General features: G+C 50.3%; 2 protein-coding genes across 16 annotated transcripts; one reads left to right on the top strand and one right to left on the bottom strand.

Moving 5' to 3' along the window:
• Positions 1–14417: 14417 nt before the first annotated feature.
• DIPK1C (divergent protein kinase domain 1C) lies at positions 14418–32565 on the bottom strand (the record flags this gene model as incomplete). Its single annotated transcript, XM_081078220.1, has 4 exons — positions 14418–19292; positions 22301–22465; positions 26402–27067; positions 32323–32565. 4 exons carry the CDS (start codon positions 32563–32565, stop codon positions 19074–19076), a joined length of 1293 nt encoding a protein of 430 aa, XP_080934346.1. The 3' UTR covers positions 14418–19073.
• Positions 32566–50105: 17540 nt separating this feature from the next.
• Positions 50106–68961, top strand: CNDP2 (carnosine dipeptidase 2). Of its 15 annotated transcripts, none has more exons than XM_081078606.1 (13): positions 50236–50277; positions 51207–51647; positions 52708–52797; positions 53863–54006; positions 57093–57255; positions 59702–59790; positions 61287–61487; positions 62670–62754; positions 63593–63753; positions 65508–65672; positions 66929–67070; positions 67315–67462; positions 68311–68961. In XM_081078606.1, the coding sequence occupies exons 3-13, from the start codon at positions 52738–52740 to the stop codon at positions 68378–68380; spliced, it is 1428 nt and encodes a 475-aa protein (XP_080934732.1). In that variant the 5' UTR covers positions 50236–50277; positions 51207–51647; positions 52708–52737; the 3' UTR covers positions 68381–68961. The 15 variants fall into 15 exon arrangements, with proteins under 15 accessions (XP_080934721.1, XP_080934725.1, XP_080934732.1 ...); XM_081078604.1 differs by having other exon boundaries at positions 51207–52031; XM_081078596.1 differs by having other exon boundaries at positions 50243–50277; positions 51469–51647.
• The last annotated feature ends 1547 nt before the right edge of the window (positions 68962–70508 follow it).

Raw genomic sequence — 70508 nt, 5'->3', positions numbered from 1 at the left:
AGTGGTCCTTCTCTTCCCCTTTCTCTGGTAACTTCTGGGAACTTTCTCATGCAATTCCAAAACGTGACAGTGAGGTGGCAGCTGAAATAGAGAAGTCAAGGTAAAAACCAAAGAAAGTGGATGTGGACTCTCTGAAGACAGTGCAGCCATCTTTCTGTGGGGGAAATCAGTAGTTAAGAGAAGCTTTTTATCAGATTTAGTCAGGTAACATTTGACCAGCCATCCAGCCTTTCATTGCCCATGGAGCGGGGCAGAAACTAGAGGGTGGACACAGGCCTTATCCTCAGGGTCTCACAGGGCACAGGGAGGGGTGCGCAACAGAACAGTGGCCCCACAAAGGTGCCACAGTCCTAATTCTCAGAAACTATGACTGTGTTACCTTATGTGGCATAAGGAAATTTGCAGCTGTGATTAACTTAAGGATCTCGAGATGGGGGTCATAACCTTGGAATATTTGGGTGGGTCCAGTGCAACCACAGGGTCCTTCTAAGGGAAGGAGAGGCAGGAAAGCCGGAGAAAGAGATCTGAGGACAGAGCAGAGGTGAGAGAGATTTCAGATTGCATGCTTCTGGCTTTGAAGATGGAGGAAAGAACCGCGCTACCAGTAAAGTGGGTGCCCCTAGGTGCTGGAAAAAGCAAGGGACCAGATCCTGCCCCAGAGGAACACCACCCTCCCAACACTTTGATTTTAGCCCAGAGGACCCATTTCAGACTTTTCCAGAACTGTAAGATAATTAATCTGTGTTATTTCAAGCCATTCAATTTGCAGTAATTTGCCACGGCAGCAATAGGAAAGTAATACACAGGGAGAGGGAATTAAAGAGAAAACATGGAACTCCTGAGTCCCCTACACCCTGAGCTGGGCCCGGGCACAATAATCTGCCCCCACCCGCAGCAGGGGGCACTGGCCTGGGTGTCCGTCTGCAGCGTGAGCAGCCCAGCCCAAGGGTTTTCTTCAAAAGATACAGCTGGCCCCTTCACCTCCAGTTTGGACCACGAATCTTTTAGGACTCAAAAGGCCTGATGCTAATCTGGGTAGGTCAAATACCATGGAAATTCTAGTACGTGTTTTTCAGGCCTTCCCCCACTGTGGAAATGGGATCTGAGAAAGCTCGTGCTGAACCACTTGGACTTCTCCGAGGGGCTGACCACAGGCTGTGTGCAGGGAACTGGATTAGGGACAGAGAGGCTTGTTAACGAGACACGCTTTCCGACACTACTGTGAATAATACATGCACACAAGCCCTCTATTAAGCATTCAGAACAGAAGAAATTGATCTACAGCCATTCACTGGATGAGCCAAAAATCATGGCCCCAGAGGCTTGGGAAAAAGCCAAAGAAAGCACAGCTAGAGCGAAGCCCGCAAAAGTACATCCAGCCTCAATGTACATTTGCTGCGAGATCCGTAGCTGACAGACCAATGGAAGTTGGTCCTGTCCGTCCTGTACCCTATTTAGAGGGCAGCCAAAAAGGAGGTGATATACAGCAGCCCACCCCCAAGTGCAGGTCAGGAGGGGTGAGGAACTCCCAGCGGGTCAGACCCTGACCTTGGTGCTGCCGGATCCTTTCTGTGGCGGAGATACCACATGTCATTCACTCTGGAGGCTGCAGGGGGAAGTGGGCAACAGAAAGAAAGACCAGGTTGTTATGGAACTGAACTGTACCCACCGTTCATTCTCCACGTGGCGTGACGCCATGCTGGGCAGTGGGGCTGCACGGGGCAATTCTGTGTACTCCAGGGCGCCTCCATGTGAGGTGGGTAGGAAGGAGGCACAGCGGCTGGGAAGGTGCAAATCGTTTGTTCTAAACGGAGACTTGAGGCCCCAGGGGACATACGTGGTGAGCAACTGGTGCTCTTGACTTGCTCAGCGGACGGCTGGGCTACAGTGTACAGGATGACAAAACTCCAGGGGTGAGTACAGGGTGGTTGGTTAAGTTTAAGAGGAGATTTAGAAAAGGAGCTGGAAGAGAAAGATTAGCAATGAAACAGCTGCTTTCAGGAAGAGAATCTTGGAGAAACAACAGAAATGTTTTAAAGGGATTTTAGGAATTCATGGGATTTGTGATACAATGTCCTTCTCCAGCAGTCAGGAAAATCAGCATTGCTCACCCATGCTTCTGGAGTCTGTGCAGGAATTTTGGGACACAAGGATATGCAAATATATCAGTTAACATTCAACTTGGGTTGCATAAAACAGAAAAATCCAAACTCATAATGGCTCAAAGGATGTTTATGTATACAGTTGACCCTCAAATGACAGGGATTTGAACTCAGGTCTGCATGTGCTCCAGCCAGTTCTGTCGAGCCTTCCCCTCAGAGAGAGAGCAGTCGGGGTACCTGTAAAGCTGTAATTATCTCACACGGTGTTCATCACTCTCATTCTGGAAGTGCCAGCGTCATTTTCTCTCCAGCTGCTTCATGCTGTGCATGTATTTTCTGGGAGATAAATACCCCACTTTGGCTGAAATATTAATTGAGCCAATCAAGAAGATTCATACGCTACCCAGGTTTACAATGCACAGACATCTATTCATGCTGGCGGGGAGAGAGAAACGAAAACCAACAGTGCAGCCACCATAGGCGCGTACCTGAGCACCAGTGTACCAACCTGTCACCCTGTGTACATGGGAATGCATGCAGAGGACACTCTCTTTTGCCGCCTGGGACTGCTTTGTTTTTCCTCTGAACGCTATAGATGCAGTATCAGTAACAAGAAAGTTCCAGCGCCATGATGACCAAGACCTTTCTAACGTGGGATCAGATCTCATCTGCACACTCCGAGCGAGTCAGAACCCAGCGTTCCCGCACAGATGAGACCACACTCAGACCAAAGGCTGGACCCGTAGTGAAGGTGCCATTTGGAGGGGGGCCTTCCTGTGTCAGAGGAGGGCTGTCCCACTTGGGCTTCCCAAACGCTAGCCCACAGGATCCATGAGCAGGAAAAATTCTTGGTTTCATGCCACAAGGTGCAAGGTGGTTTTTTTGTACAGCAGTAGCGACTGTGAGGGGAAACTGACATATTTCTGTCTTCAGATGCATGAACTTTGTAGGTCTTTGCACTCACTTAAGTGTCCTTTATGTCCATCCTTAAAATTATGTAATTCTCTTCATAAAGGGTTAAGATTTATTTCTAAGTACTTTCATTTGCTGCTGTTGCTATTATAAATAGCATCTCTATTGGTAACATTTTTTAACCATTTGTTGCTCGTAGCAAAATGGGTAAATTTGAGTTTTCTAAGTAAGAATTTCCAGTTTTCTACATGTGCAATTATATGATCTGAAAAATAATGAGTTTTATTTCTTTCTTCCAACTTTTATAATGTTTATTTCTTTTTCTTATGTTATTGCATTGACTCAGACCTCCATCCAGTGCACTGTGGGGTTTTTTCTTCCATGTCACTTTTTCTCCCTAATTTGCCTTACTTTGTATTCACTTTCTTTCTTCATTTCTGTTTTCTACTGGATCTATCAAATTTCCTTTAGTTCCCCTCTTTTTCCTCTCCTGGTTGGGAAGTTACAGTTTCTATTCCAATTCTGTTTGAGTTTGCATTCTTAAAAAGCAGATTATTTTAAAAGCTCTAAATGTTAACTCCTGATTTATATGCCCCTCTGGGCAGGGTCAACACTCTGGAATATTCTTCCCAGATCTCTCCGAATCATTTTATTGTGAATGAGCAGGTATCAGGAATAATTTCAGCCTTTTGCAATGATGGGGATTCTGCTTTCTGAGGGGTTTCCAAGTGGTAATGCTACAGAAGACAATGGGCAGATTTTGTATGTAATTTATCTAATGCGGATTCCACTGAAAATCATTGATCAGCATTGATAAGTATCTCTTAGCTGCCTCTCCCTTTCTTACTTAATGGTCACAATATCCCCTAAAAGTGGTTAGCAGGGATTGGTCTCTGATTGGTTGCCACTGAACTCCCATTTTCAAATTGGCCGAAGCAAAAAGTCCATATGCCTCCCCCAATTTTCCACTAAACCATTGGGGAGTGTGCACATGAATGTTGCCATTCTCCTTAGCTAAACTAAACAAAACAACTCACCTTTCCTTAAGGTTGCATTCAGGTGGATTTTATACATTTGCACATGTATTTCTGCAACAGAAGACTAGAATTATGATTTTAATAACGGTGACAGCTTGGCTTTTCTCCCCACAATGTCTGGTTGAGTTGAATTTCCTAAGTTAACACCTTTAAATTTTAGTAGCTAAGCTAAATGCCTTTCTCTCCCTTTGCACAGTAGGTTTCTCCATCAAATCTTCCTGTGAGTCATTCTTCCCACTCAAAATTAAATTTAGTTAAACTTTTTATTATTTTCTGGAGTAAAATAACTCAGGTTTTCATTCCCAGTTCCCTCCCATTTTTCACATTTTTTTCTATTATTTTAGTTCCACCTTGACTTTGTTTCCCCAAACTCATCATTTTGAATGAATTGGGTCTTACATCACCCACTGTCCTTCAGAAGTTCCATTTTCTGCTCATTGGATATACCCTTTAGTAATTCTTTCAGAGAGGGCATGGCCTGGAAAATGTCTTTGACTGAAAATGTTATTTTACCCTCATTCTTGAATGATAAGGTAGCTGAGTGTCGAATTATAGGCTGACAATTATTTTCTCTCAAGATTACTTATCAGTATTTATTATTGCTGATGAGAAATATGTTTTTCATCTAATTGTCATTCCTTTGTAAGGGATATATTATTTTTCTCTGACGTTTGTTTTGCTTTATCTGTGGTATTTCATAGTTTTGTTTTCATATGATGAGTGTAAATGTGTAATTGTTTTTATTTTTCCTATTCTGGACATTGTGTGCTTCTTCAACTTGAAGATTGTCTTTCTAAAATTCTAAAATTTCTCAACCTTTATTTCTTCAGATAGTTCACCTTCCCCATTCTCTGCTTTCCCTCTTTCTAAAGGAAACTTTGTGGGTTCTATCACTTCTGAGCCAGTTATCATATCCTGTATGCATGTGTTCAAAGGTTTCATTCTGTCTTCCATATTGTTTAGGACCTTTTGTATTTTCCTTCTCTTTAGCTCCCTGTGATTTCTTCAGATCTATCTTCCAATTCATTAGCAATCTCTTCAGTGGCCTCTGGCTTATTGTGTTGCCAATCTACTGAGTTTTCATTATAATAACTATATTTCCTAATCCTAGAATTTATACTCATTTCTTTCTAAATTTCCCTGCATTTGTTTCATTGCCTCCTGCTCTTTTGAGATTTTAAGCATATTTATGTTGACATTCCTTCCAGATTGCTCTGTCGTTGGTGTTTTCTGGGAGGTCCTTTTATCCCAGTTGCTACATCTGATCACTCTCACATGGTAATTTGTTTCTTCATGTGATGTATACAGTTAGGCTATGACATCAACTTCAGTATCACTTGTCCTGGCCCTGCCCTGGGATGTGGAGACATCTCTCAGGGCTCCCTGGGTTGTACCATTTCTGGAACAGGCTCACATGTTAATTTTTCAGCTCAGGGTTTCTGCACTTTATAGGTGATATGATTCAGAAACCACATCTGCAATTGACCCAGAACTCTGCTGACTCTTTTCCCACCCATGACCCAGAGTGACGGGCATGCTTCTGACCCATGTCTCCAGTCAGATGGGCAGAATTTTCTTACCCTGCTCACAGATGAGGCAGCCCTCCCTGGCTCCCCTAAAAATGTCAGACCCCAGCTCTGTGCTGAGTATGGGGATGGGACAGGGAGAGAAGTCACCTGTGGACTCGACTCCTTTCTTCTTGCAGGTGGAGGTGGAGTTCTGAGAGCTCTCAGGCCACTAAGTGCCCATCCTGGTTCTCAGCTACGGCTTTGAGTTCCTTTCATTCTGGCTCTGGGGAATTTTCGGTCTGGATCTGAATTTCCAAATGCGTTGTTATTTTATTGAGCCTTTTTATGTGTCTGGAGCGGGCCCCACTGTGTGAGGATGTCTCCCGTGTCAGCTGCATCCACCCGTCACGTTAACGAGAAGTCTGAGATCACAGGGCAGAATCGGAATGTTCAAACAAAACAACCAAGTCCAGCTTAGTACAAAACCCCCCGGTGCTCTCCTAGTGTCCCCTGGCGTGTGCGGAAGGGCCGTCTCGGCATCCCCTTTGAGTTTCGGTGCCCAGAATCATACCAGGCCCACCTAAGTGCTCCAACAGAAAGCTCCTCTCTGCTTATGCTCCACACACAGCTCCTCTCATTTTCACAACTTCTTGAATGAACTAGATATGCTTTTAACCTCCACCTAAAAATACAGTGAGATGAAGTCACTTGTCTAAGGTCACTCAGCTAGAAAACGGCAAAGCTGGGAATCCTACCTGAGGGCTGTCTGAGTCCGGTGTCTGTGTTTTTGACCACAACTGCACTCTGGAGCTGTCCCAATGTTGCTGAACATATGAGTGTAGAAGAAGGAAAGAGTCCTAGTCTGCTTGGCCTCAGTGGTAAAATAGGCTTAGTGGGTAGAAGCTAAATGGACACTGACTTTGACTCAGAGGAGGACTTTTTATACCAATTGAAACACCCAGGGGGGCCTCGGTGGACAGTGAGTTCCTGAGCATTAGAAGGGTGAGACATTGACTAGATAACCTGGCAGGGGCGTTGCCAGCGGGAAGGAATCCCAGCAATCAGCTTAGCTGACTGACAGACTAGATGGCTTAGGTCCTTTCCAAACCCTGGATTCTGGGACTCCAGCAGAAGCTGTTTCACATCTATTCAGAGCCTGCCAGTCACTGGACTATAATGCCTCTTTTGATCTAATTGATGACCCAAATAGCTTTCAGTCACTCTCAGCGGGTGGCCCATCCTTTGTGCAGGGAACCCGGATCCTGGAGCTGCAGACACTGGTGTGTTTTCTCTCCACAGCTGGCACTGCATGGCGGCCCCCAAGCCAGGACAAAGGAGATCTTTGGCTGGTAGGGCCCCAGCTTGTCCCCACGTGACAGTCTCAGGACCTGCCAGGGAGCAGAGGGGCGTAGAGCTGAGGAGAGGAAGAAAGAGGAGAAAGGAGAGAGGGGGGAGAGGTAGGGCTGGGGGCAGGCAGCAGAGAGCCTCTGAACGCTTTCCGGGCCATTGATCTTGGTCACCTCCACCACTGCAGAAGGTAGTTTATTATGCATGTGCTGACTCAGGCCTCTGCCTACAGTCTCCACGCCCCAGGAGGCTGATTAGCTCCCAGCTCAGGGGTCCACAGGGCAGGCAGGCAGTGCCAGTCACCCAGGTGTAGGGGGAGGCCCACCAGGCTCGTTAATGAGCAGGCTGCCAGGTCCAGCTCCTGCAGTTCCTCTTAGCCACACACAGAGCTCAGTACCCTGAACCCGAGCCCCCCATGACAAGGCCTTAGTGGGAGCAGCTGACTGGTCTTCCACACCTTCCCGTCCTGGCTCAGCCTCATCTCGGATTTCCACATGCTGCCTTCACCCCGCAGCCCTGCCTTTTCCCGGGGCCCTGATCTCCATCCCTTCCCTTACTCCTGGTGCACCTCGCTGCTGGGAAAGCTCTCCTCCTGCCTCCCAGGAACCCCATCTTGGTGCCCCCACAATATGGACGCCCCAACCCCCAAGAGGGCAGTGGGTGAAGAAAAAACAAAAACACCAACAGGCAAACACCAACACTAAGAGGCAACAGCACCATAAGGCCCCTTTTGCTGATTGTCTATAAAGGACTTTGAAGAGAAAAGAACTAGAATTACTAACAAATGCCTGTTGCTTTTGTAGTTGCCCCCATAATTCCCCAACGAACAGTTGGAAAGTACCTGCTTTTCCCCTAGAACCTTTCAAGGAGGCCTGCATGTGGGAAGCCCCTGCAGACCCCAGGACCGGCCTGGCTCCACACCCATCCTCTCAGCACATGAAACCACTTGCTGCTCCTGGAAGGAAGGCTCTCCTTTCTGAATCAGCGGCAAGATGGCAGCCCCAAGGATTAACATTTTAAAGAGGAAACAAGTTAGACCGGCCATTCCTGAATAGGAAAATCAAGTCCTGGGGATGTTCAGAGTAGTTATGGGACTATCGCCACCATCTCGCTGCCCTCAGCGGTCTGGGTGGGGGGAAATGCGGTCACGCAGTCACGCGGCTAACACGCATCTGAGGGCCACCTCCGGGCCGGGTCTGTAATGCTGGGGCGCAGACCGCAGCGAGTGTTCGGTGCCCTGGCTTTGTGACAAGCTCTGTGCCAAGTGCCTCTCAGGTGACAGCATCTGATCCCAGACAGGGAAACTGAGGCACCCATGCATGAGTGGTGACGTGATTTGAATCCACCTGCGCACTTCATGTGAATGTTTATTGCCCTCAGCCCCTGTGAGCTTTGGGGCCTCTATAAAACAAAACAGACCAACAGGAGAAACGGAGCTCAGAGAGCCTGTGTTTTCTTCAAAGCCAACCGCGCAGCCAGCAGCCTGGTGTCAGTCTGCTGGCACACAGCACTGTGGCCCAGACCCCTGGCTGGCATGGTCCTTAAGTTCCTCTTGTCACCTCGACGGCAGGAACCAGGGTGGTGCTGGTGAGGGCAGCAGGCTGCCTTCCAGGGGCCGAGATAAGCATGTCATCGTTCCAGCTTTTTCCTTTCCAACACAAACACAAGAGGGTTTCTTGAGACTCTGCAGACTCTCCAGGGATCTCGATGGCAATAATCTCCCTGGGGTTGTCCTCTTGGGTTTTGGCTGGTCCCACAGCCCAATTCCCCTTTGGAAAGCTCCCAAGAGAAAGAACACATTCCCACACACTCCTTAGGTGCTCGTTCTTAAATCAGTTCCAACCTTTAGTAGCTCAAAGGAGTTTTTCATCTTAAATGACTTTATTTGGTGTCAAAGACAAAAAAGCATTATTATTCACTTATTGCTTTAAGGAAAAGACTGTCTCTTACAAAAATACAGCTATTTAAGCCTGGTGACCTTCTGTCCATCATCTTGAGTTTTAAAAATATTCACTCCCTTTCAACCTCACCAAAAAGGCTTTGTCGAAAGGCTTCTGATGATTTGTAATCTGCTAGTTTCCGTCTTAACATCTGCAGCTGTAACACTTAGAAACGCTCTCGGGTCATTCACGCTGGTGAACTCTTGCTTCACAGAAGAATAGTTTCTCAAGACAGTGTGGCTTTAGGTTAAAAGGACAAAATAAACAAAGTGAAACTCAAGTATTTCCTTTTGGGAACTTGGTAGTTCATCTCAGAAGCGACTTTCGACTTTCACGTGCAGGTTGAAGCAATGATGACAATAACTGACATGTGGCCAATGTCTTGTTCCCAAAACGTTCACAGCCATCCTCTCCCGGGAGCCTCAGAATCACGAGCAGAGGTCAGCAGAGTAGACCACCCTTGCCTTCCCCTCAGCCCCATCCGGCAGGAGCAGTGACATTGGCCCTGGCCCCTCCTACCCCGCTACCACCCTGGGCTTTGCTTTCTCAGACCCTGAACTCTGGCCAATCCAGTAGCCTCAGCGTCTGCTTGCAAAGCCTGGTCCTCTCCCCAGCTCTGTGATTCTTCTCATCAAACAAATGCTCATTGCTCCGTATGGCTGATGGCAATTAAATCTAGGAGGTCAGTGAGCTTGTTGAATGCCTGTGTTTGGTCATTCAGACTGGCATTGTGGGAGGCCGACCGGTGAACCCCCACTCCAGATGTCCACGTCTTAATCCCTGGAACCTGTGAATGCTTCCTTACAACAAAAGGGACTTTGCAGACATGATCAAATGAAGGACCTCGAGATGGAGACATTATCCTGGATTATCTGGGGGCCCTCCATGGAATCAGAAGTGTCCTTATGAGAGAGCCTGATGGACATCAGAGTACGGGGCTCAGGGGGGCAATGTGAGCTGCAGACAGAGATGTGAGAAGGAGCTTGGCAGCCACAGGCCCTGGAGGAGGTGAGAAGAGGGAAGGACCAGAGCTGCCCGCCCCTGCGCTGCCGCCCAGGGAACCTGGGCTTGGACCTCTGGCCTCCAGAACTGTGCGGGAACAAACCTGTGCTGTTTTCAACCACAAAGTGTGTGATCATTCGTTACAGCAGCCCTAGGAAACTAACGCAGGTGTATGATATGCCAGTTTCGCCTCCTGAAACACAGCATCTGTACAGGGGAGTCCTGGCAGCCTGTGGGGTACTTTGCAGAGTGAAGGGCAGATTTGTAAGGAGGCAGCTCTTGCCCACCCAGCAGACCCTGCCTCAGTTTACCAGTATGCAGTTGTCCCTGAGCCCCGGGCTCCACAGAGAACTACACCAAAGTCACTTTAAACACAGAAGACTTATCCAGTTTTTAAAGATGTCCTACTTGATTATTTTTCTGTACCAACATTTGGCACCGGCCTAGCTGAGGTTCAGAATCACAAGAGTTAAAAAAAAAAAGAAAGAAAAATAAAAACATGGATTCCAGAGTCGCCCCCAGAGAGTCTGGTTTAGAACGTTTGGGACGGAGCCTAGTTGGAAAGTCTCATGCTTGGCCTGGGGAGTCTATGCCATACGTGCCTCGGTGTTTCTTCACGTTAGAGCAGTGCTTCCCTCTGTTCTCATGGCTACGTAACTGTCCACGTGCTGCCCTCTTCCATCGAACAATGCTCTTTTCTGAACACCCCCACCTCCAGCACTCAGGAAATGTGTGTTGACTTGGGCCCTCCCGGCTGCCTCCCAAGGTGGGATTTCATGATCAGACCCAGAGGCTGATGACACTCAGGCAGGGGGCTCCTTCATCACGCTCAGCGTAGACTCCTTACTCTTCAGGCTGAGTCTGGCGCATTCTCCCAACATGTGTGTGCCAGCCACTGGGAATTTAAAAGTGAACTAAGCAGATAAAAATCTCTGCCCTTCTAATCTAGATGTAAACATCCCACCTGTCACCCGCCAGTGTTGACCTAACGGTGGTGACCACAGTGTATCAGGCTTCTCAGCTCGAGGATGAGGAGATGAATCCACCCTCTTCTTGTCTGGCATCTTCCCGGCCCTGCCCGGCCCCGGCAGCCTTCTGTGCATGCCTTCCAAGTTCCCCTCTTCCTCCACAAGTAGGATGTTTAGGGCAGTGAAACTACTCTGTATGATACTGTCACGGTGGGTACACACCTGTCATCATACGTTCATCCACATGCAGAGTGACCCCGAATGTAAACTCTGGACTTGGATGAGATGATGTGTCAAAGTTGGTTCATCATTTATAACAAATGCACCACTGTGCTGGGGGTGTTGATGGGGCATTGCGGGGGGCACCAGAGGGTGCCCCAACGGGAACTCTGTACTTTCTGCTCTATTTTGCCATGAATCTAACACCGCTCTAAAAAAATTAAGTTTATACTTTTTCACAAAATGACTTGGTACAGAGATAGGATGGATCAATTCAACACAGATGAGATCTCAGAGCTCCCACTAGCCTGTGACAGACACTCTAGCCAGCGTTTGGATTTTAAACGCTGTGGGGATTAAAGGCAGTGAGGATTTTAAAGCCAAAACACAGTGAGCTCATTAGTGGGTTTTAGAAAGATGGTTGAATGGGGATAAGTTGAGCTAGCATGGAGCCACGGACCCGTCAGGACTGTGTGGAGACAGCCCCCACTTCACTATCCCCAAGTCACCTACCTTAGCAACATGGGGACGGCGGAATCCCTTCGTGGACCCAAGGAAAGCCACAGTCCACCTTCCCTGAGCACTAGATTTTGCCACAACAGGTGCCAGCCCTCCTCCTTTGGAGAGTGGAGGAAGCAGCCAACCAGAGCTGGGTTATTCACTGAGATGACATCCACCCATGAGTGAGGGACACTCCATGAAGACGTCTTCAGGTCAGAGCTGGCGTGCCTGACAACAGCACCCAGTATGACGTTGGGTACTTTGCCATCCCCTTCGAATGAGCGATAAACTCCGGTCGTGTTACATGAGGCACCCCAAAAGGGTCCCATCCATTGTTAGTCTTGCCTGCTCAAGTGTCTGTCTCCACCATTTGTTACTTACTTCTTTCGTTTTTCTTTCCCAACCAATTTCTTTGTTTAGGCCCCTGTGGGTCTTCTTGTATCGATTCCCATTTATTTCTTCCAAACAATCAGAAGGCTTAATGTCAATTTCCATTCCCAAAGCTGGGAGCATTTGAGAAAAGTGCCTTCTTCAGATCAATGCTCCCTCCTGACTTGACATTGAGCTATTAGTAACTACATGGTGTATGATTTCACTGGGAAAAATAGGGGTCAATAGAACTACAATTCCTGGATATAAAGCTAGCTGGTTTTGTCTACGACAGGTTTTATAAAGGCCACAAACGCTTGCAAGAAGCAGAAAGATAATCTAGTTCACTGCACCTCCCCCCATTATCTGCTAAGCTTATTATCACATCTCCAAGAAGTAGGCCCATTGGCAAGAATCCCTTCAGTGACTTGTTCTGCCAACTACATATGAACACTTGGTTTTCCTCTGTGATTCCAAATGGATGATGGTGCTGCCAATTCAGGAATTACTCAGCATTATAAGTTATTTACAGTCCATAAAAAGGTTTTCAGGCGATGCTACTCGAAATGTGCAATTCAGTTACTACTCCAGTGACTGCCCCCCCATCCCTCTGCAGTGGCTCCTCTGTTGGCACCCCTCCCCGCTCAGGTTTTCTTCCCAGAACTCCAGTCCCAGCCTTGGGGACGCAACATACTCCTTTCCCAGGTTCAGCAGAGGATGACCCTGGCCTACTCCTCCCCCTTTCCACCTCAGCCCTCCATTCTCCACGTCACCGCCACATGACGCTAAAGAAGGTTCTCCCGAAGGGTTTGAACAACAACTAAGAGGAAGCAGAGGAAGATTTTTCAACAGTACAAGACAGCACCGCCTCCACTGGTCCATGGGGACAGGGGCCAAAATGTCGCCCCTCTTCTCTCACCCGCAAAGCTGCCGGGCAGCAGAATCCGGCTCTCACGCAGTGGTCCCTGTCCCCTGCTGGGCTTTGACTTCAGAATATGCCCTGAGGGTGTGAGAAGAACAGTCGAGGAAAGTGGGGCTCCTTCAGCGGCCCCCTCAAGGTCTCCTCATCTTTTTCTTCCAAACATAGAGCCGGTACCAACCGGCGCAAACACGTGTACACACACACACTCCCAACTCAACCTCAGTGAGGAGCAAGGGCATCAGAACCAAATGGAGGAATGCAGACGTTTTCCTAAGAACACCACAGCCCCTAAGGTCATGGTGCCTGGGAAGCAGTGAGTGCGTCGCCGGATCTTGGGCTCAGAGCATGTGCTCGCCCCCCACCACCCCAAACCTTTTCAGATTATGCGTCCGTGGGCCCCTTTCTCAGACACCTCCCTCTAAGGACTGCCGCCTTCACCTGACGTCATTCTAATTGCTAAAGATCATAATACTCCCCCCTAGCTATATGTGGGGGTTCCCCAAATATTGCCCCCAGCCCTGACCAATTGACCACCAAATCCTGTCCACTTTCTGCTTCAGTATGGCCCAAGTACGGGCCCCTTTCTCCACCTGCAAGGCCACCACCAGGTCCAGACTCTCAGAGATGTCCTGGTCCCCTCTGCCCCTACTCACGTGGGTCAGAGTATCCTCATCCCTGAGGCCCCCAGGCCCATGGTCGGCTCCTTCTCCAGTCCCTGCCTTTCCTCACCACCCGTCAGCCTTGCTGGACTCACCCAAAATGTCATGGAGGAAGACGAAGCATCGAGTGTCTGTATAAAGTGGGAATTACGCAAATACTTAAGATGAGCTTGGCCCTACGTCCCCTCATTTTACCTCAGGGCTGAGGAAAGTGGGGAAAACCAGGACACATTATTGGACTTGGGTTCTAGAGGGGGCCCTGGGGGAACACTGTCTGGAGATTTATGGTGAATCCACCCTTGTAAGAAGGCTTTGACCGGACGCCAACCTGGAAGTGTTACCAGGTTAGTTGACCAGGGAGGTTCAGGAACCTGCCCACTCACGTGCCAGGGGCCTGCGGTGGAATTGGATTCCAACAGGGGTCTTTGATGCCAGGCCCAGGGAGGGGAGCAACACCCAGATTTGAAACCCGAAATCCATAGGGTAGTGGTGTAACCACACAATGGAGAACTATTCTGCCATAAAAAGGAAGGAAATTCAGGCACATGCTACAATATGGGTAAGCCTGAAGGACATTATGCGGAGTGAAAGAAGCCAGACACACAAGGACATATACGGTAGGATTGCACTTCTATGAGTCATCAAATTCTCAGAGGCAAGAAGTAGAAGGTGGGGGCCAGACGCTGGGGGAGGGGGCATGGCGCGTTGTCATCTAATGTGGCCAGAGATTCAGTTGGGGATGATGAAAAAGATCTGGAGATGGGTAGTGGTGACGCTGAAACAACAGTGAGAATGTGCATAATACCACCAAATTACTCACTTAGAAATGGAAACTTTTAGCTTATTATATTTTACCACAAGGGGAAAAACATGGAGTGCACTGACTTTACTCTTCAAGAACAAGCCACGTTTCTTTCATTCTTTGCCCTTCTTTTTTTCCTCAAACGTTGCTGTAGATATTGGCCTCTTTGCAGAGAACCATGTGGGTGTGAGGCCTGATCCCAGGTGCACAGAGTTTTGCAAAACAACCAATAAACACAATAAATCAGAATTATTTTTAAAAGCTTTAGAGTCTGCTTTTCTCGACCCAAAACCTACAACGTTAACACACTTGTTCCAAGAGATGGGAGAAACTCTGGAAACCCGTCAAACCCTCAGCTGTTGCAGGCGGTGGTGATTTTGTGAGAAACACTCTGTGCCTGGGGTCCCTCTCCACTGAGGATGCACTTGGCCACCATGCCGCCCATGGAGAGAAACTGCACCTGTGGGGGCCTCTGCAGGAGCCCCTCCCTGGTCTCTGGCAGCCAGTTGTGTCAGAAGGTTTGGAGAAGGTTCACCCTGCAACGGTTTCAGCCAAGGACTTTCAGAGAAAATAGCAAAATTAGAAATGTGGCAGCAGAAGAAGTTAAGCAAGAATGTTTGCAGTGAGTAGAGGCATTGACTGAAAGAACTATATTTGAAAATTTTCGTAGCTTCCTCAGAACTACATGACCTATTAGACTGCCCTCTCCAGTTTCACCTCCCTGCCTTCAAAGGCACATTGAGGCTGGAGAGGATAAAGGGAAAGTGATTAAAGAGAAGGAAAATTGTAGCAAAGGACGAAGGTTTGAAATGCTGAGGGAGCCTGAGACAGGAGGGCTTGGGATTAACATGCCGCCACCGGTGGGTGACGCAATGTTATGGGTGGAGTAGGTGTGCTCTTTCCCGCTCCCTGAAAACTGAGTGTGATGCCTTGAAGACCATGTTTGAAGGAAGGTAAGGGCATGGCAGGCCGGCCATGTACCTAAACATTTCTTGAGCACCCAGGTGTGCCCTGCTCGGAAGCGGAAACAGACAAGAGGGCATGAGTGGCTCCAAGTTTTTTGTCATCACCATTAGAAAACCAGTTTAAAATACCACAATCAACAGAAATGAAGGATGAGAAGTGGTCATGGTAATGAAAAGAGGGGAAAACCCCTGGATACCTGTTAAAAAACCATGCAGTTGTTGAGATGGGTCTGTAAATGTGACAGCTGGTGGACGTCCTGGAATCCTGTTGGCCCTACCTCAGGTTTCTTTCAGAGCACGCAATCTTTGGCGATGCAGGTGGACAGAGTAAGCGAGTTAGGATGACTTTAATGGAGTTGCCTGCTGACCTTTCCCAATTAAAAATCACACACTTGATGGCTGAATACATGTTTTCTGTCCTTGCCATGAGCTAAGGGTGTTCTCTTCAGACTGACAGAGAGGGAGCAGGGAGCTTTCGGAGGGGGCATTTCCCAACTAAATGGGGACAAAATGGCACTTTCTCTGTTAAGACAGACAGCAGAAGGCTCAGGGCAGAGCAACGCCAGGCAGTTCCCACACCCCTGGCCCAACGAGGGAGAAGCAGAGCAACTGGTTCTTACCCCTGGGAACTGGTAAACCGGGCCAGTGAGAGTTGACATTAAGTAGTAGAAGGAATAGTAGCTGTAAGAACAGAATTCACACCTCCAGGTCTATTATGCAAAAGTGATTGGTCAGCAAGCCATTCCTGCATTTAAAGATGATCTTTTACAGAAAAACTGACTAAATGCCCTGTAACTCAGGGGAGCGTGCCTGAGGAAAGACTAGCTATAGATGTCACACCCCAGTCCAAGGCCTGCCCAGGCCACCCGGTGAGGGCCTCCATGATTAGAATGAAGAAGGACTCAGTAGGGAGCAAGATTCTTAAACTTTGGGGTGCATCCAAACTCCTTGGGGTGGTTGGCAACCTCAGCCCCAAAGACCTTGATTCTAGACTCAGAATCTGCATTTCAAAGAAGCCTCCAGGTGATTCCAAAGCAGGGGACTGGGACCACTTGTGGAGAAACACTGCTCCCACTTTCTGTATCAGATGGAGCTGCTTGCTACTCACTTCCTGTGAGGAGACGACAACTGAGAGCAGAGTTTAGCAACCTTTGTAGCCAGCTGACATTGCTGGCACAGCCAGCCCTCGTCCATCACTTCAGCCACCACGTGGTCCGAGCCTCCTACAATTTCTGTGCACTTAGTATTTGTCAGCTATAACCCATTGGGGCATATAATCCGGAATTGTTTCACCCAAAGATAATTTTAACTATAATTTATCAAGATAAATTCTGAAAATTGACTCCTGCTGAGGTTTTAGAGATGAATAAAGCACCACTTGCTTTAACTGGGATGAAACTTTAAAAGAAAGAGCCTGTGCTTGCTGAACTCACTGTATCATCTGCTTGATGTCCACAAACAAACCTCTGAGGGTGTCTTGTATACTACGCGTGTGTTATTAAAACAAAACAGAGAAACTGTTTAGGTAGACATTTTCTCCTACAGGTAGGGTGGTTGGCCAATCAGATAAGCAAGAAACAGTGTCACTTGTCACATTAAAAATATTAAATACTGATACAACAGTCTTTGTTTCTTGTATTGTTTCCGAAGGGTTGGAGAATTAAAAAAACAAACTGAACTTCTGCACAAATGTTTAAGAGACACTGCTGTTAATAGAATTCTCCTGGCGAGGAGTCAAACCCCAGGGGAAAGTGATAAAACTGTTCCTTTTCAGCAATAAAAACACTGTTGTGTTGGGTAATTACATATTGCATCGTTTCCATGATAAACAAAAACATTTGTTTCCATTTGGGTGGAAATAAAAACAAACCTTTTCCCTTTCCGAAGGCAGCTTTGCTGCTTGGCTGGTTAGCTCTGAGCCAGCGCTAAGAAGAGCTGTAATTCCAGGGTCAACCTGTGTCAGGCCCATTTGCCCTCACAGTGCTAAAGCTAACTGTTAAGGGCACAGACCACAGAGCCCCCTGCCTCCCACCTCCCTCGCCCTCTGTTTCACACCAGTCTTCATGGAAACCTTCAGTTCATAAAGGGAACCTGGCCGGAGGGCTCCCGGGGTTCCCTGAGCCACTCAGCATTGCAGAATACACTGCACATGGCACAGCTCTGGTGAAGGGGAGCCTTCGCCCAGTGCCAAAGCTGATTATTTTCTTTAGAATCGACTAGCCTGAGGCCTGTGCTTCACGCTTTAGTTTTAATTTACTTCTGTCACCAAAGTGACTGACATGGGTTTTTTTTCTTCCTGCCAGAAAGTACAAATGTAGAGGGACTTGTTCATACGTAAGATGGCAAGGGACCCATTAGGGAATTCAGTCATTTGTAAAAATAGTGGTGGTGGAAGGGGATTGGCCTAGCAGGTAACAATGGGACTTCAAACAGTGTAGGGTGTGGGGAGTCAAGCAGTTCAGAGTCCCCTGAACTTCAGTGTCCCCTGCTTCATAGGTCATTCCACAGAACAAGCCCAGGGGCGGACCTGCTGTGTGGCTGGAGGAAATGTGGGCAGATGGACATAAGTAGGCACTTCCCTTTGTCTGGATCAGGAAGGGTTAGGGAAGGAAGAGAGAAATCACTTGGGATTTGTCAATGTGTGAGTTTTTCAAAACTTCGAATTAATCTGTCTTCTCCGATTTGTAAACCATTAAGAGAATCACCTCATCCTCTCTCAGTGTCTCTCTCGATTTAGCTTTGGGGTGACCAGCTGATTATGTGATGCGTCTCACTGTCCCGGGTGTGGGGTAGACATGCATGCCCCTGAGTGGACGCCTGGCGGGCTCCCCATGGGTTCATCTGCCAGGAGGGCGACCAGAATGCGGTTTCCTTCATGCTTGCAGCTTCATCGGGACTGCACGGAAAAGCACGTCTACCAAAGTGTGACGTGGTGACCTGGTGCCTGACTGGGTCTTCAGTCAGCTGACAGGAAGGGCTGGCCTCGTCCTGCCTGTGGCCAGTGCCAGCTGGGTACTCACTGCACTTCCAATTCTTGAGATGACACAGCGTTAAGCAAACCTGCAGTTCCTGCCAAACCCTGCTCCCTGGCGAGGAGCCGCGCTAAGTGGTACAGTGCTCCATGAAAACAATCCAGAGGACGGATGGGTCCCCAAACTGAAAACTACCATGAGCTGGCCTCGCACCTACTCTCCAATACAAATGACACTTCCTACAGATGCAGCTTTTGTTCTTTACTGTGTTTCATTCCCAAAGAAAAGTACCTCTTCCTGGCTGCTGAGCCTGCTGTCCCGGGGGCACACTGCAGAAACCACCGTCTCCCACCACAAAGCACACACGCCTCACACACTGCTCACACTCAGTGCTCATTGAGGCATCCGTGCTTAAACGCGTGTACATGCACACATACTTGTACAACCCTCACACACATGCACACCCTCACATGTGCACACACACTCATGCACACACACCTAGCCACTCACGTGCACTTTTTTTAACCTGGAGACCATTTTCAGGGAGAACACTTGGAGCTGTTTCTGACTGAGGACCCCCCCAAAAGTGAATTGTGCTCTGCCCCCCTCATATCACTTTCAAAGGGGTGACCGGTGAGAGGCCAGGATGGTCTCTTCAAACAAGAGCACAGAAAGCCAGGACAGGAGAGAAGGAGGCACACATCTCGACAGCTGACGTGGAATCGAAATAGCCGTGAGCCACATTCTGACGACCACAGTGACACCTGAGGGGTCATTCACCTGCAAAGTGAAAATAATGTCTTCTCCTTAAAACAACTCAGAGTGAATGTTTTAAAGGCCAGCAGTGGCTAGTTATCCACCTCCTGCAGTTCTCTCAGTGTGGCTTGCAGGAGACGCTGAAGCTTCCCGAACACATTAGGGGGTGCTCTCTGGGGGTGCCCGGCAGGGTGGCCCGGGTCTGCACATTCCTGCACCGTCTCCTGTAACTGCAGCTGAAGCTCCAAGGAAATGGCAGAGCTCCCGAGAGTCGAGGAAAACCAGTGGCGGAATATCTTGTCACAGATGACCTGAGAGAAAGGCGAGGGAGCAGTTAGTTCAGGGCAGCAAATCCCCCTTGAAAGGGCCCCCGGAGCCTGCCACTGGGTCTCACAGGCCTTAGCTCTTCACCCACATCCCCCAGCATCCGTCAGTGGCGGGGAGGCCTGCAGACTTTGTGGGACTCTGATACGAGTCTTCCCTTCTGGAACTGAAACTCCTCAGCCCCATGAATAAACTTTGCCTCAGAGAGAAGGGCAACCCCATGTGAGGTAGAACATTTCTATTTCCAGCCTCCAGCAGTCAGAGCGGCCCCTCGGCAGGCCTGCAGGCACCCCACTCCGAGGATGGGCTTTCTTGGCCATAAAAATGGTCCCAGTAACAGTGATGACCCCCGGACAGGGCTGTCCTCAGCCTCAGATGACCTGCTGGTGAGAAGTGTGCAAATGTGATAGCACTGAGAGGCTCGCAGAAGGAAAAGGCATATTGGAAAGGACACGCGGAGACTCTTAAGGAGCGCTTGAAATGTATTTTAGGAGCAGAAGTAAAAAGTAAGCCATTCTCCCACAGCCTTTAAGTCTAATAGACAAAGAAATTCACTGATGCTGAAGAGCTCTTTAAATTCTCAGTTTAAACCTGCTGTTTGTTTTACAGCTTTCTGTTTCCTCCCTGTTGGGAGAACTGGACGGGGAGCAGCATAATTAATAGTGCTTTAGTTTTCTGTATCACGCTTTATATTAGCCTCATCTAACAAATGCCTCAATTTTGTGGAGCTGCTGTTTCATAACTGTAACTTTTGTTTCCCAATGCCCACAAGGGCCAGGATTTTTTTTAAAAAACAAGTTATTTTATTTCTTTTTTGAAATGATCGTACATTTTCATGTGCAAACATTTCAAATGTTTGTGCTGTAGTACAAAAGAGAGACTGTAATCTTGGTCTCCTGATAGGCAGACACTCAGCTCTGGCTGAGAGGCAACCACTCCCTTCAGTTTCCTTCTAGAAGATTCTGGGTAGACACAGCCTGTGCATGCGCTCCCCTTTCCTTTTACTTTACACAAATGGTCGTATATACACGCGTTGCTCTATCGCTTCCACCCCCATTTAACCAAATAGCAGAGCGAGTCTTCCAAGTCAGTTCTTATAAGGAGAAACCACATGTTGTAATGGCTGCACCTCCAATGTGTGGGTGCAAATTGCTTAACTAGTCCCCTATTGATGGAAATTTAGGTACTTACTAACTTTTGCTATTATGAACAATGCTGCAATAAATATCTTGCATATATGTCATTTTTCTTTTATGCATCTGACTAAATTTCTAGAAATGGAATTTCTAGCCCACAGGCATGTACATTTCTTGTTTTGATAGATAATGCCAGACTGGCCCCATAAAGGTTGTTCTGAGCTATGCTCACAGCAATGTCCTACGAGAATGCTGATGGGTGGGTGAAAATAGTTGAATTTGCATTGTTCCTCTTATCAGTCAGGTTGAGAGCCCTTTGTACTTCCTTCCCTATAAATGGCCCCGTTGATATCCTGTGCCCACGTTTCCATCGGACGTTGGTCTTTTTGTTTTAACTTAAGCTCCTTGCTTACATTGGTTTCCTGGGGAGCAGACTCTAAGATGAGGTTTGCATGCAGGGATTTATTGAGGGTGTTCTTGGGGACCACGCCTCCATGGAACTGAGAGAGAAGGTGAACTTCTGGTGCTAGGATGGCCCCACACCGCAGAGTTGTTCCCCTCTGAGGCCAGGGAGCGGGGCATAAGCAAAGCCACTGACCACTCACCAGCTGCTGCCCCTGGGATCTGGGAAAGAAGCAAGAAGCTCTGGTGGGTGAAGGACAATCCTGGGGACACATTCGGAGCCGCAGAGGCTGGGGGTGAGGGCCTCTGCAAGGACATCTGCAGGGATCTGTAAGAGCCCTTCATATCTTAAGGATAGGAAGCCCAGTCTCATGATGTGGCAAAGGGCAGGTGTTCGTGTTTCCACTTTGTGGGATGAGGTCACAGGTGGCCAATGCTCTAGTGAAAAAGAAAAGCCTCTTGTTCCCACAGCTGAAGAAGATTTTGCTGCAGACATGCCGAGGGCGTGAGTCCATAGGAAGTTAGAGACTGGGATGGAGAAGCCTCCAAAGGCCGCGTCACTGCTTCCGGCTCAAGCTTTCGTCGGGCTGTTGCAGGACCCCGGATTAACCACCGTTGTCCAGGTCCCCAGGTGAGTACTCCCTGTGGCATGACACGGCACCAAGCTGAGGCCTGCTCCCACCTAGATCCATGTCACCAGGCCTGCATGGGGTCACCCTGGTTCTCGGGTTGGAGGACCGTAGGAACAGACTGCAGTGCAGGTGGTACTGGGGCAAGAGTTGGACAGGAGAGCAACAAAGCAGGAAAGTGGGGGGCAAGAGCGTAGCTGTGATCGCAGGCACAGGCGGTGGGGGCAAGTAAGCCCAGCTTCTGTGCCGTGACCTCCACCTGGTTGTCATCAACACCCAGGGGCCAGGCTCATCCACGCCCACCTGGGAGCCTGAGGGCTGAGAGCAGACAACTTCCAATGGAAGAGGCTGATGCGGTATTGTGCCCCGCAGTGGGGACCTCTCTGGCTCTAGACCCAATCTGAAAGCCGGGACCCAGTATCGAGTCCCCCTTATCTCTGACTCCGGGACTCAAGACACGTGTCCTCTCGCTGTTAACCACCTGCTGGCCCTAACCGGTCATCTGCCTGGACTGGTGTCCATCCAACCTCCCTACTTGGCTGTGTCTCTGGACTGCTTCGTACTCTTTTCATCCTTCGTGCTCGCGTGTGTGTAGATGCAGAAAGTAGACCCAGAGAGAACAGCTATCAAAGGCTTTGCTGGGAGCAACACCATTAGACCAACAGCCCCCTGGGGCAGATAGCAAAGAACAAGTGACCACCCAGCCTCCCACCAGCCTGCCCTCAGGAGGCACAGAAATGGAGGCCTTCTGGGTTAACGGGGTGCTCCAGCCCAGCGGAGGCCGAGGCCGGCGGAGGGCGGGGGGCAGAGGGCGTGGCCCCTGCTCACCTGCAGGTTGCTGTTCACACGCTCTGCTCCACACTTGTTCACTCGCAGATCACACTTTGAAAAACAGTCAAAGAAATTGCAGTCTTCGTCTCCCGTGCAGTTCTGCTCAAGAATTTCCCTCATTTTAGGTTCAAAAAAGGCCATGTCCACGTCAATAGCCACCACCTGTAACCAAAAGGGCACAGGGTGATCGAAGGGCCACAGGAGCTCAGTAAGCGGGAGCCCATGCAGCGCCCTCTCCAGGTTTGCAGGAACAGGTGTCCCAGAGCAGGGTGGGGGGGCACAGAGCGGGGGCCACAGAGCAGCCAGCCAGCAGGGTGGCCCGCCACAGGTTGATTTCCAGCAGCCAAGGGCATGGCGCAGATTACACTGCAAGGCTTTAGCTGCTACCACTGGTAGAAGCTTAGTGTTTGGAACCGTAACCAGAAGGACCACTTTTCATTTCAAGTGTCCCATAGATTTAAAAGTAGAAATCTCGGAAATATCTTAGAAATGAATTAGCTCCCCCTTCGTGGCTTTATCACGTTGGTCTCTGACCTTCCAGGGTCAGGATTACAAACGCAGTCAATGACAGAGTCATCTGTCCCCGTGAATATAGGCAGCAAAAGGACACTACATTCAGGAGACAGGTCTTGGATGTGTTGGTGAAAATGGAGTGGACGAGACCCAAGTCGTCTATCGATGGCGTCCCTGTGACCTGAGTCAACTGGTTTGTAACTGACTGTTCAGGTAGACACAGGACTGGGGTGGGGGGAGGGTTAGAATAACAGCCTCAAGTTCTTGAACTAGGGTTGATATTTGTGGTCTCTGGTCCAACTGCATCAAATCAGCATGAGAATGTGATGACCCCCTGGGATTTCAGACTTATCTTCTTGGCTTCAAACCCAATAGCCTTCAAAATCAGTAAAAGAATCACATCTAAATTATGCGTATTTCCCTCAACCACTTGAAGTTCTTAAAAATAAAATAAAATGAGCTCAAATCTGAGAAAACCTGGACTCTGCCCAAATCAGGCAGGTATTGAGGAGCTATGGGAAGACTTGGTGAATTTGACGGAGTCTGTGGTATTTCACAAGCCTTCACAGGTCAACATCAAAAGGTCAGCCTTTCCTTCTCCCTTTGGTAGCATCTCAAAAGAGTGTTCATTTGCTTTAGTTTCTTGTTCAGGACTGATGCCAGGAGGCAATCTTCAGTATTATTCCATAAAACAGAGAAGGGAAAATAATTTACTGGAGAATAATTAAAGAACAGGAAACTTTTCCCTATTTAAGAGCTTTGCCTAATTACTAATTCAGGCACAACAAACAGAAATTATCATTTTAATCAGTTTTTCATGTCTCATTATTTAGCCAAAAGAAATAGGTCATTTCATTATTTACACTGCTTAATAGACTAAAAACGTATTACCTATGCTAATGAATCTATTGTCTTTATAGTTTATTACTGGGGTTTCAAGATACTTTTCTTCCATAGTTTCTGGCAATCCCCCCACTTCTCCTGGGCCCCTAGATGGAATTTCACATCCTCACAACTTCTCTCTCTACTATTTCTGAGTGTTCCCTTTCCATCTCCCAGGAGAGCCAGATTCCATTTTAAAGTTTTAGTCGGTGGTGCAGAACACATTACAGCTATTGTGAGCATAACTCTATGTACCTAAAATAGGAACAGTGACAAAAGAAACTGGGGAAACTGTGGGAGGTTTCTTAAATTGCATCAGGAGAGTCATAAAATTCTTCGTGCATGGAATTACCTAACTCGCACCATCTTCTTCAGACCATCCTGCCAACAGGCTAGAAAGGACCGATGAGAATTATTTCACTCTCTACTGAAAAGCATGGCTCTAGAGTAGGAAGCATCACCTGTTGGAAAGAAACTCTTGCTGGCAGTAGTTTGGGAGCAGGAAGTAAAGATGTTTCCTACTTGTTCATTTCCAACCACCAGCTACACTCTTAAGACCTACCCATGGGGGCCTGAAGAAAGGGAACGACTGTGAGTCGTCAGTCCTCCTTCCATGTGGGCAGCAGAGCAGCTTCCACCAAAGGGAGGACCCACCTGCGGGACGGTCCCTGAGCTCGCTCATTCTCAAGCTGCAGAGCATCAGGACCACCAGAGGCTTGTTTGTAAAGCACAGATTGCCACGTCCACCCCCAGAGTTTCAGACTCAGTAGGTCTGGGGTGAGGTTGGAGAATTTGCATTTCCATCAAGTTCTCTGATGCTGCTGATTCTACTGCTGGTTTTCACTTAAAAGTTGTAACATTACAGGGAAAATGAACTTCTTGAACCTCAGCATCATAAGGAAAGTCAATAATACCAGGGTCCTTTCCTCCCCGTTGCCTCCCACGTGAGCGCTCAGGCACAGGCGGGGGCCCCGTGTGCTCCAGAACCAGTCCACGCGGCAAGTCTGGGGCAGGTCGAGAGTGCAGCCATTACCTCACTGAACAAATATTCTGCACCTAGTATTATGTGCAACATGCGGAAAGGCACAACTGAAGTGGGCGCTCAAGCCAGTACCGTCCTGTGGTGCCCACGCTCCAGGGAAGACCCCTCGGCCCCACCTCCTTCCCGAGCCTCTCCTGGGAACGTGGCCACACCGCCTCTCAAGTCTGTCAACTTCCATCACACCCGTTGAATTCCACACATTGACACTCCTTCCTACTTTCTGGATGAAAAACAAGCGATCTAATGATAATAACTGGCCCCATAACTGCCCAATGCCAGTGGTTGTGTGTGGACACTCCACCCCCTCTCCAAGGCGTCAGGGGGGCTGTGCCCCCAGGACTGCTCTGAGGAGAACAATGGCCCTTCGAGTCCATTCCATAACCTCCCTGCTCAGGAAGAAGGAAAGCCTCCCTCAGGCTCGCAGCTCTGAGAAATAAGCTGATGAGTCTGCGGCATCCCTCCCATTCACTACTGGTCTGGAGGGGTCTCCTGGAGCCCAGGGTATTGCAGATAGGCCTGAGGTCCTTCTGGCATCTTCTGGAACCTCCCAGAACCTCTCAGCTCTTTTCCTTCCACACATGGAGCCGCCCCCGCTTATCAGACCCTCTGGGGCAGCCAGGGAAGAACATCAGGACAGTGATTTGGGCCAGATGCTACTCCACCTCCAGACGAGGCTTGGAGACAAGGATTTGGATTGATTGCAGGCTGTCTTCAGGAGGCAGTCCTGTGCCACCTGCCCTGGAGGCCATGGCTGGCAGTAATAGTACCTTCTTCCTGTCAAAAATAGCACCGTTCCACCATGAGCTAGCCCCCACAATGACCGGCCCGCTGAGGTGGCCGGAGTTCAGCCTGCCTGGCCCTTCACCTGCCAGCACCTGCAGTGTACGAGCTAACCCCTGCGGCACGGGGAGGGACCCCGTCAATGCCAGATCACCATGGCATTAATCTGACGCCCGGGTTAGCCTAGCTGGGGCAGTGGGAGGCTGTTATCTCATAAGGAGACACTGACATCTCTTCCTGCTTTCGCTTCTCCACCTCGTTAATTCCTCGGCCACCGGAGTGGAAGCTACAATGCACGTGCTGTGGACAGAGCAGTTCAGAGGCAGACGTTTCCACTGGGCAGATTTCTCCCTTGTGGAAGGCACTGAAACTCCACTCATCCCTCCAGAGGTCTGACCCAGAGAGGAAGTGCCTAGAACCCTCCAGGGAGAATGTGCTAGAAGAAGTTGCACATCATCGTGGAGTGTGGGCCGTTTGAAAACCACACCTGCCAACTGGGCTGTTGTGCAGAGGCCCCCACAGGCCATCCTCTGCCACCCCATCATCGCCTAAAGATTGTGTTCTGCACGCAGCGAGAGCCACCTTTCAAGAACGTGCTGCGCTGCTGTGGAGAAACCAGAGTGGCCCTTGGGGAACGAGGACGCACGGCCTTACAGCCCTCAGCTCCCGCAGTCCTTTCATTACAGTCCCCACTGCGGGGGCAGAGCGTGAGGAGCTGGTGTACTTTGAATTCTCACCCAGGGAGCGTGGGCTGCTAGGGCAGGGTGGTCCAGGCCAGAAGACTGCATCATGTCACGGTGTTTCCCAGGACTTCCGGAATCCCCTCATTTACAACCATCCGGACCCCCACATGGGAAAGGCACCCTCCCAGGGCCACTCACCGTGAAGTCCCTTCTGATAGCAAAGTTCTCGGGCTTGACATCGCAGAGGTGGAGGCGGTGGGAGAAGTCGTTGTCGAAATGGCTCACCAGGTCCAGGAAGCTGAGCGCCATGTCGCTGACTGCCCGCGCCAGGCCCCCGGAGGCCCCTCCCAGGGGGAAGAGGGCAGTGTGGTGGGGGCTGCCGGCTGCCAGGTACTCCACGGCGTAGAAGTGGCCGCAGGAGCCCAGCACGGGCGGCGCGTGCCGGCTCAGGTCCTGCAGCAGGCTGAGCAGCACGAACTCCTCCTGCTGCAGGAGGGACCACAGGCTGGCCAGCTGGCCCCGCCAGCGGGGACCCCGGAGCCTCGGCCACAGCGGCCCCAGACCGCCGTGGGACAGCTCCAGGCCCAGCGCGTTCTTGACCTCGCCGGCCACCAGCAGGAGGAGTTCTGCCTCGGGGAAGTCCTGGCCGCCCTTCCAGGCCTGGTCCTCCAGCAGCCCGGGCCGCCGGAAGCTGGAGAAGGCCTCCTCCTTGGACTTGAGGACAACCGGCCGGCCGCGCCAGTCGGCCTGCAGCACCTTCTTGCCCCTCTCGTAGTACAGGCAGCGCCGGTACAGCAGCCGCCCAGCCACGCACAGGTCCTGGCAGAGGTCGCCCACCAGCACGCCGCCCCGGTAGTCCCGGCACTGCAAGGAAGGGGCAGTTGGTCACCACAGGGCAGGCAGGAAAGGACCAGGCTGGTTCCCGCACTCAGGGCGCTTCTGATCAGCTGTTGAGAGAACCTCATGAATAGGAGCCACACGGCTATTCAGGTCAGTGAGTAATTAAGGCAGACACTTCAGAGTGTCTCAGTCAGGCCCCTGACTGGGTCCTCAGAACCAGGACACCCAGCTGTGTGACACCAGGAAAAGTCGTTTTGCCATCTGGGTGTCAGCTCCATCACCTGTCAGTGAGAGGACTGGGCTGGGCGTTAGGGTCACCAGAGAGCTTTTAACCCCCATCCAAGGACAACTAAGTCAGATCTCAGGGGGGAGCGGTGGCCCCGAGATCACGGTCATGGCCTTCCTACAGGAAGGTCCCCTGAGCCCGTTGTTTCCTACAGGAAGGTCCCCTGAGCCCGTTGTTGGTCTGTAATGCCAGCAGGCTCAGGAGGATTACAGGGGTTCAGGGGACTCACTGCAGGAAACAGGAGTTCAAACAGGCCCGTTGGCTGGTGGTGTCGGCAGGATAGTCTGGGAAGGCGCCCAGGGTGCCCTTCAGAAGAGAGGAACTGCGGGGGGGACATTCTGGACGTGGAGGGTGTGTTTACTACCTGGCGGTGGTTTGGAAGGTGTCCAGAGCCCTCCGATGACTAAACTTTAGGGGCTCCTTTGATGAGTGCCACATGAGGGGACCTGGTGAGCCCCCCTCAACTCCACAGTACAATCATCCCTAAGAAGGCAGCCCACCAGGCCCTGCCCTATGGACATGCTAGAGGAATGGCCACAGGCCAGGCTACCTACCTCAGCCACACCTGGCCACCTTCAAACTAACAGAGCCACTTTCCGAACTTAGCCCAGTCAAACGCGAGCTGCGCCACGATCCAACTTAAGAGTACCAGGCTTATGAGTTCACAGAACAGAGGTGCTTCCTTCGGATCTCCTAAATGACCATGGAATGTGACATGGGCAACATAGGAACACGACCAGGCGTGGCTTTGGGGGAGACTGGGTTTGCCTCTGGGCTCTGCCCCTCACTAGGTGTGTGACTTGTTCTCAAGTCCATAACATGGGAAGATGATACTGTGTTACAGGAAACCTATGAAGAAGGTCAACCAAGGTCAAGGGTGCAGAGGACCTGCTCATCTCAGGAAATGCTAGTTCTCTCCCACCCTATCCAGCCCTGGTCATTACAAGTCTGGGGCCAGGGAGGCTTCTTCCTGGAGAAATGCATCTGAGCTCAATTTTGAAAGACAAATTGCAAATCCACCTAACAGACAAGGAAGGCGAGGGCAGGTCCATCGCAGCAAATAGCCTGTGCAAAGACCCGGAGCTGCAAAGCAGTGCGGTGTGTTCAGAGAAGCAGATGTGTTCAGGGGAGTCGAGAGAAAAGCCACACGCCTGTGTGATGGACGATGTATCCTATCAAAAGCGCCAGACCTAGGCCTCCACCTGACAAAAATTCTTCCTATGCTACACAGATGGAATCAGCCCCACCTGCCAGTGGGCATGCTTGTCTCCCTCCTCTGCCCCTGCTCTCACTAAACGATCCCAGTGGGTCCCCGTGACATCCCCCTCACCTGCTGGCTTCCTGCGAAACTGTACTGCATCCATGAAATCCATGAAATTCAAATTGAATTGAAATCTATACAACACTTGTCCCTGCAAAACCGGAAGGCAATTCCAAACAGGAGTGGCAAGATATTTTCAATGATGGTAGAAACATTGACTTGGCATATGGCCTATTAATTTTGGAGGGGAACGTTAATTTCGGCTGTTTTCCGATCAGCACATGGAGAGGTAAGGGACGCAGCACTAGGCATTGGACGGGGCAGGAAGTGGAGCGAGGTACCCAGAACCTCGGCCGCTCCCACAGCTGAGGTCCTAGGTCTGTGACCCAACGTTTGGAGCCCTGAGGCCTCGTGTGTCCTAGGAGACCGTTTACATCAGAGGAAAGTATATGCGAGTGCAGTAATTACAGAACTGTTCCTCCGGGCATCCTTTATGATGGAATACGTTTGCCATTTCAGCCCCACTCTTCTTAGGTAGAATGTAACTTTCATCCACCTTGGTTACCACTGCTACCAGGGTTAGAGTGGTTCTGCTAGGTCTTCTTGTGGGTCTGTGCCTACTAAACACAGAGAAAGACTTAATCTAGTATTTAAAAAGCTTCGAACTTAAAGTACAAGTTATAAGTTTACAAACTAATTAATAATTGGCATCATGTTAGAGACAATTGTGAAAGTCTTTTATTAGCAGCATGTCCTATAGAAGTGGCTATTTTTTAACTTAATAAAAGTGGCTTATTTACTTCAACTCCATTTTTAAAATCAGTTTTCTCCAAATATGAGGAGGTCCTAACTGCCAGCTTACAGACATTTCTGTACTCAAAGGTATGTACATACAAAACCCACAGGTATCGGTTTTTAAAATAAACTGAAAAACAAACCCAAATTAATAAAGGCTCATTGTAGTTAACCGCCATTTTTTAATTCATTAAACTCACAGTGGGTTTGTGTTTCTTACGGGTGGCGTGTGTACATACAGACACACATTTTCAGCACTCCCAGCTCTTGTAGGAAGCGTTCGTAGGGCCTTTTGCTTAGAATGTCTCCAGCATGGTTCTCAGGCAAAAACAAAGCCTATCCTGCTCCGGTTTGGGAAACGGTTGAGAAGGTCTCAGAGATGATGCCCAATGGCTGTGTTTTCTTTTGTGTGTTTGGTTTTATTTTTAAGGAGCACAAGTTCTTGTGTGGTTACCGCATTCATGTGACAGGACAGGAGTTCCTTCCCGAGCAGTCACTGTGTGCACTGCAGAATCTCAGATAACTGGCCAGTCCACAGGACTGGAGCCCAGGCTGCTTAGAAGATGTACATTGTGAACACAGCCAAAGCACTCAGGGAAATAGGGTCATTCTCTGCTCCAAAGTCTTCCTGGATATGTGTCCTGGATACTGTGGTTCCACTGGGGCCCTGGGTTTCTATCACAGCACAGAAAGGCAAGCCTGCCCCCCTTAAAAAGGAACCCTGTATGGAGGGAACTAAATTAAATCACACTTAGTTAAATCACATAAAACTAAATTAAATCACACAGCCTAACAAGCCAAAAGGGCATTAAGCCTCTGAATAACAAAGTCTGTAGGAATGTTTTTGAGATGCTTTGAGAGGGATATGCCCGGGAAGGGTTAAGTCTACCCGGTTGTAACTGAGGGTTTTCATACTGGAGAAGCCACTTACTGTCATGGGGTCTCTACTCTCAGACTGCACAGGGTCACATTGCATGAGTCAGGTCAACTTACTCTGCCTTTCTGGGGCTCGATTTTGCCATCTGTGAAGTGGGGATTGTAATAACATGTGCCTCCCAGAGGTGGTTGAGAGGATCAAATACCTGAGCTACTACTGAGCTTGGAGCGTGCCCAGAGTAAGCACGCGGGCGCCTGTAGTGCACCCCTCCATGCCTGCACAGCAGAAGCAGGCTCATAAATTATCAGGCACGGTGTTTAAGGCTCGTCAGCCTGGCCTAGCCTTCTGCATGGTTTGTGGAAATAGTCGGGCTCTAGAAACTTCACAGAGAAGTCAAAGAGGATGTACAGTGTCTTGATTATTAGATGTGCTGAAAAGCTGCAGCAAAGAGCAACACTGCAGTCTGACTAGAAAAATCCGAAGCTCTAAGACCCAACGCCTTACTCAAGAACAATTTCAGTTGGCTCTTCCAGCTCTCCCCTCTTGCAGGGCTGTGGAGTGTGGTGGGCTCCCTCAGGAGCCTCAGGGGGGCTTGGGGGAACCAGAGGACCTGACTCCCAGCTCCTAACGAGCTCCGTGGCTTTATCTACAGACGCCCCACAGGCCAGCGGTGCCCCCGCCACACTGGCGGGTCTGGGAACACAGCAGGAGTTGCCCCCAAGTTCACTGCCTCTGCCAGAGACAGAGAGGGCTCCCTTTGGCTCAGCTCAGTTACTCCTTCTGTGCTCTGGTATTCAGAGGGAAAGCTAATGAGAGTCTGGAGGCCAGTCAGAAAAATAACAGCCAGTTGTATCATTAAGGATAAAAGCCAGGCAGAATGAATTGGAAGGACTTGGGGAGCCCAGAGACAGAAGCTCGATTCAGCTGGCGTCCTAGGAGGCCACAATGCCAGCCTCTGCACGGCGGCCAGGGCCCAGCAATCTGGGTTGGGGACACTGGGGTGGTATTCAAACCTCGTTCCAGACTAGTGTGTCCTGACTAAAGGGGAGCCAGGGTGGGGCTGGGGCGGCAGGAAGAAAGGGAAAGTATTGAGAGAGAGAGGGAGTAATCATTTACTTGGAAACCTTTATGCTACTACATGTTGTAAACCTGCAAGCTTAAAAGGCCCACCGATATGTAAGTGCGCGATGGGACCGAAAACTCTCCGTGCATTTCTTGAAGATTTCTTTAAAAATAGATCACTTTTCACACCAAATGCTTAGACGGTCCCTGTTTGGGGAGGTGAGTAATCACCTCAGAAACCAGTGTCCCAGCAGTGGCCGCTAGGGCACATCTCTTGGCTTTCCTTTTGGGGAATTCCCAACTTTGTTCGGGTCTCTCAATGCGCATCATCTTCCGAACCAGAGACTAAGTACCAGCCAAGGTTTGGACGGACCTGACCGGCGTCCGGGCCCAGTGCGCGCAGCAGCCTGCGACCCAGGCGTTCCTTCCTCCCCACGCGCGGCGCAGCCACGGAGCCCTCAGCCCCCCGCCCCCTCCCGGTGGGAAAGAGAAGGGTCAGGACCCCAGGACAGGAACCTGCGGGCTTTGAGCCGCCTGCGCCGCGCTCCCCTCCCCCGAGCGCCCCCCGCCCAGGGTCCCACGGGCCACGCCGGGGCGAACGCGGGTTTGGGGCGCAGCGGGCAGGGCCCTGGGCGTCGTGTGCCGCGGGCGCGGCGCGGGGCAGCCCGAGTTGGGGCCACGGAGCGGCAGCCGAGCCAGAGGCGCGGGACCCGGGAGGCAGAGGCGTGGTCCCTGCCGGCCGCGTCCCGACCCGCGCGGGGGTCCCCGCGGGGCCGCCCCACACAGGACGCGGGCTCGGGGGCTGTGGGGAAGCGGTCGGCCAGGAAGACTCGGGACAAAGGACCAATTGGGGCAGGACGGGGAGAGACACCCCCGGCGCCCACAGAGGACTTCTGGGCGCACTCTGCGCTCCGGACACGCGGACGTGCGCCTCGGCATTCCACGCCAGGGCCCCCCGCCCCCCGGCCCCCCACGGGCGGCGCTGCCGCGGGACCTACCAGCGCGGCCAGGATGCGCCGGCTCTTCTCGTCGGTGCAGCGCTCGGACAGGACGGCCGGGTGCGCGCGGAGCAGCAGCGCGGCCGCCAACACGCAGCCCGCGGTCCAGGCGGCGCAGGCGAGGAGAGCGCCCCGGCCGCCCCGCCCGCGACGCCCGCACCCGCCCCGCCCGCACCGCCCCCGCCCGCCCCGGCCGCCCCGCCCGCACCCGCACCGCCCGCGCCCGCACGCCCCCCGCGCCATGGCCCGCGCTGCCGCCTGCGCTCGGTCGGGCTCCGGGCTCCGCGGGAGGGGGCGCAGGGGAGAGGCCGCGCGGGGAGACGAGGCGCGTCCCGGGTGGGTGGGGGCGCCTGGAGGCCCGCACGCTGCACGCCCGCGCCCCGGCCTCACCCCAACACCCGGTCCCCTTTGGGGCACCGTTTTGCCCCCAGATCACCAGGATTCTTTTCAACAGAATCTGCGCAGATTCAAACTCCCCCGAGTCTCCACTCTGGCTCCTCTGCCAATTCATCTTCAATTCCGACCAGACCTACCCCTTCTTCTCTGGGCGGCTGCTAAGTGCCCCAAAGCTTGTCTGTGTGCGGACACCCCCGCGCCCCTGGTCCCTCTCTGCCCCCCCCCATTTGCGTCTCTACTAGATTCCTCCCTCCTCTGCGTCTACCCCGACCTGGGAGGCCCTCCCCGCGGAGACCCCAGGTGTGCGCCAAGTCCGGGGTCCAGGACAGTCTGGGGCGACCCCCCCCCTTTCCCAGGCAGCCCCCTGCATCCAGCCCACTGCCCAGGCTGCCAAAAGCCCAGGGCGTCCTTTCCCCGGGCAAAAAGCACCACGCCGCTTGAGCGTCTCCGCTTCCCCCTGGCGAAGGGAAAGCGCTGGCTACTTGTGTCTAAACCTGCCTGCGTGTCTACTTGTAACATCCTCTGCGGGGGCGCGCTTCACGGTTGGCCCAGCCGCCACAATAGGCGGACACCGGCACGCGGGGCAATCCCTGGTTCCTGGCAGCACGGCCTCCCCACCCCCCCGAGCTGTCCCTCTTCAACCTGAAAGCCCTTCTCCCCTAGCTGCAGAGTCCCTGGTGGGCGGCGGGCCGATGGGCGCTGTCACAGGGAGGCCTCGCCCGTGGCTCCTGCATTCACTCCGCAGAAGCTTACTCCACGCCGGTACCTGCCAGCCCATCGTGGTTGCCCTCCCGCCTGCACTGCGCCTGAATTTCAAAACACCCATTCCTGAGTGTGGGCACAGCAAGAATTATTCTGGCCCCATGAGGCGTTCTGTAATTCTCCTTCGGAACAGGCTTTCTAACCTTGTCTATTCTGCAACTCACCAATTTAACTTCAACTTTCATGGCTCGGGGATAGAAGTGCCCAGGAAGTATGAAACATCAAATTAGCAAAGGCTCAGCTCTCAGGAGCAAGTTTGGGTGTGTCGCAGATATTCCCTAGTGACACTTGGGGTTTGGGGACAGCTCAGAACAGCAGTAATGCCTGTGCCTTCGCTGTGACCAGCTCTCCCACTTCAGGGCACACCCTGCCCCAGCCGGAAGCACCATGTGGGAACGTTTTCGCAGGCTGGCTGTATCAACACTTGGATGGCTCATTTCAAAATAGAAGAGTGCAGAAGGCATCCCAGGACACTACTGAAAATCCTGACTTGGCGGTGAACAGTAGTTCCCATTTCCCAAACATTTTATTGGGAAAAGGGCAGGAATAGGAAAGAGGAGAGATACAGAAGTGTGAACATTTATCCTTTAAAACCTAGGAATAAAAATCACAAGGGAAAAGCAGAGCCTGAAATAAAAGTTAACGACATTGGGATTTGCCACGTAAGCTGTCCTTTTGTCAGGGTTTAGAGTCTGTTAATAACCACACTCCTTTTGGCATTTTATAAAGAAAAGTATACAGAAGAAAAGAAGATTATAATTCACAAAAAGAGATCCTCTGAACATTCAGATAGCTTTAGTGCAGCACATGCTTTAGTATTGCTTTAGATCTTCTTTCAGCTCCAGAGAGCACCATGACTTGCTCTCTGGAGCTGAAAGAAGATCCTCAGAAGGCAGGACCCAGGAGGGCTGCCATCCTGCTGTGCAGGTTGCACACTGCACAGAGCCATGGAAAGGTGGATGGGGCTGAAGTCTGCCACAACGCAGCTCACCAAGCCCTCTTACTACGGGGTCCCATAGCGGGTGTGGGGAGTCTTTTTAAATCACTCTCCAAAGGGCCTGTTTTGGGTATTCCCAGAAAGATGGCTTACAGACCAGCTGTACCCTTGGTACTAAAGATATTTCCCTAGAGCAGAAACACACGCACACACACACACAAATAAATCATTACATTAACAAGAAAATGTGACGGTTTGGCTTAAGGAGCAAGGAAACACAAGATCTCGTTTCCCAGGAGCCCCGCTTGCTGCAGGTTGGTGCCACCATCAGGATTCCGCTGTGTAATTCCTAGTGACTGGCAGCCTTTCCTGGGGCCTGGCAGGGCGCCTGCAGGTCAGCTTTGAGAGTATAGGCAGAGCTGGAGCAGTGGCCTGGCGCAGTGCTGGTTTTGCATCAAGTTCATTTGAATAGGGCTTGACTCCTTAAAAATACTGCATGAAATCCAGGAGCTGCATTCTCCTCCCCTTTACCCAAACTGTGAAAACCGAAGTCGTAATGTTGGAAATGGCTGAGTGCAACGATCCTTTCAATCACACTTTATTCACCCAAGAACTCATAAGGTCTGGAAGGAGAGGGAAAGTTAGCTCTGTAGGACCACACGGGTCAAACGTCCTGTGAGGGGATCACAGGCACCCTGTGTTCCTGAGCCAGACCTCTGCCCCATGCCCAGGCCTCAGACACCCATCGCAACAGAGCAGAGCGAACAGAATGTGTCTTCAGGTTTCGTCAGTTTTAACCAAGCATGCAGACTAGACTGTTTATTCATCTATCTCTTCCATTAGATTAGAGGTAATCCCAGCACCCAATCTGGGTCCTGATACAGGGGACGTCCTGAAATATCTGCTAAAGAAAGGAGAGGGGTATGTATTCCTGCCTTTGTTCTGAAAGATCAGAGAACGTTGAGTGCTCTGTACCATTGCTCTGAGACAGCGCTTCTAACTCATCATTATTTCTGTCTGATTTCCTGAGGCTAAACTGAACAACGCAGATCCATCACAGGGCTGGGGATACGTTTGAACATATCCTTTGGGTTCTGAACTCATCTGTTGACAGTGGAACTTGTCATTGAGAACAGAATATGAATATTTTGCCTATTGGCCATTCCTAGAAGTAAAATTCTATAGTTTTCTGACTCTGATTATACTAGACAAGTAGGTTTATTAGTGCTTGATTCTGCTGCATTTTTACATACATTGAGCTCGTCAAAGTATTTTTCTTCCTAGAAAAACTTTGACAGACAATGAAGATGCCTGTGTTTGTACAATCCTGTCACATGCTGTATGTGATATACTCACACACATTAGCACACACCGTTCTCCCAGCACCCCGGCCGGGTGGACTGAGTGGACGTCAGATCTGTTAGTGGGAGTGACAGGCCAGGGGCCCACTCACCTGCTTCAGGTCTGATGTTCTAATTCCTTTTCCATGTTTGGGTCATCCACTCTAGAAGTGAGAGTGCGACATGTCCTCTGCATGTCACAATCATTCACTGAAATATTCTGCCACAGGCGAAGAAAGTTTCAAACGTTTGTCAGCTTTACTCGTTTGCAAAAGTCATCAAGAACAAGATTTTCACTCACACGTGGCTTATCCTGAGGCTGGTCTCTGTTGCCCATTCCAGTAGTGGCTACATTTGCACAATGATGAAAGCACAGGAAAGGGGCAGTCACCTTTCAGAAGGAGGCATGTTTCTGATCCCCTGTTATGGGGTTACAGGGATGAGGGAGGGTTGGCCTGAAAAAAATGACGGATAGCCAAACTTCCCTCCCCACTCAAAAAAAAAATTAAGTCTCTCCTCAAGCCTAGTCCTCACTTCAAAAACCGTCCTTTGGGTTTTACTTTAGCTACATATTTACCTTGCTTTTGTCTTATTTTAAAAGAGAGTTTTGTTTGCAGAGGAAGGAGAAGTTATTCCATAGCCTGGGGACAGCCTGGGTGGGGGGGCAGGGGTGGGTCCCTGTGGGAGTCCTTTACAACCAGCCGCCAGGGTCCCAAGAGATAAGGAGAAAGGAGTTGAGAATGGTAAATCAAAGCCGGGCTTCTTTGGCACTTTTGCTTAGAGCCCCAGGTCATGGAGTTTTTAGAGCCCAATGACTATTTTGCCCTAATGTAGGAGAATCAAGCGTTCTTGGGGGAAGTAACGTAACTGTGTGTAATGGGAGTGGTTAAATAAACGCTTGGCGTCCACCCGTGGAAAAGGGCAGCTGTCCTCAGAAACTGCGCCTTGAAGTTTGTATTGATAGGAAAAGTGTCCTGGTAGAAGCCTGTCCTTCTCCCTCGCCCTGCAGGCCTCCCTTCACTGCCTCTGTCGCTGTGCTGTCCTGCTCATGCCTTTACTGTTTGTTGAGGACGGTTGGCCAGAGATCTCTGCACAAAATGAATCACTGAGTTCCTTACAGGACTCGCCTTGGTTTATAAGCCTCTGGGGTTTCCAAACCACCCACAGTTGTACTGTGTTGCTTGGGAGTAAACTGTAGGAAATGTCTAACCTTTTTTTTTTTTTTTTGGCCTCCCTTCTTGTATTTTTCATTTTAACTCAAGGCACAACTGTTTGTTGGGATTTCCTCCAGTGCACATGGAGAGATGGGAGTGACCACAGGGATGCTGACCTGTCTCCCTCTGGCCTTGCCCCCTCCTTTCCAGCCCACACTTTATACACGGAGCCAACTTCATGCGCATGCATATGAAAGACCCCTATGGAGCCCATTCTATTCATGGCACCTCACAGGGAAACAATGTATCAGCTATTTGGCCTTCACATTCCTATAAGAGGGCTCTTGGAGAGGGTGACATTCCAGAATTTGTAATTTCCCTCTTGGCAAATGACATGCAACTCTTTGCAGAAAGTGATGCTTTACCGTAAAGCATGCCTGACACCATTTGCAGCCTCAGCTGCTCACCTAACTGTGGAACTCCATGCAGCTAAGTGGGTCTTTCCCTAGCAGATGAAAAGAAAAGACCCTCAACTCTGATGGATCTCGCTTGCTCAAATCCACAGAGCCTAAATGCCTTGGAGGCTGCTGCTTTGCCAGATAAATGTCCTGAAAATGCTCATAGCTCTGGAATTAGATTCTCCTTACCAAGGGCTATTAAATGTCAGCATATGAGAAGCCGCCATGTCAAATCACCTGTTTCCCCACACCCCCATTAATCTTGGCTCTGTACGTGTTGCTGGGAGAGAACAGTGGCTTTGTTAGTGAGAAGATTGCACTATTACGTAGAAGACGGGTGCCACCTGAGCCCTGCTCCCCACAGAGCGTCTCGTGGACTTCTCTACCGTGTTTCCCCAAAAATAAGACCTAGCTGGACCTAATGCATCTTTTGGAGAAAAATTAACATAAGACCTGGTATTGTATTATATTGTATTGTATTATATTATATTATATTATGACCCAGTTTTATATTATAGTAAAATAACCCGGGTCTTATATTAATCTTTGCTCCAAAAGACACCTTAGAGCTGATTGTAAGGCTAGGTCTTATTTTCGGGGAAACACGGTAGGCTCAGACAGCTTCCACCTCAACTCCTTACACTCCTTCTGGGAGCCCTGAAACGTCCTAATCCACCCAGTAACCTCCTAGTCCAGCACCCCAGGATGATCCTCAGCCCCACCCGTCCCACACCCCACACTGGATTTTCTTGAACTAGACGGCATATTTAGAGGAGTCTTAGGTTTACAGCAGAACTGAGGAAGTTACAGAGATTTCCCACACATGCAGAGCCTCCCCCACCATCCACAGCCCGACCAGAGCGGTACACGTGTGGTAACAGATGAACATACATCTTTATCAACCAGAGTGTACATTCCCTGGGCCTGAGCAGGTGCACCGTTATGACATCATAGAGGACCCGTGCTCCATCTCCTCCCTCTCCCCACATTCTGGCATCTACTGATCTTTTCACTATCTCCATAGGTTTGTCTTTTCCAGAATGTCACATACCGGGGATGCCAAAAAAATGTTTACACATGACTTGTATTCATCTTTTATAATCAGTATATATTGAGTATTACAATTTTAATGCAGTTTTTTTTTCCTTTCTTAAAGTGTGTGCACATTTTTTGGCACCCTTTGTAGTTGGAACCATACAAGGATGTAGCCTTTTCAGAAAGGCTTCTTTCACTTAGCAATGATGCATTTAAGTTTCCTACATGTCTTGACATGGTTCAACAGCTCATTTCTGTTTAGCCTGAATGATATTCCACTGTCGGGATGGGCCACAGTTTATCTATCCATCCACTGACTCAAGGACGTCTTGGTTGCTTCGAAGTGTTGGCAATCATAAATAAAACTGTTGTAAATTATACACGTGCAGATTTTTGTGTGGACGTAACTCCTCTGAGTAAATACCAAGGAATGTAATTGTTGGATCATATGGCCAGAGTTTGTTTAGTTTTGTAAGAAACCACCAAACTGTCTCCCAAAGTGGCTGCAGCATTTTTTATCCCACCAGCAGGGAATGAGCTCCTGTGGCTCCTGGTCCCCGCCAACATTTGGTGGGGTCCGTGTCCAGGTTTTGGCCCTTCTAGTAGGTGTGTAGCGGCATCTAGTCGTGGTTTGAGTTTGCGTTTCCCTGATGACATGTGATGTTGAGTGGATTTTTCAATGAGCATTGTAAGCTTTGGGTATAGATGGTACATGCTTTGGATATGGATGGTACAAAAACTCAAACTATTTGTTGAAAGTACTAAAAATAATTTTATTTTGGATATTCCATGAAAAGCAAAGAAATACCATGGGGAGCGCTGACTTTGTTAACCTTCCGCACAGTTAATGTATGGTTGAGGATTCTTTCTACGCTGACTTAGCTTGGGGGGAGCGCCCTCATCCTTTCAGTGCATTGGGCCACTACAGCTCCTAACTGGCCTTCTCGGTCCTCACATCCAGTTAGCAAGTCCTGTCTAACCTCCATGACTGGGCCTCTTTCTCTCCCCACAGGCTGACTCCAGGCCCACCTCTATCTTTCAGTTATCTTCTGGGACAAGGAAGCTGCCTGACGTGCTCCAGCTCAAGGGCCACTTGATTGCTCTGTGACGTGCCCTCTGCTGCACCATCCCCGGCCGTTTCCTGCACAAGCCATTCCCCATCACCCCCGCTGCCCCTTGGTGTCTGTCCTCTGGGGCCCGAATCCCCCTCTGCTCCTGGTGGCCCTGCTCAGACCCCAAGCCCACCCCCACTACCAACTCCTCAGGGGTACACCTGATGCCCCTCTCCTCTCCAGCCCTCCACAGCACAACTCTGGTTCTCCCACAAAACTGGGGACTTCCTGAGGGAAAAGCAATGTCTCCATCTTGAATTCCACACCAGTTGCAACTGCCCTGAGCGGTTCCTCAGATGTCAGCAGGAAGAGGGTCCCACCAGCTCCTCCCACGCACCCCAAACTTGAGATTCAGAGTCCGTAGAAAGTCCTTCCAAAGAATACAGATAATAAACTTGTGGAAGACAGCACCCCAAAAGATGATGAGGGAAGTGAAGCAGTTTCAGGAGATGTTGGCTAAAGAATTACAACAATGTTCCCGTAATGTTTCCATGGATACTTGTGCTATAAACATGACACAGAAACAAGAGACTTTATTTCTTAGGGCCTCCTCTGCATATCCCAGCACTAGTCACTATTGTTATAGAATGTTATAAAGGGCAGTAAAGGAGCCACAAGATGACTTCCTAAATCAAGATGTACTTTAATAGGTTTTCTGGGTGATTTTGGCACTGAACCAATGTGCAAAGGAGGAAAACAGTTACAGAAAAACTATGAAAGTGGCACATAAATAGATTGATGTACTATATATGTTTCATTGGTGACATTAGTTTTAATGATAAAACAAGTGCCCCAAAGATGTATAATCCCCATCATAAAATATCACTGTTTTATTGTGGTAATATATGTACAACATAAAATTGACCATTTTCACCATTTTCCAGTGTATAGTTTAGTGGCACTTATATTCGCATCATTGTGCATGCACCACCACCATCATCTCCAGACCGTTTTATCTTCCTGAACTGAAACTCTGTCCCCGTTAAGCAAAGACCCTCTTCTTCCCTCCCCAGCCCCCCTGGCACCCACCATTCTATTTCCTGTCTTTATGAGTTTGACTGATCCCGCTGCCTTATAGGTGGAGTCACACAGCATTTGTCCTTTTGCGTCTGGCTCATGTCACTGAGCATGATGTCCTCGAGGTTCATCTGTGTTGCAGTAGGTGCCAGAATTTCCATCCTTTTAAAGGCTGAATGATACTCTGTGGTACGCATAGACCACACACTCAACTGTGGTGGATCCCTGGGTGGAGCCCAGCTTTGGGCTATTATGAATAATGCTGCTATGAGCATGGGTGTATGAATATTTGAGTCCCTGTTAGAAGACATGATTGTTAATAAGAGAAAATATCAAGCAATAATGAAAGCATGCCTTCTGATAAAGCGTGGAGTTTCTGTGACTCAGAAAACAGATTCTCCATAAAACACAGATTATGGCTGTTCTGGTTGCAACTAACATATGCCAGCCATCCCTTTTCTAAAAGTTACAAAAACTATATTTTACATGCTTGCCAAGGTACAGGATTACCCAGAAAGAAAATCTCATACAACAAATGCCAGCCGATACAAGTAATCAAGTAACTCTAGCCAAAAAAAAAGTTGCCTTTCATCTGTGCAGGACCATTAAGCCAGCACCCTCTTCCCCTTTTCACCTAATCCCCTCACTCCCAGCCTTCCTCCAGCACAACAGGCTCCCTTTGCAGCCTCACTGCCACGTTCTTTTCATTCTGTCATGTACTTTTCCCCTTCATTCACTCACTCCTTCTGCCAAATGCACTTAGCCTTTTTCTTCTGCACTTTTTAATGGAAAGAGTTGCGCCGTTGTCTAAAAGCTTGTATGCCCCTTCTCATCATCACTGTCTTAGACTGCGAGCTCTGAGAGGGCAGGGAAGGTCCTGGCTCCATTTCCTCTGATTTGGGGACCTGCCTGCCTCTCCCGCTCCTCAGGCAGGAGTGGATGTGTGGATGGGAGCAAGGAACCAGTGCAGGAGTCTCCAAGCAGGCCGGGCCCCCCATGGCTTTGTTGATGCTATCACATCAGAGGGAGAGCGTTCTCATCAGCTTAACAAGCTAGCTGGTCTTGTTATGGTGCAATCAGGAAGATTTCTGGATGGTTCTGTGTGGGGGTTTTTCCTTCACAACATGTAATGTTTGCAATACTCCAGGCTCCTGACATTTGTGGCAGTTCTCAGAGCTTAGCCACTTTCAGTGCTAATAATTGCCTCTAGTTTCTAGGTTGTACAGAGTCCAGTCCCCTTTTTTCATTTACACATTTTCTCCGTTTCTGGCTCCGGTCAGCCTCAGCCCAGAACACCTGCGCCGAGGAGCTAGGTACATCTGCTTTCTCTGTATTTCTTAGTGTCTCTCCTCCCTTACTTGCAAATAATGATTTTATTTCCACCCTTCCAGTTCTTATGTCAAGGTTTTTGAACCTCCAGTGAATGTTGTTTAGAGGTGGTGGTAGTAAGCACCCATGTCTTGTCCCTACGTTTTTTTGTTTTTTTTCCTGTGATGAAATCAAATATTTTATTTGTATAACTGAAGAAAATGTACAACTAGTATTAGACACTTTAAGGAATTCTGTTCTAATGAGGGCCTTGCTGATACCTATCATTTGAAGTGCACAATACAAGTCCTAACTGATACTACGTAGCTTCTCTAGTTTGATTTTTAAATCAACATACGGTAGAATTGACTTCTGTGTGAGCAGGTTAACCGTTCTGTGAATTTTAACACACATATACGTCCATGTAACCACACATATAGAATAGTTCCATCATCCAAAAACTCCTTCATGCTACCCTTTCATACATGCACTCACCTGTGCCCTTCCCTGATGATCCCTGAGTTTTGTCCTCTTGAGAATCCCTGGATCTAGCCATACAGATACATCCTGAGAGTTACGTCCTTTTGAGAAAGTCATAGATATGGAACCATACTATTTTTTGATTGGGAATATTGGGGAAGAGTGTGTTTTTCCAGGACCCACCAGCTCCAAGTCAGGTCGTTGTTTTCAATCTAATTGTGGAGGGTGCAGCTCACTGGCCAATGGGGGACTCGAACCGGCGACATTGGTGTTATGAGCACTGTGCTCTAACCCACTGAGCCAGCCGGCTGCCCCAAGGAACCATACATTTTTGAGACTGACTTCTTTCATATGATGTATGAGAGTCATGCAAGTTGTTACATGTATCAATAGTTTACCCCTTTTTATTATTCAGTCATATTCCAATGTCTGGATGTACCAGTTTGTTTATACATCCACCTATTGAAGGACATTTAAATTGTTTCCAATTTGGAGTGAATATGAACAGAGGTGTTATGAATAGTCACGTTCATGTTCAGGTGTTTGTGTCAACATACATTTTTTTATTTCTCCAGGAATTTCATACCTAACAATGGGATTAGCTTCATAAGAAGCTGCCAAATAGTCTTCCAAAGTAGCTGCATCATTTTCCATCCTCACCAGCAATACTGAGCATTCCAGTTGCCTCACATTCTCTCTAGAACTTGCTATTTTAAGTATTCTTTTATTTTAGCCCTTTACACTCTGAGGCAACATTGACGTGAAGGGGCACATATGGCTTATGGACAGTACCTTGTGGTTTTAATTTGTGTTTTCTTAGCAAATAACTACGTTGAACATCTTTTTATGTGCTCATTTGCCATTTATATGTCCTCTTTAGTAAAGTGTCTATTCAACTCTCTTGCCCATTTTTAAATTGTATTCTTACTGTTGAAGTTGAAAGTTCTTTATATATTCTGGATAAAAGTCCCTTATTGGATACGTGATGTGTAAATATTTTCTTCTAGTAAGGAGCTTATCGTGTCATTCTCCTAATCACTGGTTTCACTCATTGAGTTAATTTTTGAATAAAGCCTGAAGGTGAGGATCCCTTTTCTGCATATGGACGCCTAATACTCCTAACACCATTTGTTGCAAAAGAAAAATATCAGCCTCAAGTGTGACTGAGGAAAAAAAACAAACAAACAAAAAAAAACTTCAACTTGTAAGTTGATGCCTGAAGTTTTTTTTAACATGGCCTTTGTTTCACAATTAGAGGCAAGACCCAAAAGCAAAATGGGCCCAGGAGAGGTAATATGTTGATTTAATTCAGACTAACTGAAAATGATGCTTCTGAGCCATCCACTGTTTTAAAAACCTTACTTGGGGCATTAATGGCGCCAAATATCTAGATGCAGATAGAAAATTCTGCCACATAACTGAACATTCTTCTGTGCATGTGGTTTTTTTACTATGCCCAATGGAGAAACTGAAAATGTTGGTCTGTATTTGCAGATTTGTGTGGTAAATACACATGGCACAGACGTGTGCAGTGAGCTTACCTGCTTCTCTCATCCCTCCAGCCTTTGGACACCTCAAACACACAACTCTGGGTATTTGCTGTAACATGAGATGGTTTCCATTTCCCTTTGCTTATCCAAGGGTTCTAAGCTGTTTATATTCTGAAACAGGATAGGTTCTCTCTCTCTCTCTCTCTCTCTCTCTCTCTCTCTCTCTCTCGCTCGCTCTCGCTCTCGCTCTCTCGCTCTGTCTATCTCTATCTCTCGCTCTTGCTCTCGCTCTCTCTATCTCTATATCTATCTCTACCTATCTCTCTATCTCTTTCTCTCTCTCTCTCTAATATGAAAAACAAGCTGGGAAAATAGCCTCAAACTGCCAATGAAAGGTAAACAAACAAATGATGAATTTTTTTAAATCCCCAAAATATGAACTTCCTTTCTCAAATAAGAAAATGAAAGGTAACTAGAGAGCCAGTCCTTAAAAAAAGAAAAATTGAAAGCCTTATTTTCTAATCATCCTTAAGTGCATAAGAATAAATTACACTGGTTTCTAACAGGTGAGGATGTAAAAATCACGGACCACTAAATACAGCATGTGGGTTTTCTGGGCAGAAATCTCTGTGAGTTATTGGCAGTGGGCATAATTTGGGGGAGAAAATGTGCCTCCATTGTTTCCTCTGAGGATCAAATGAAATAAAAAATGGAAACGTGCTTTGTGATGATTAAACATTACAAGTTTTGAAAATAGTACTTTTTGATGAGGGTTTTGGTGTATTCCCTAGATTTAATTAATGCAAGAAACCTAAAAGGAAGTTACTATAATTTCATTTCAGAGTAAATCTACAGCTTTAATTCAAGGGTACCTGATAACAAAATCATTTGAAGCCTGCGTCAACGGCCGTTAGCTAGTTAGCTGGTAACTAACTGGTCAAAACCTGTGAAAGAATTGAGAGGGGTTTTTACCCCTTCTATCCAAGGATATGTGTATATGGCAGAAATTTGGGTTTGTGTTGAAATTTTGCCAGAAGGGGGTGGTGTTTGGATTGATTGATTGATTGATTTTGCCTTGAATGTAATTGCCAAAGCATTATTAGATTCCTAAGGGTATTTATAACTTTCAAAAGTAGGATTTTATGCATTTATTCAGAGGTCCAGCCTCAGGTGATAAGTAAGTAACTATAAGATTGAGTCTTGAGACTTTTTTATAAATAATGATTTCACAATGCAGGAAGACAGGGTGGGAGGAGCATTTTAACTTTTCTTCAGAATCGCTAGAGCTATAAAATACACCTGTTTGAGAGGAAAGAACAAAAGAAAGAATAACTTTATCCCCCCCACTGCCCCATTCTTTTGTCCATTCACTCTTCAAGGTCTCAGTGGGTACCTAGAGTGTGCCAGGCACTAGATGAATTTGTTACTTGCCACCCACGTTCAGTGTTCTGAGTTACAGCTTTGTGTTGGGATGACACAACCGTGACTTAACATTTTTTCCGAAAGTGTTACCTGGTGAAGACCTATGTGCCACTCTATCATATCAACAAAAAGTCATGAAAATTCAAACATTAAAAAAGAAAACCCAGCATTAAACTGACAACAAGGCCCCTATTAAGACACATGGCCGCCAAAGTCTATGTCTCGTAAAAATATATGACTAGGAATACCTGCAGTCAAACAGAGGGCAGACTGTCCCCAGTGCCCAGATGTGCTACCACAAGACAGACAGTCAGAACGACAGAGTCTAAATGTCAGCCTGGGCACGGTGATATCTACTCCAATTCCACGATACTTTTATTGACCTTTGTAAAAGACCTGTAAATATTGATGAAAACGGCAATCTTGAATCTCTGCCAAGCTATTTGAACTTGAAAATATTTGCATAGTCAAGGTAGATTTCGTTGAATTAGAAGAAATTGTCCCAGGTTTATCATGCATTAAATTGACTTTTTTTAACACTTAGAGTTGGGGCATTGTATAACCATCCAGACACAATGCAGGAAATGTGTTTCATTTAACGCATTTAAAGAGTGAAGAGTGATTTAAAGAGTGCAGACCAGGTTTTGTTGTTGTTTATTGGGGGGGGGGGTAGTCATTACTTGGGGGTTAGTCATTGAAATAATTGGAGTTTTGTTCGCAGTAGTGATTTAAAAGACTTTGAGGGCTTAATGCTATTTGCCTGTTTCCATCTCCCTTAACTGCCACTCACATTTCTCTGCCCAGGTTGACACCTCCAGATTCTCTGATGAACATGCCATCCTGGTGTCAATGCGGGGTCTCTGGTCCCACTCCCCACATAGGAACGCAGGACGTAGTGAGGCCAAAAAAGAACACCCACAGAGCCATAGGTAGGGGAGTCATATCACTATATTCTCACCAGCGGCATCCGCCTCTGCAATCGCTCTTGTTAGCTCAGCTACCATCTTCTTGCTAGCCCCCACATTCTGCTAGTGTAGCCAAGGCAGTTATATTAGTGGCCAATGGCTCACTGGTTACAGCTGACGGCCAACTAGTCACAGTTGATGGCCATCCAATCACAGTTGATGGCCATTTACTACCTGAGCCAGCACATTTCTATGTGAGGCCGAGAGCCTGGAAACTGCTTTCTGGGGCTCTGTCCCCACAGTGTTGCACTGCCCTGCCTGGAGGAGCCATTGCTCTAGAGAAAGGGATCCTGGGCAGAAAGCTAATCCCCCCACTCAGGGAAGACGGGGAACAGTGTGGCTTAGAGAGGCTCTACTCGGTCACACCAGAGGAGCCATGGAGGATGAAATGCAAAGCGTGAGTCCACGGTTACTTAGAATTCACCACTTGGGGTTGAGGAAACGAGGAGCCGTGCCAGATGCCTACAGTCATCCCCCTAATCTGATACTCCTTTTCCTTCGTTATGCTGTCCTACTCGGCAGGAGTCTCTGTGTAGTTACCTACGCACCCTCTGCCTCTGCTTTCTGGAGAATCATTGTGCTGTCCAAGTGCCTCTGTGCCCAGGAAAATGCTCAGTTTTCCAGGGTGATGGGTGTTGAGTTAAGCTTGGTTAAACAAAAGGCACCCAGATCTTGGAGACCAAGCTCTGCAACTCGTGCTGAGAACTGAAAATCATGGCGATTGAAAGCATGAGCTAATGTTTTATGAGTGGACCTGTACTCCCCAGTAACTTTCACAGTGCTTATATTCCCCAGTCTCAGAGTAAGTCACATCACTTCTGAAGCAACCAACCTCTGGTCAGCCACGCTCAGACTTTCCTTGTTTTCTCTCATAGTGTCCCTGTCCCCCAAAATCCAGCAGAGAAGAAGAGAAACCTATTCACTTAGCTCCTTTAGCTGAAATCAGATCTGTCCCTACTGAGCAACCTGCACAGCATCCTTTACCCAAGAAGAAATGGATAGCAGGGCCACCTGCTGGAGATTCTCAGCTGTGCACACTTAGGTTTAAACATTTGCTGATTTCCTTAGTAGCTGTGTAAGGCTGTGGTCTTCACACTGACGTACCTATGGGCACAAGAAGTCTCTTAAAGGAGGGCTCAGAGAGTTTTAAAGGCGCCGATTTCCAGCTGTTCAAATTCCCCGCTATCCTCCTTCCTGCCTTCCTACTCTCCTTTATAAGACATTCAGTGCCATAGACTGAACGTTTGTGTCCCCCAAAATTCATAGGTTGAGGCCTGCTCCCCAAGGTGATGGTATTTGGAGGTGGGGCCTTTGGGAGATGATCAGTGCTCTTGTAAAAAAGACCCCAGGGAGCTCCTTCACCCCTTCCCCATGTGAGGACACGATGAGAAGACAGCTGACTGTTTAAGATCCAAAATGTTGGACCTCACCAGACACAGAATCGGACGCCACCTGGATTTCGGACTTGCAGCCTCCAGGACTGTGAGGAATAAACTTCTGTTGTTTATAAGCCATCCAGTCTGGTATTCTGCTATAATGGCCAGAGCAAACCAAGACACCCAGTGCCAGGCATCGTTCTAAGTGCTGTATGTTTATAAACTCTTTAAAAGTCTCAAAGGCTCCAAACGGAGGGACAATATTACAGCATGTTATTAGAGAATGCCTACTTACTCAATGACACCTGTCAGTTACATAGCCTGCATTACTTCAAGGGACAGGAGGTAGAAAGTTCTACCTTGTGACAATTAACATTATATATATATATAACATTATATATTCAAGTAACATTATATATTCAAGTAAAAGAGTTGTATGTCAAGAGTAAACTTTGTTTACTTTTATTCAGAATTTTAAGAGAAACATTATCATTATCTTTTGTCAAATGATTATTAGGTACTGGAAATGCATATTCACTTTTTGCTTAAACCCAAGCCACCTCCTTGCTCTTGTGTATCAACAATTTCTTTGCTAATTTACTTATAACCAACACATACTTATACAATTCTTAGTGGATAAGGTGTTATGGCTTCTACTCGAAATCACTTTTTTTTTTGCTGTGTTTTTCACCAAACCTTGTCTCATTCCAGCAATAATCTCATTTATAGATACCTGAACTAATTTTTTAAAAGAGCGTTATGTATGATTCAAGGATGTATTTCCAACGGATTAGTTTTAATAGCTAAAAAGTATCAAAATGTATATTTAGGTGGTTTTTATAAATCATGTACTAATAATAATTGTAATGGTAATTTAATCCAGAAGAAAAATTTTAACTCTTAGAACTTTCTAGTTATAGGAAAGTAAATATTAATTTAAAATTTTATATATATTCTGTTGCAGAGGAGTATGGTAAGATCATCAATAAAAAACTGTCAAGTATAAAAATATTACAATTTGACAAACTTCTGTGAGGGATAATAAATGGAAATAGAATCTCAAAGGGAAAACAGACTATGTAAAATTCAAGTGGGGAGGTAATTTTATTTTAAAATATTTAAGGGTGTTGGAAATTATATTCTTTGCAACTGTTAAACTTGTTTTTGTTTTTTATAAAAAAAGGACCTTAAAGAATGTAGGAGGGGTACAAGTTTTGCCAAATTTTTTGGGGACTACACTAATGGAAATAGTTGTTATCCCCAAGGATTGTTGTAAGGATTAAAAAGAGAAGTAGTAGATGCTCAATAAATGGTGGGTCTTGTGGACCCTGAGAAGAAAGACATCTATCCAGAAGGGCTCCTGATGGCTAACTGGGCTCAACTGGAAAAGAAAACGCAGCAACCATTTTTAAACAGGGGCCTCTCACACAAACCACATTTCAGGGAGAAGCCTGCGTTGAACAGCCTGCCTGCATTGGGTTCCTGCCATCTGAGCCAACACTTATAAAGGAGTTCCTGGAATCCTATTCAACCGATGGTACTGAGGCTTTTCCCATCTCATCAGCGCTGCCCAGCTATAGCCCCACTAACATCTTTGCCAGTACAGCAGCAGCTCCATTCTAACCAATCAGGACGGTGCTTTTTGGACCAATCAGTCTGTAGGATTTGGAGTCTTCATTTGCATGAGGACAGACCCACCCGGGACCAGGAATGGGGGCTTCTCCCCGGACAAGTCAACTTCCCTCCAGACGGGGAGTGCCCGTTCCCTTTCCGCGGGGGGCCGAGGATTGTGCTTCCCAGTCTCACAGGGCCACGCCGTCTGGCTGGAGAGGGTGCTGCCGCAGGGTCCCCTGGTCCCGAGGGCCACCTCCTAGCTGAGCTGCTCTGCAGCCCTGCTGCTTTGTAACTGAGCTGCAGGGCAGGGGAGCTGTTTGCGCTGAATGAAGTGTCCTGCTTCTCTGCGCCCCATGTTGGGGATTCCTGTTGGCATTGAATGGGCCACCTGCTTTTGTTGTTAACTCCTAGGATTATTGAATTTAAGTACTAAAATATTTCCTGTAGTGCTAATAGTGCTGATGAAGGCTTTGCGGATGGAGTGCCATGTGACATGTGTCACCAACAAAATGTGCACCAGTCAGGAGCCCGCTAGGATGGGGCCTCTTGGCAGAGGTCGTGGGACCCTCCTAAACGGGAAGCTTCAGAGGGTTCGGGATGGGCTCCCCCAGTTCAGACCTCAGAACCTCACGAATGTCCACACGTCGGACCCCAACGTCGAGGCACCAGGGCAAAGGCGCCGCGTCAGAGGGAGCGGGAGACACCGACGCAGGGCGCTGTCCCGGGCCGCGCCCAAGGCCCCCGGCGCCAAAGGGATCTCAGCCCTGGGCCAAGTTTCGCGATCCCCACTCTCCGGGGGGGGCGGAGCGATGGCGGGGTGGGCGTCGCCAGCTCCCCGGCCGAGGTCGGGGATTGGCGGACGGGTCAGAGGCTGGGGCGGAGCGACACCAGTCTTCCTGCAGAAGCTGGAGATCGGTGGGCGGGGCAGGCGACGCAAGCCCTCCGGCTGAGCCCCGGGATTGGTGGGCGGGACGGCGGCGAGGGGCGGGGCGAGGGCAGCCATCCGGCCGGGCCCGGGGTGGTGGGCGGGGCCCGCGCCGGGGGCGTGACCGGCACGTGATGCGGAACCGGCGCTGAGGCGGCGTGCGGGTGAGTGGCCCTTGCGGAGCGGCCTGGCGGGGAGGCCTGAGGGGCGAGCGGAGTGGAGCCTGGGCTTGTGGAAGGCGGCGGAGGCCGGGAGCGTCGGGCTCCAGGCCGCTGCCAGGTGGGAGCAGTGGAGGCCGCGCGTGTGCGGCGGGCCGGGGTCGGAGGCCCCGGGGGAGTCGCGCCCGGAGCTCGGCTGCCGACGGGCCGTGCCCACCGCCTGGGCCGCTCGGGCCGCGGTGACGCGCAAGACGGCGTGTCGTTCAAGTGGGGCCGGCACGGGCGCGGGCGCGCGGAGCCGCAGCCGCCGCGGAGCACGAGGGCGTTCTCTCGCCCAGCCCCCGGCGGAGGCCCCCGGCGTCGGAGCCCGGAGTCCGGGTCCCCGGCTGCCTCTGCCGGTCGGAGGCACGGCGGCCGTTTGCTCGTCTGTCCCGGGCCTCGGCGTAAGGCCCGGAGGCCCTGGGCGCCCCTGCCGCGCCGGCCCGCGAGAGCCGGGCTGGGGCCGCGCGTGGGGAGGGACCGCGCCCCGCGGTGTGCGGGGAGGAGCCGCGCGGGGACGCGCCATCGCGCGTGTGCCGTGACCCTGTGGCCGTGGTCCTCCGACATACGCCCGAGTCACGAGGCACAAGCCCGGGAAAGTCACCACCAAAGAATCACTGTCGCTGTCGCGAGCTGACGGTTCCGCGGTTGCAGGACCTTCGGCGCCCGCCGGTTTCACTAGCGGAGTTCCGTGGCTCCCGGGGACGGGGCTGTCACGAGGCTCTGACCCTGCTGCTTATTCCGAAGGGGCTGCCTGCTCCCGTCCCTCCGGCGCAGGCCTCCGCCCGAATCTGCTGGTCCCTCGAAGGGACCCGGGGGCGGGCGGCCGCAGGACGAGGGAGAAAGCGCGCCCGGCCTGGCCGCATGGGCCGTTCAGAGACGGGCTTTCTCTCCAGGGAGGCGGGAAGCAGCGCTTTGCAGTCGGGGCTGTTGAGTCTCCTTTGGGGAAACGTGCAACCTGCCTGTTCCATCTTTGAGTGACTCCTGGAAGGCCATTGGTGCGTTTGGCTGCAAAGAACGTCATGTTAAGGAGGAGAATACGCCACAGTGCGCTTGGGATTGCGGTGCTTAACGACCGGGAACCCAAATGAAAGTGCCCCGCGTAGCACACTGACTAACGAACGCACATGGCTTCCCTGTGTACATTTTTGGGGATAGGTGGATGCGACTTGACTCATGAACACCCGTGAAGTTCCTTGGCAGCATTCGTGACTGTCTTACTGGGCCGCTTCCCCAGGAGAGCCTCGGTTGAAACAGCCTGAGTCGGCAGGAGGGTTGCACGTATTGCATACTTCATTGCTAGTGTTGGAAGAGGACGAAGGAGGCGCCGAGAATAAGTAGTTTGGCCTCCTGTCCCCGCTGAACTCTCACTGCACAGCTCAGGGAACTCGGTCTGCTGAGCAGCTGCCACGCTTCACGTCCCAGGGGACACAGTCCGTCCTCTGTTTAGAAGTCACTTTGAAATCCTATACCGAGAGAACAATGCGCTGTAACTGCCGTGTGTCTACACACAGGCATCAGGACCGCCCGGAGGGGTAGGGTCTCGTGACTCTGCAGCTCACCGCGGCGGGGCTGCGCGCTTTCCAACCACGGCTCCGGTGTGGGGTCTTGCCACTTGATGGAATCCGAATTGTCAGTTGAAGGGGACGGGACCAGTTTTGAAAGTCCCAAGGCCGGAATCATTTTTGTTTCACATGCATTCCAAATTTTAAAGGCAATCAGTGAAGTGATTTCTTGTCCCCTGTGTTTGCGGAATGTGCTGGGTCACACCTGAGAGACTGCATGTTTGCCAATGCGCTTGGGAGGGAGGCGGCTGTCTTAATCAGGCCTTTGTGGAGGTTTGCATGTTGCCGTGGCAGGCTCTGGACGCAGATTGGCAGCTTTCTCAAAGGGAGTCTCTGCCTCTCCTTGGGCTTTTTTGCTGTGTTGTGGCTTTGCGGCTGTGACAGGCTGTGACACTTTTGCTGGGATCCTTGGAGTGATTATATCCTCTGTGGTCATAGGAAGTGCAAAGTTCTCTGTGTTCTTTAAGAGAGTAAAATTTAAAACAGAATATTAAGTGCTGATAAATCAGTGTGACTGGGAAGTACCTACTTTTAATTTTCATCAGATTGTCTTCACCTCAGGCCCTTGCTTCAGTTATCTGCCATTTTGACACACTTTGAGGTACATTTTCCTTCTGAAAACGAATGGGAGATGAGCCTGAGCCTCTTAACTCCATCGCAAAGCTTTCGTTTCTGCCACTGCGGTCACTTCCTGGAGTCCTTGTGACGCTGGCTTGCAGTGCTGGCCGGAAGGGTGGGGTGGAGGTTGTGATACTGGGCCAGCGCCTTCCAGCCCGGGGCTCAGTCGAGCCCTATCCACAGGCAGCATTGACAGGTTGTTCTTCCTTCTAAGAATCTCCAAGGTCTGCAGTCTGGTTGAAAGATGTCAGTGCTCACTACCCTGTTCAAATATGTTGATGAAAACCAGGATCGCTTCGTTAAGGTAAGGGAATACTTATTCCAATAAACTTAATATTCAGTTTAATCCGATGAGGCTCAGAGAAACTAGTACAAATTATGCAGTTTAAATCAAGTATTGAAAATAGACAAATGCTGTATGATCTCACTTACATGTGCAAATTGGAAACTACAAAAGTTGAACTCAAAGAAGCAGAGAATAGAGTGGTGGTTGCCGGGCAGGTGAGAAATGTTGAAAGGGTACAAACTTTCAGTTATGAGGTGAGAAAGTTCTAGTGATCTAATGTACAGCACAATGACTATAGTCAACAGTACTGTTTTGTATACCTGAAATTTGCAAAGTGAGTAGTTCTTAAGTGTTCTCACAACAGCAAGAAAGACAATTAAAAATATATGTACGTGTGTATACATACAGCATAGAAGTTACACTTTTGGCTTTTGACAGAAAATCTTAATATATGTTTCTAGAAATAACAGGTAATCCAAGATTTTAGTTTAATCTCCATCTATAATTTCTTGCCGTAGACATATATTAAAGACCTATTTTGCATTTCACGTGTTTTAATGATTGGGTAATGCCTTATACATTAATCTGTTTCTTGAGATTAACGTGAAGAATCATGCTTTAAAGTTTTTCTTGGTAGACACATTTCAGATGAAATCATCACCAGAGTTCTCATTCTAAAAATTACTTGAGAGAACTTGGCCACAAGCAGGGTAATAGCTAAGCCAACGAGGACGGTGACAATGTTGGTTATTTCCTGAATCCCTCGGGGATAATTTTGTTAGATTCATATATAAACGTATTTATGGAACTTTGTGCATTTTACACTCACCTCATGCTTAATAACATTTTTCTGTTATGGTCTAGTAGTTCTTGGTACAAGGCCAGTAAAAACAATTTTTTAAAATCTTAAGCAAAATGCACGTGTGATGGATCTCTTCTTCTACATCTAACCAGCATCTCCAAAATAGAGTAGCCACAGGTCACACGTCAATTTGGGGTGCCTGAACACAGCAAAATGATGAATACCTTCTTCCTTAAGGAGCACCTTTTGAGAATTACTCTTTGCTTATTGTCTACAAATAGAAACTTGCGGAATGGGTGGCCATCCAGAGCGTCTCTGCATGGCCCGAGAAGAGAGGGGAGATCCGAAGGATGATGGATGTGGCCGCTGCAGACATCAAGCAGTTGGGTGGCTCTGTGGAACTGGTTGATATTGGAAAGCAGAAGGTATGTGCTTGGCGTCCTGTGAGTGGCAGAAACACAGCTGAACACATCTCACCTGGTGAGCTGATATAGGTCTCAGCAAGCTCTCAGACCACCTTTTGCTTCAAATAACATGCTTGTCTTTAAAACAAACACAAAAGTCCGAATTTAGATACTAATCTTGGAGATTTCTTCAATTGGACTGGGGCAAAGGTTTTGTCAGACTCAGCGTTTTTCTCCTGGAAGGAGAACTGTTAACGTAATGACCATTACGTTATTACTTCTGAATATGTTAATGTATGATCATTCCTAGGAAACAGCTGAGACCCCTCCCCCCCCGCCCCGCCCCAGATCAGCCTCATTACAAACTAGGCAGTTCTGCTCTGTCCGTGTAGGTGTAACAAAATGAAGACTCCCACTGTCCCTGCACTCTGTCCCCCAGCACCCTACTTGGTAGGAACAGCACTTTTTCATGACTTGGCTCCGGGAAGAGCTACTTTGTTTGTGGGGCTGGGAGTTCAGTTATATTTTTGTGCAGGATTCTGACAGATGCAATTAATTGGTTTGTTTTCTTCCTAACTTGAATGAACAATCTCGCTTCACGCCAAAGTGACTCACTCAGTTTCAGATGATTTCAGTCCTTTGTGAATTACATAGTTCATGCCATAGATTGTCTAAGTTGCAATATTCTTTTATCGTGCAGGGTATGGTGAGGTTTGGTTTGTCTCATTCTCTTGCCTGATGATTTAAGTGTCAGATGAGGTCATAGTCCTGGGGTTTTACCTGTGGCCATTCAGCCCAGTCCACTCTTCTCATGAATGGAAATGCCCGGTGGCTTGGTAGGCTGTGCCTCCCTGGGGCCCACATCCGTTCGTGCAAGGGAAGTGAAAACCTGGGCCTCCCGATCCCCAGTCCGGTATTACTGGTTTGCACTGACTACTGGTTTTCTTCTGACTACAGATTTAGTTGACTTCAGATTACCTAAGATAGCTTATGGCGCTTGACCCCACCTGTGAGAAAATAAACCAAGCTTCTTCGTATTATTTTAGGAGCATGCTTGACCTGTTCCCCCTCCTTTTTTTCTTAATATATTTTTAAAAATTGGGGTGGCAAATAAATTTTGAGTTGTTTCTTGACAGGAGATGATTTCATCTATTTAGCACTGGCATTACAGTGCAGTTCTTAAACAAAGGCCTTCCACCAAGGATTAAGATAATTCCCACACGGTTTTGAATGACACAACACCTGATTTTATCAAGGAATTGGTAGATTTCATCACCGTTAGAGAAGCTCTACGGAGATGCCAGCAGTGCGAGCTCACAGCACATTCGATCGCTCACCACTTCACTTGGCAGCTTTGCTCCAGTTTTCAGGAAGCGCTGACAACGGGGGCAGGTGTGAGGTGGATAGGATGTCACCACATGTACACACCAAAGCTGGGGTAACCAGGCTTACGGAGGAAAGATGACGCTGGCAATTTCAGGCCCTCGTGGCAGAGCTCGGAGCACACGTCGCTGGGAGGGGAGGGCCAGGGAGCAGGTGCTGACTGCGGCAAAGGCTGGTTTGAGGCTGTTGGGTGTTGGGCCTCATAGCCAAGGCCGGTGCAGGAGAGGTCACATCGGGCCTGTGTCTGCTGCCCAGCCACTGCCCAGGTGGTAGCACAGAAAGGGTGCCTGGCGAGGGTGTGGGAGACCTGGTCACTGAGGGCCTGACCCCCCGACAGAGCAACTCAGGAAATGGGATGGATAGTCATGGCTCCTGAGCCAGGCAGTGACGGAGAGGAAGACGTCAACAATGTCCAGGACAGAGTAGCTCCCACTGAATGCTAGTGCAGTGAGTTGAGGGTGGGGCGCTGGATTAGGCTGGAGGCTGTGGCAGTGGGGTGGGAAGGAGGGGGAGATGTGGCATCCTTGTCTGAGGTTGCCCAGACCAGTACTCTGGCGCCTGGCCTGGGAACCTGACTGCTGTCACGCACTTTATCCTGTGGCGTTCCAACAGTTAGGGACACCCAGAGAGAGACTTCCAACGTGCAGTATGCGTTTCAGTCCACATTCACCTGTGCGCCCAGATGGCTTCTTGGAAATACGTGGAAGTATTCCAGAGGAGCTCTATTGTGTAGGAATTTATTTAGAGGAAATCCATTGTCCTTTGGAAATCATTTTCCTCCTGAGGCGAGCCGAGGGAGGACCAATGTGACTGTGGTGCCACGTGGTATTCGTGACCAGGGCAGTGAGTTTAAGGAACGATTCTTTGCCTGTGGGTACAGGCTGTCCCTGTACGACTGTGCCCGGGTCCTGTGGGTTTACCAAGTTACTTACACTGAGTACTCATGAGTCACCTTTACTGGGAAGACAAAGCCTGAGTCCTGCAGTATTCCAGCGCATTCCCGGGTGTACGTATACCTTAGAGGTGCTGAGCTCCCGCTGTTTGGGGATGGTCACTTAGCCCTTCACCAGCCTTGTCCTGATGAGCTTGTCCGTCATTGTAGTAGCTGCTTATTTACCTCCCAATTGTAAATCATTAGTTTGGCTTCCTGACCAGCTGTGCTGTTTATTCACGTATATTTGCATCAACACGATAATGTGGTTAGTACCACGCGGGAGACTGATAAGGTCTTTGGGAGAAAGGTCAGAGGAGGGCCAGCTCTCACTGCTAATTCACTGTGGCTCAGTGTGACAGCGCCGCCCCATCCTGGCCTGTGGCCCTTCTTGTGCATTGGTAATCTATATACCGAATTTCAGAAGCATGCCTTCTGCTTTAAGATTGTAGTCGTTTTTATCCGTCATTTTAGAAAATACTGAACTAAGTTGCGTCCCTAACTCAGCCTTCATAATACATTTTGTTATATAAAGTTTTAAAAAAATCAGCCTCTAAAATAATTTACTGAATTGCCTGCAGTTGGTAAACGTGGTTCAGTCTGTGCTGAATTCACAGGAGAGTAAATTCTTGTTCATTAATGGCTCAGTTGAACACTGATCTTAAACTGTACAATAGAGGGTGATTAATGAGAACAGATAAGATGAATGAGAACAGTAGCATAATAACATATGTTGTAAACACCAGGTTTTTTAACCAAAGGCTGTCCTCGTTGTCCCCCTCTTGCCTCCTAGCTCCCTGATGGCTCGGAGATACCACTCCCTCCCATTGTGCTTGGCACACTGGGCTCCGATCCCCAGAAGAAAACGGTGTGTGTTTATGGACATCTGGACGTGCAGCCGGCGGCCCTGGAAGACGGCTGGGACAGCGAGCCCTTCACCTTGGTGGAGCGAGACGGTGAGGACGCATCCTTGCAGCTTCTGGAGAAGCGCTGGTACCGCTTCACTCCAGCCACTCGTTGGCAGTCTCTTGGTCGTTATCTTCCCAGAACAGGTTGTCTTTGCAAAATGTAGAAATCGGGTTCTGGAAGTTTCACGCGTGTGCACCAGTCGTAGAAACATCAGAAAGCCTTTCTGGCCCCATGGAAACAAGGGCTTTGTGGCCTTGGGTCAGCTATGCGTCCTTCTACTTGCTGACACTTTTTCTCAGAAAACCTGTTCTGAACTGAGGCCATGCAGCCCTCAGACACCTGTCAGCTACCATGTTTCCCTGAAAATAAGACCAGGTCTTATATTCATTTTTGCTCCAAAAGACGCATTAGGGCTTATGTTCAGGGGATGTCATCCTGAAAAATCATGCTAGGGCTTATTTTCTGCTTAGGTCTTATTTTCGGGAAACACGGTGGTACCTGACTCCATTTCTAGCTGCTTCCATGGCGCATTTTAGGAGCTTTGCTTTGGACACTAGGGAAGCCTCGGTCTTTCCCTGCCCCTGACCCCTGACTCAGTCACGGTCACCGAGTGCCTCCCGGCCAGCCTCTCTCAGGCACTTCGAGTCTTCATTGGAGGACTCCCCCGGGCAGGCCCTTTCTCCTGTCCCTCTGGTATAAAGCTTCCCCCTGCCTTCATTCCTGAATTGTCACGTTTCCGCTTTGGACAGCGTCTTTGGCCAGGTAAAGAAGCCTTGCTCCCTTGGGCTAAGTCCAGACTGTCTTGAATTAAAGCCCTTCTAACTGGGTACGCTGAGTTTCTGTTCACACCCTTCCTGGCTCAATGTCAGATGTGCTCATCACTGCAAAAGGAAGAACCTGTTTGCTTAAAGCAGCATCAGTGAGGAAATTCAGACCACACCGTGGTCGTCATCACCGCGCAGTGACTGACGACTCGTTAATTGTAGACTGAGCTGCCCTGTGCCCTGGACACCTCCTCCGCGTCGGCTCCTCATACCTGTCGGGGACACTTCCGTGTCTTTGCTCTCAGCCTGCCCTTCCTCGCTGTCCCCTCTTCCTGCCTCTGAATGGCACCATCTTCTCCCCCACCACCTGCCCCGGAAACCCAGAGGTCAGCCTGGCCCCCCGCCCCACGACGCGCCCACAGCCCCCACAGTCCCTGCCTCGCTCTCCCCCCCACTGTAGGCCCTCCTGTCACCTGAAGTTGTTGAGTCCTACACCCCTCTTCCATCCTGTCCCACGGGACCTCATATGCCAACTCTCCTCTTCACACCTCCTGGGATACTTGGTGGCACTGGCTTCCCCACCTCCCTGTCTTGTTACCCCCCCGTGACTCCTCCCCAACCTGCGCCACGTGGACACCTGTGTAGACGCCAGCACTAGTCACCCACCGCAGCCCCTCCCTGATCACACCGCACAGACCGACAGACCAACTCCCTCGGTAGAGTCCTGGGCATCGATGGAGCTAGAAGGAGAGCCTGGGAGCAGGGAGCACGTCATGCTTTTCCTGTGCAAGTCTGTCCTGCACAGCCTACACACTAGTCATGTCATCAGCGTTTCGCAGGACTAGGACGCTTTCTAGAAGAGCTCTTTAGCCTTTCTGAGAAGTTGGGTTTACTTGAAGAGGAAACTTCCAGGGTAATGATGGCTTTAAGCCTTGTACTACTTTGGTGTGGACCGTGTTAAACCGCTGAACGTTTGAGAACAGTCTTCGGGATGAGGGCGTCAGAGCACTGCCCAGGGCAGACTGACAGAGCGGCTGAGCCCCGAGCAGGCGACAGCCGTCCTGCTCTGCCCTGGTCACCCTCGGCCATGCTGTGATGGCCAGGAGGGCAGTCCGGCCTTCTCTCCCCAAGCACGCATGCTGGCCCGTGCCCAGTCCAGGGGTCCCCAGAGCGTGTGTGCAGAGGGGACATGTGTGACTCACTACACCAAGGACAATCAGTATCGTGCTCTCAGCTTGAAAAGCGATAACCTAGAGAAATAAATAACAAACACAAGTTCTATATCAAACTAGATGTCGAAATTGGGGTAGGGTAAGATTTGTTCTCTTTTGATGAGTGTGCTTGTGATTCCTCTTTTGAACAGGTTTCCTGCCTTATTACCACTAGCTGTTGTGAAAATGAATTGTAACGAAGTAGCCAAGTGATAGTGGTTTTCTGGAACTGGGTCTGAAGTCCAGGCTCTGAGTCAGCAGGGTCACGAGCGCTGCCTAAGTGCTGCGTCAGCGGGGCAGGAGGGCATGTTGCGGGGATGGTTCTGGGGGTTCTCGCACAAGTGTTGGAGACTTCGGGGCTCCTGATAGAGTGAAAATGGGGCTTCCGATTTCAGGAGAATCTCTAAGGATGGCCGTGTGTTTTTGCTAAGATGTTACCAGATGTTCACGGAGGATATACTCGCTTATCTGTCTCTGTCACCGTCACTTTATAAATTTGCTCATTGCTGCTGTTCTAGGCAAATTGTACGGGAGAGGCGCAACTGATGACAAGGGGCCGGTGGCCGGCTGGATGAATGCCCTGGAAGCCTTTCAGAAAACGAATCAAGTATGTCACCCACACCGAACTGGGCCGGTTCCATCTGAGTGCCATGGGCTGGGCTCTCGGTGCCTGGAACAGCTTGTAAAGGTCAAAGGTCACCGGGATGTGAGCCAGCGAACTTCCCCAGCTGGCAGCTCCATGAGTCAGGTTTAAGATCGTGGTTGTGTTCCAGCTTCAGGAAACACTGTGGCTGTGATTGTTTTACAGGGATCGACGGTCACACTGTTGATAGTACAGCAGCAGCTCAGGCCCCCAACAGGTGACCGCCTGTGGGTGTGGCGGTGGGCCTCCCACAGGCTCTGTGATAGTGAACGAACCCCTTTCTCTGCACGGTTTACAGTGTCTAAAAATACATTTTTTTTATAAAAAAAAATTATTTCCTTATCTATGAAGTATCCATTCCTTGTTGAAGTTTGTAAAATACAAAGAAATAGAGAGAAAAAACTTGCCTAGAATCTCAGTTCTCAGACTTCATATTTTGTTACTCACCCATCTTTTCACGTGTTTTTAACCTAATTGTCATCATGTTTAGACGGGGTTTCTCATCTTGCTTTTATCTTGTATAGCGATAAAATCAGACTTAAAGGCAAACATTTTTGTGAGAGCGTGAAGTGGTTGATCTGAATAGGGTCCTGGACCCTTGGGTCCAGGGGTCCATTTTGCCCAGTGGGGACCTGCGGCCCAGAACCTCTGGTTGCCTGGGCCCCCGCAGTCACTGCGTGCTGGGAGCAGGGTCTGGGACGGCTCCGCCTCCTCCAGGGCCCTTGGAGGGGTGTGCGGGGCAGCGCCGCGGGGCAGCTGCACTTACACCTGTCCCATACACCAAGGTCCTGAGAAGCATTTCATGTGAGGGGCAGAGGAGGCAAGGCAAGCAGTCCCCTGAGCAGTGCCATCTGGGGCAGTTCTGAGCAGCGTTCTGCTGATGGTCCAAGTGAGGGCCCTGCCATCTGCGCCTTGGCAGCTTCATTTTCTCACCTGTGGAAGGGGCCACCCTCCTCACTGCACGGCCTTGGCGAGACCAGGAAAACTACGGAGCAGGAGCCAGATGTCTCGTTAGAGAAAGGGATTTCCATGAGAGAGTGGAGGGCATCACGGCTGAGCTAGGAAAGGCCCTCCCTCATTCGTGCGGGCACTGGTGGTGGCCACAGGGCCGCTAATGAAGCCCCATGTAGTTTTCTCTGGCCACAGCCTGTGTGTAGAGGGCAGCTCAGGCTTACCCGGACACTCATGTTTGTGCTGGGTGAGTGTAGAGATCCCTGCGACTAGGAAACGTGGTCACACTGAGGAATTCCATTGAAGGCATTCTCAGTGCGGCAGGAACAGGGCTTATCCCCTGGTAACCCAGTGCCTGGGACACGCAGGCCGCCCGAGTAGCTGGTGGGGAGGAAATCCATTATTTGACATCGGCGATTTCATAATATTTGGGGACTTCCTGTCTATAGTTTCTAAGAACGCCAGGCACATGAGAGCTGAACGGCTGCCCACGTTCTTCCCCTTCACAGGAAATCCCTGTCAACATCCGATTCTGTCTGGAAGGCATGGAGGAGTCCGGCTCCGAAGGCCTGGACGATCTGATCTTTGCCCGAAAAGACACGTTCTTCAAAGATGTGGACTACGTGTGCATTTCCGACAACTACTGGCTGGGCAAGAAGAAGCCATGCATCACCTATGGTCTCAGGGGCATTTGCTACTTCTTCATCGAGGTACTGGCTGTGTGCGGCACGTTTGTGGGGTGTGCTCCCCTCAGCCCACCTGTAGTCGGCTCGTTCCTCCCGAGCCTGCGGGTGCCGGAGGCGGGAAGGAAAAGCCAGCCCTCAGCACCCCAGCTCCCGTGGCCTAAGTCGGCGGGTCCTCCGGGCCCGGCTCCATCCGCAGGCTGCGTCACCGGGTGCAGGCTAGGCCGCGGCCCTCCGCAGTACTGCCTTGGAGCAGTGGGAAAAGATGGAATGCCAGTCCATTTAAGGAGACGGAGACATATGCAAAGCAGTTCCGAAAGACTTCCTTTCAGAAGTTAAATATTCGCTATTTCAGCCCTTAAGCTCTTAGGCCTTGACTGAGTGATCCCGAGGGGACTGGGACATTGCACTTGACCCAGAACCGAGGAGGACAGACCTGCCGCTCGGCTGTGTGGTCAGCTGAGCCGCGGTCGCGTCACCTGCAGAGAAGGAGGGGGGACCTACCACACGGGACTGATTACACTGCTCCTGTCAGTGAGGTGGTTTATAGGCTGAGCAGTGATCCCAGTCGCTACGCTGAACGCTCGCTCTGTGCGGGGTACCTTTCTGCCCACGGTACGAAAACCCGACAGGACACAGTAGCTGGGAGCTGAGTGCTCTTCCTGGACCGTGTTCCAGGGGCGGGGGCCGAGGCCCAAAGCGGCGCCCGCCTCTCCCTGCTTCCACAGCTCGTCAGTCGTGAGTCAGGTCTGAGCCCTCGTCCCCAGGCCCCCGGCTCTTCCGTGGCCGGTGTCACCCTTTCAGCAGCCAGGTGCAGGGTCTCCATGAAACGGCTGGGAAGGGTCTGAGTGCCTGAGCAGCTGCCCTGCGGCACGCTCACACCTGTGGTCAGCACTCCTCGTTGGCCTGCCCCACACTCCTTACTCAACGGCTGGCACTCCTAGTTCACCTGTGCTCGGTACTGCTCTCCCTGTGGTTGGCCTTCCTCCTGTGCCTGCACTTACCATTTCCAAGGGTGGTGGGGTTTTTCATGGCTTCCAAAGGTTTATAATTTAGGTAGCACCTTGTTCTGCTCATTGAGGGAGCAGTTTGATTTCAAAACTTGTCCGTTGGGTCTTGTGAATGTTCTTTGTTCGCTTTACTATCACATGATAAAAGTAAGCTCCCACACATGAACAGCCCAACAGAGTGGCCTTTGTCTCCGTGCAGGTGGAATGCAGTGACAAAGACCTGCACTCGGGGGTGTACGGGGGCTCGGTGCACGAGGCCATGACGGATCTCATTACGCTGATGGGTAAGCAGGGCTTTCGAGCAGTACTCGGAGATGGGGAGAGGGGAGAGGGCGCCCTGTTGCCGGGCTGCCATCAGCGTCGGGCATTCCAGCATTCTTTAGAGCCACTCGTGTCACTGCTGCTTCCTTCCTTTTAAAGTGGGCACTGATGCTGCGTTTCTGCCTCTGTCTTCCTCCATCATCCCTTCCCCGTGTCACCAGCCCCTGCGTGTCCTCCAGGACCCAGCTCGGCACCCCTGGCTCCATGGGGCGCTGTCCGGCCCATCCCCTAGAATCACACGATCCTTTCCTCTGGGCACGTTGTGTGTCACGTGCTTCGGTCTGCTTTACGTCATAGTGGCCACCACGAGCTCTGGCACGGTCAGCTGTCCCCAGCGTCCTCATGTGAGGCTGGGTGTAATTGTTGCCTCACCCACAGTTCGGTGTCCTGTGTCCCCCGGGTGGACAGTGGCTGCCACAGGTGAAGTCAGTATTGCCTGTGGGACTGGAGTCTTCGCAGCTTGGGGGAAGCTCGTTTCTGGTGGGAAGTGCGTCGACAGGGCAATACTGGGTAGTGTCAGGATTTGCGGGGAGACCTGGCGCTGCTCTGACCGTGCCCAGTCCGCCGACCCTGAGTCAGCGTCTCTGTCTCACAATGCGGAGATGGCACTGCTCGCCTCACCCGATGTCATGGGAGTTAAGTGACTGGAGCACGAGCCCCGAGCATCGCGTGTGCCCGGGAAACGTCCTCACCAGGCGCCGGCACCAGGCCTCGGCCCTGCTGGCTCCCGGGCCCTGGGGCAGCTCTGCGGGCTCTGGGCGCCAGTGTGCAGGGCGCGCTCACCCTGCCCGCTCTCCCCAGGCTGCCTGGTGGACAGGACGGGGAAGATCCTCGTCCCCGGTATCAGTCAGGCGGTGGCGCCCGTGACACAGGACGAGCTAGAGCTCTACGACCAGATCGACTTCGACATGGAGGAGTACGCCAAGGACGTGGGGACAGACACCCTGCTGCACAGCTGCAAGGTCCGGGCCTGAGACGTGTGCAGGGGACCCCGTGGGGAGGGGCCGGAGGGTGGCCGGGACTCGGGCGCATCCATGTGGGAGAGCCCTCACGCGGTGCAGACCCCGAATAGGGCACCCGGGCCGAGGCCGGGAGGTTGCAGAAGGCGCGGCTCTCGGCCATGAGCATGTAGGAGCCAGACAGGGTGTCAGGAAGCCCTGGTGGCGGCCACTCCTGCTTGTGTGTGCGTGGAGGATGGTCCCCGACGGAGCCCTGCTCAGGGGGAACTGCCCATGTTTTCCTAAGTGCTGGCAGGAAGCCGTGTCGTGACTTTTCTGTGAATTGGTTTAGGCCCAGTGTCGGAGGGCTGGCGGTGAGCTCATGCTCAGTTCCACAGTAATTGACACTTTGACGAGAGAAGGGGAATTGTCTGTCTTCTCCCTGAGAGACAGGTGGCCACATGTAGAAGGGTGTGTGCAGGCCGCGTGCACGGGCGGCCCAGAGCTCTGTGTGCCTGCTGGGTCGGGAGGGCCTGAGCTGGGAGCAGGACGTCAGGGGAGGGCCTGCTGGGAAAGGCTGGGGGCAGGACTGGGCACCTGGTGTGGGGCCCCTGTGGTCTGCCAAAGAGCTGGTTCGCTCTCCCAGAATGGCGGACGGGACCAGCTTTGAGAAGAGGGATGAGCTGCTCCCATCTCACCTGTGGGCAGGTTATGCACAGGGGTGTGGTGGGCTGGGAACTGAGGGAGTGATGTTGGGAGACCAGTTAGGTTACTACAGGGGCGAGATCCTTGAGCTGGTGTCGTGGGGACGACGAGGTCGCCTGAGAGAGGCTCAGGATGCAGGAGAGAGTGGATGGGCCACGTGGAGTAAGAACTCCACAGGTAGAGCGGAGAGCAGCCGGTCCTCGGCGGTAGTAGATGCGCACTGATGCTGGGAAAAGGGGGCTTCTGAACCAGCTTCCCTCTCCGCCTGCCCTGCTGCCTTCAAATTAACGTCTGCTTTTATGGAAGGTGTCACTTTAGGACCGTATGTATTCTTCCAGGAATTACTGAGCTATTTGGTTCACAAACAAGAAATCCACCAATTCAGTGGCTCAGTCACCAGGGACTCCTGGGAGCCCCGTCAGGTGTCTCTGTGCTGGCCAGCTCAGGGGTGTGTCCTCTCCAGACCCATCTCATGCCACTGCCGGGACACACGGGTCATGAGAGGCAGTGGTATCGATTAGTGACTGGGAGACAGAAAGCTGCTTTGTGCCAGTCCCCTCAGCAGATGGTGACAGTGTTTGTCAGTGGTCACTGGCCCCAGGACACAGTGGACTGTCTTGCTTTTCCACCTCACATAGGAAGTACCCCATTTCTGTGCCCTGTGGGCCTAGGGAGGGGTTCACACATGGCCTGAGTTGGGCCGCTGTCTTCCTTCTGGTGCCTCTGACCCCACAGGAGCTCTGATGTCTCCGGAACTTGGACCTTCCCGCTGGATTCGATAGGGCTGGCAGGAACCCTGGCTCCTGCGGTTTGCTAATCCGAGCGGTCCAGCGTGGCAGGAGGCCTGCACGTGCCACACCTGAGGGCACTCAGAGCATGCAGCGCCCCCTTGAGGTGTCACGGGTTGGCAGCTAGCAGAGCCCTGTGGGCCGGGCTCCCCTCCCAGCCCTGGCGGGTCTGTACCTCCTGCCTGTGCTTGTGCGGCCTCCAGGCCAGCATGTGGCTAAGAGGGACCTCCCAACCCCATTCCCGCCGCCTCACGTTGTCCTCTGACCCACTCTCGTTCTCTGCAGACAGACATCCTGATGCACAGATGGCGGTACCCGTCCCTCTCCCTCCACGGGATTGAAGGCGCCTTCTCTGGGTCAGGGGCCAAGACCGTGATTCCAAGGAAAGTGATTGGCAAGTTCTCCATCCGGCTCGTGCCAGACATGACTCCTGAGGTTGTCAGCGAGCAGGCACGTGGGGTGCTGGGATACGGGGCGGGGCTGCTTTTGTACACCAGCGGAAATTTGGGGTACAAAAGACTTCAGCTAAGGCTCTGAGCAGCTGAGAGACACAAAACCCAAATCTCCTTCCCCACTTCGGGGCTCTGGCCAGCATAATGATGACTAGAATAGGCAGTTCAGAAACTCATCAAGATAAAGGCCACATAAAAATAATCGCATGTAAGTGACCTTTGTCACTGCTGAGGCATGCCAAAGCCTGACCTCTGACCTCGTCCTAAGGCTTCAGGGCAGATGCTGACTTCAGGTCGAATATGTCCTGGTGAGAGTCCAAAGGAGCGGCCTCTGGGCTGCAATGAGGAAGGGGGGCGGGAGAAGATGCCAGATGGGGCAGAGTCCAATAGCCACAGGTCAGCCAGGTTTCGGGGAGCAGTTCCGCGGGGGAAGGTTTCATGGAGAGATGGAGTCAAGGTCTTCCCTGTTGGGAGAGGACACAGGACTGGGATTTTTCCGGGGTATCCCTGGGTCAGCACCTGGCTATGTTTTGGGTTTTGATGCAATTGTTCTTAGAAAGCAGGTCAAGCGTCTTTTTTAAGTATTTGGTTTAAATATTATCATTTGGGAAAGTCAGCATTAAGGGTGAATTGCTTAAAATTAAAAGATTACTTTCAAATAACTGAAGATTTTTTTCCTGATAAAATATTTCTCTGTTATCACGATTATACAGATCACTCTTTAGCAGCAGAAACCGTGACCCATTGTAGACTTGTAGGCTCACTATAGACCACTGTAGACTCATTGTAGACCCATTGTGGATTCACCGTAGACCCATTGCAGATACACTGTAGACCACTGTGGACTCACTTAGATTCGTGGTAGGCTTCCTGTAGGCGGGTCGTAGGCCCTATAGACCCGTTAGACCCATTGCAGACCACTCGAGACTCCCTCTAGACGCACTGGAGATGCACTGTAAACTCATTGTAAACTCATAGTAAACTCATTGTAGACTCATAGTAAACTCATTGTAGACTCATAGTAAACTCATTGTAGACTCACTGTAGGCTCATTGTAGACCATCGTGGACTCGCTGTAGGCTCATTGTAGACCATCGTGGACTCGCTGTAGGCTCATTGTAGACCATCGTGGACTCTCTGTAGGCTCATTGCAGACCATTGTGGACCACTGTGGGCTCTTGGACAATAGGTCACTAGCATTGGACGAAATGCCAAGCTTCGTAATACATTGTGTCCCTTCTGTTTGTGGTTCAGGTTACAAGCTACTTGACTAAGAAGTTTGCTGAACTGCACAGTCCCAACAAGTTCAAGGTGTACATGGGCCACGGTGGAAAGCCCTGGGTATCTGACTTCAACCATCCTCATTACTTGGCTGGGAGAAAAGCTCTGAAAACAGGTCAGACATCCTCCTTGGGGACGGATGCAGGGCCCTTGGCACGTCTGCTGGGGCTCTGCTCTATCATCCGGGCACATGGCTCCGTAGCTATGCTCTCAGCAGGGGTGGTGTGCAGGCTGGGCTGCGCCCCCCGCCCACCTCGGGGTGAGCTGTTGGCCCCAGGACTAAAGGGTAGGAGATTGGCGGTGGAGCCCCAGCCTGGCAGCCCCAAAGCTCACCACTGCTTTTATTTCATCCCGCCCAGTGTTTGGTGTTGAGCCGGACTTAACCAGGGAAGGAGGCAGTATTCCTGTGACTCTGACTTTTCAGGAGGCCACAGGCAAGAACGTCATGTTGCTGCCTGTAGGATCAGCCGATGACGGTGCCCACTCGCAGAATGAAAAGCTCAACAGGTAAGGCTCCGGGTGGGTCCTCGCCGCTAAGTCCGGGGTAGTTTCCTCCTGCGCGCCAGTGAGAAATCCTGTGAAAGCCCAGGGCGCCCCACCCCGCCAGGACTGCCCGTCCTGCTGCTGAGATACCCCCTTCCAGTGCTCTCTGCCGTCTGCCCTTTCGGTGCTGAAAACTTCCGGTGGGAGGCAGGGAAGGGGGCCCAGGGGAGGTGGCAGTTCTTCCGAACAAGGTTTGCGCGGTGGTCTGTTTATCTCTGTGCTTCATCTACAACTCCAAGGACCTCCACACTTTCTTGTTGGAAAAATCGTAATGTTATTGCTGGCTTCATAAGCCACTTTTATACGTTTCTAGCTAGTACAGTCACTGTGGGAGGGGTGGGGTCTGGTAAACATCAGAGATGGAAGGTGATCTCAGAGTTGGCAGCAGTGCAGGGAGGAATCTAAGACCGGTCAGGAAGAGCGGAGGAGGGCAGGAAGCCAGGGCCAGTCAGGGCCTAAGACCAAGGCAGAGACCCTGCATGGAGGGCGGAGGGCGGTCACAGGGACCTAGGTCCTCACACATGATGTGAAGGCTTCGGATCCAAGCAAACAAACGGAGGGCCATGATCAGGGCGAGGCTGTGGGTGTTCAGATGCTGGGTGTTCAGATGCTGGGTGAGACCCCATACAGTCTATTAGAGCACAGTCAGGACTAGTCCCTGGTGGGGCAGTTGGACAGAACCAGGAGCCCAAATCTAAAGGCAAGCAGAACTCAGGGCCAGCAAGCCAGGACGGCAGGGCGCCCCCAGAATGCCGCGTGTGTGCCTGGACGTCGGGACACCAGCCAACACCGTGACTGTTCCTTTCCACTAGGCGTAACTACATCGAAGGAACCAAAATGCTGGCTGCATACCTGTATGAAGTGTCTCAGCTGAAGAACTGAGATTGTGTTCCTTGGAGCGACGCTGAAGGAATCTTGCCCTTCACCCTCTCCTCTCTGATCGCTCAGGAAAGCTGTCTGTCTCCTTTCCCTCTTGTCAGACCACACAGAGTGCCGAAAGTGGACATGGGGCACCACCTGTCTCATGAATGGCGTTACCTGTACCAGGCAGTTAAGGCTGTTTAGTCCCGAGGCTTGGAATGACTCTGAATGACACCTGAGTTCCCAGCGGTCAGCACGGCCTGGTCTCCAGAAAACAGCCAAAGTCTGACAGCATGACTTCTTCTGTAGAAAGTTCTGGTTGGCATCCTGTTGGGCTGAACAGGCCTTGGTGCTTTCTGGTGCCATCTCTGCCCCTTGACTCAGGGTCAGGAACACTTGGAATATCTGTCAGGGCATCTGACGCCTCGAGGGGCCTCCTTACTGATCCCTCGCTGTCATTTGTGGCTCTGTCCTTTCTGAAGACCGTATCCATTACTGACATCTCCTGTCTTTATTCACCCTCACAACCTGAACCTGACTGGAAGGGTTATTTGGTCCCAGTCTGTGCTGATGAATAAAAAGTACGAGTGAAGCACCTGGAAGTCTTGCTGCTCCTCTGACTTACTTGTGGAGCACGCCTGCCCACGGAGGGCATGGTTCCTGTGGGCTCATGGGGGGCAGGGCAGGTCTCTCCCAGTCCCCACTTGCCCCTCCTCACATGTCAGGGAAGTGATCTTGCCCCCACTACCCCCATTCCTTATGCTGCCAAGTCACCAAAACTCCGATCAAACTGGTTTAATCAAAGTGGAGAGTTTATTGGCTGGGCTGGTGAAGAGATCGGAGGAAACGAGTACAGGGAAGCAGGGCGTGATTCCACGTACAGTCGAGCGTGTCCACTTTGCTGAGCTCATCGGTCAGAACTTGGGTGGGAAAAAGCGGCCTTCACACCTCCACTCACACAGGTGCCATTCGGAGGCATTCTTTTAGCCCCATGACCTCTCTGACACCTTCACTCCTGGGTCCGCCACTGCCCCTAGCGTCACCTCTGCAGTCCCCGAAGCCTTGCGTTCTGCAGTCTTACCTCCTTCCAATTACCCCCATTTTTCTGGACCTCTCGGGGGCTTATCTTAGGAAACGGACCTGATATCGACCACTGTACAGTCCTGGAACAATCCTTTGAGCTCCCTGCCCTGGAGTCTTTGCACTTGAACGTCTCATTAGAGGATAAAAGCTTTCCATGCTAAGGAAATGACATAAGTCCAGGAGCTGTATTGTGCACAGGGGAGGCTTTCCTGGAATTGCTGAAATCCAAAGTCTGTCCTTGATGGCTTTACTGTTGCTTCCCAGTAGAAGGCTGGCCACCAACATAAACACAGCTGCCTGGTCTCATTTAGAAAACGGCAGGACTTGACTGGGCTGCGTTCTCGATCTAGAAGAGGAGGGACCCAATTGACTGAGGGAAAGTCAAGTTCACTCTGCTCTTGTTACTTGTGGTATCTGGGTCAGCAAAGCTGTGCTAGATGCGAAGGTCCTTCAGCCACGATGTATTAATTAGAGAGGATTAGGCTAGGCTGCTGTGACCAAACCAACAAAGACTCACCGCCACGGCAGTTTACACATCTCTGTGCGCAGGCAGAGATGCAGACAGGCCAGGCCGGGGCTGGTGTGGTGGCTGTTCCTGGGGGCCAGGCTCCCGGGTGGCACGGCCTCCACTTTCAGGGGCATCTTATGGGCACGATCTCTGCTCCAGTTCCTGCAACCGCAGCTGCATTTCAGCTGTGGGGAGGGGAGTGGGAGGGAAGACATGCTTCTTTGCCTTAGGGCGCAATCCAGAATTAGCAATCGTTTCTTCCATTTGCATCTTACTCGCAGAAAGTACAGGCCACTCCTAGCTGCACAGGAGGCGGGAAAAAGGCCTGGCTGAAATTCCTGCCACGCTATAGGAGGGCAAACGTACTTGGCAGTCAGCCCTGAAATCCTACACCGTGATGTTTGTCCCAAGGAAACCAAGAGAAAGAAAGACTATGTAGCATTAGAGAGGAAGGACTCACGGGACACTTGCTTACTCATTTTTCATAGAAAATGAATGTGTGCAGCAACCCCTGAAACTTTGGAGAGGATGCTGAGTGGGAAAGCAGTTTGCTACCCC

The sequence above is a fragment of the Rhinolophus hipposideros genome (genome assembly GCF_964194185.1).
Source record: "Rhinolophus hipposideros genome assembly, chromosome: 17".
In the NCBI taxonomy this organism is placed as follows: domain Eukaryota; kingdom Metazoa; phylum Chordata; class Mammalia; order Chiroptera; family Rhinolophidae; genus Rhinolophus; species Rhinolophus hipposideros.
The sequence above is the reverse complement of the archived record's forward strand: the minus strand, read 5'-3'. Positions and strand labels throughout refer to the sequence as shown.

Excerpts from the sequence above, each read along its gene's own strand:
- CNDP2 (XM_081078595.1), top strand. The coding sequence starts at position 52,738 with ATGTCAGTGCTCACTACCCTGTTCAAATATGTTGATGAAAACCAGGAT. Across the intron at positions 57,256-59,701 it reads CACCTTGGTGGAGCGAGACG|GCAAATTGTACGGGAGAGGC; the intron begins GTGAGGACGCAT and ends CTGCTGTTCTAG. Across the intron at positions 61,488-62,669 it reads TTTGCTACTTCTTCATCGAG|GTGGAATGCAGTGACAAAGA; the intron begins GTACTGGCTGTG and ends GTCTCCGTGCAG.